Source organism: Lactuca serriola, chromosome 8 (assembly GCF_051521515.1).
Source record: "Lactuca serriola cultivar US96UC23 chromosome 8, Lser_US96UC23_V15, whole genome shotgun sequence".
NCBI classification, from domain to species: domain Eukaryota; kingdom Viridiplantae; phylum Streptophyta; class Magnoliopsida; order Asterales; family Asteraceae; genus Lactuca; species Lactuca serriola.
In genome coordinates, this window is record NC_136415.1 from 25,480,236 (window position 1) to 25,552,324 (window position 72,089).

The window sequence follows — 72,089 nt, forward strand, 5'->3', positions numbered from 1 at the left end:
TTTGAGAATGCAAACTTGGTAAATAAATCAGATTGAGATGCATCAAGAACTTCAAGTACAAAGTTGTTCAGGACCCTAAGGCCTAATATCATAGAATTTTTAACAATAAAACAAAATTCAAATTCAGCACAACAAGTGTTAATAAAAAAGCTCATTAACATATTAAAGTACCTCACAAACCCTAATTTCAAAGGAGCTTCAAAATTTTTAAAATGATTTGGAAGAATGATGAATCATCATAGATTAACGATTAAAAACGTTTTCGATCACAGCCTCATGAGAACAGTTAGATTCTCGCTAACACAGGGTTAATAATGTATAATCTATAACTAAGTCGTATATATGATACCATGTCAGTTTTCTAAACCTCTTTTGATTCAAACACAAATTAAATTTAACTAAGAAGAAATGACTTTATAACTTCTGAGTTATTTTTACAGTATACACATTTACAAAATATTTGTCACAATCGTGTGTGTGTGTGTGTGTATATATATATATATATATATATATATATATATATATATATTGTTGGTCTCAAAATTTGTTTTTATATAATCCCCCTGTCTCAAAATTATTGTCCACAAACAAAAAAACACACATATTAAGAAAATATTAATTACCACTTACTTTATATAATAAAATGACATTTTGTCCTTATTTGTATTTAGTGTTCCATTAAATGTTTAGTTGATTAAGTAATAATAATAATAAGGTATTTTGGTAAAAATCTTATTTATTTTTAGAAGTGAACTATTATTTTAGGACAAAACAAACAGAAAAAATAGACTATAATTTTGGAATGGATGGAGTATATCACTATTGATTATTATTTTTATTTTTATTTATATTGTTATAGAATTACTTTTTTAATACAATGTACTCCTGGAATTTTTAATTTTGAACGTTGAAACCCTAGTTATTTACAATTTTACATGGGCCGGGCTAAACAGTTGCTGGTCGTCTTTCCCAGCCCATAACGAGATATTTTCATGTTCACATGTTTCCAGCTAAAGCGAACAGAAAAGCGTGTTTCCGTTATATTGAAGCGTCTGTTAGTTCAAAAAGTTAGGACAAACCTTTAACTTATCACACAGAGCGCCACGTGTCCACGCAAATCGGATCTAAAAATGATCCTACAAGATCCAAAATCCGCCCCAAAACAACTCTCAGCCCGTATATTGATTTCCCATCCTCCTTCCTACGTGTCATCCGACGTGTCTGATTACATGGCACCTTCGTGGCCCTTGATAAATCCACGTAATCACAACGAATATAATATCTTCCTCCACAAAATCTCGATGAACCAGTAGATACGAAACCCCCTTTACTCTTTCTGACAACCTAACAAACCCTATATATAAATCTCCATTCCGGATGATTTCTTTAACTTCAAACTTCAAACTTGTTTCATCGATAAATCAAACCGAAATATTATCAGATTTGCTGTAACGTTGTATTGTTCAACGCAAAATTTGACCGAATTTTGAGGATTTGAGCTTTGAGTCAAAGCCCTGTCCTCTGTTTCTCCTGTAACCACGGTAATGTTATTATTCTTAAGTAACAGTCAAACCGAAGTGTTGTGGAAGCATAATATGATTCATTTGGTATGTTTTTTACTGAAATTTTCGTTTATTGTTGAGGAAATTGGTCCAGGGAAGATCTGAGAACTTTCTATTTTCCGTAGATTGAAATTTGTATGTAGCTACTTTTAATTATAGTTGTTTTAGACGTTCATGATGGATTGTGTATGAATCTGAGTGTAGTGCTTGTTCTAAAAAATGGAAATTATAGAAATATGTATGAACCAAATTGCAGGTTGTTGTTTGATGTAAACTGTTTCCTTTTATCTACCGTGAATCATTTTACCTTGATCGGTTCATATTTTCTGATTCTCTCATCCGATTTATACAGAGGATTATTTGAAGATATCTTTCAAAACGTTCATCACTTGGAGACAACGTTATGTGCCACTTTTCAAACAAGAAGCAATTTGTGTTAATTTCTCAAACCAACGCCTTGTTCACCGACAGTCTGTTTGAATTCTGTTGATGAGGAGTATTACAGTGAACACCAATGTTCCGGCAACTAAAGGGTTGGCGGAGCTCAACCACCACCACCGGGACGAGCTCAAGCAAGTCAGAAATGGAGCGGGGTTTGATGGTCAAGGTCTCTCCGAAGAAGACGAGTCAAGGATTAACGAAGATGTGAATAGTGGTCGCCAGAACCAGAAAAACCTGGTTCACGTTCATCCCCCCCACGATGCTCTTCATAGACAACATCAACAACATCAAGGCTCCATGGTTGAATGGGAGAGGTTTCTTCCTCTTAGATCTCTCAAAGTTCTTCTGGTTGAAAACGATGATTCAACTCGTCATGTTGTCAGTGCTCTCCTCCGTAATTGCAGCTATGAAGGTTTTTTACTATTCATATGTCAATAAATGCTTCTGGTACGTATACGTATATGCCTATTGCCTAGTATTGTTTACGATGATTGATGGTGTAAGTAAACTAAGGCTATGAAGGTTTATAACTGATTCTTTTTGTTAATTTGTTGACGAAATTTAATTACTTTATTGCAGTTACGGCTGTAGCAAATGGTGTAGAAGCATGGAAAGTGTTGATTGATCAAAACAAACAAATCGATATTGTTTTAACGGAGGTTTTAATGCCATATTTATCGGGTATTGGTCTTTTATCCAAGATCATGAACCATGTGACTCGCAAGAATGTCCCAGTGATAAGTGAGTATATATCTTTGTTCTTACAAGTTATGAATTAATAAATCTCAAGTTTTTTTTTTTTTTAAACAAAATAATTTTTATTATTACTATTATGTGGTTAGATTTGTACTTAATGAGTTTTACGTGCAGTGATGTCATCCGATGACTCAATGGGTATAGTCTTTAATTGTTTATCCAAAGGTGCTGTTGACTTTTTAGTCAAGCCTATTCGAAAGAATGAGCTAAAAAACCTCTGGCAGCATGTATGGAGGAAATGTCACAGTGTGAGTTAATTTAGTGTTATATGTTATGGTTTCATGTATGATCTATCTTCATGACTAAAAATGGAAACAAGTTTTGGACTTCGGCTTCAGGTGTGTTCTGATTTCGTATGTTACTTATTGTGGGGTGGAGTGTACTGGATTTGAGCTATCTACTACGTACTTAACTTCTCCAATATGCTCATCTGTCCATGTCAAAAATTATATTTTTATCAAAATTCACCATTAATCGATCTAAAAATCTTTCTGTTCTTTTGCTTTAATTTCTCATTGTTTCATCAGTCTAGCGGTAGTGGGAGTGAGAGTGGTATTCGGACTCGTAAATCTTCTGCAAAATCAATAACCAAAAACAAACATGATGATGATAATGATGATGAAGAAGATGACGATGAGGATGATAGTCATACCAGTGATGATGACGTAAGCATGGATCTAACTGCCAAGGGTGGCAGCGATAATGGAAGTGGAACTCAGGTAAATTTTGCTCTTCCTTGCATGAAAAAACATTCAATCTTCTTAAATTTTTTAAAAGTATTTATACTTATCACATATTTTACAATCGTCCTATCTAGAGTTCATGGTCAAAGAGAGCTGTAGAAGTTAATAGCTCCCAAGCGCAATCCGTGTGGGACAAATTACAAGATCCACGTGTCAGAAAAGAACATGTCACCCAGGAAGATAAATTAGGTTACTAATTTTAGCATCTTCATTAACTTTTTCATCATCCTGTTCATATAATAATATTATTGCCTTAAATGTTTGATCTTCTTATAGAAACTGTTGAAATGGGGAAAGACTTGGAAATCGGAGTCCCTAACAGTTCAAGTTTCGAGGTTGAAGATGCAAAGAAAAAGTCAATGAGCAAGTTTTCCGGGTCAAATTTGAAAAAAGTGGGCGATGATTTGGATATTAGTATGAAAATTGGTTGCGAAAATGGTCCCACCAAGATGACGATGACGAATGTTCAAAATGAAGCTTTACCAAAAGCAACCCAATTGCTCAAGAACATTAATATTGAAAATAATAATACTAATATTAATAATAATAATAATAAATCTGTTTATTATTCAAAAGAATCGCCACCTACCCTGGAGCTGAGTTTAAAGAGGCCAAGAGACGTGGAAGATGCCGATGCCGATGCCGGTGGCGAAGACCGGAATGTGTTACGCCATTCCGGTGTTTCAGCTTTCTCAAGGTACAACACCAACACTGTATCGAACGTTAATCAGGCTCAAACTGGAATCGTAGGCAGCTGTTCGCCATTAGGTATCAGCTCAGAAGCGGTAAACGCCGATAACATAAATTCCAACTCAAACGGAAACCGTAATCAGCCGTCGAATGGGAGCGACGATATGGGGTCCACCACCAATAACGCTTTCCCAACCAAACCGGATGACAAACCGGTTCCAAACGCAAACGGTTCAACCATCCAAGCGGTTCACCTAACTTCCACCACCAACCTTCAACCTCTCGAGCCCTGTACTGACGGTGATAACACAAAGGCGGCGGGGCAGCAGGTTCAAGTCCGTCACCACCACCACCACTACCACCACCACCACCACCACGTCCATAAACTTCAGCAACAGAAAATGGTGGATCCCGACATGGTTTCGAATATTTTGACGGTGTCGGCTGAAGGAAACGCGGCTAATTTTGGGAGTGCCTCGGGAAGCAATAATAATGATAATAATAATAATATTAATATTAATAAGAGTAATGGAGAAATGGAAAAGGGTGGGGGTTGGCAGCAAGGGAAAACCGCTGCTCCGGTTGTTGATAATGGAGTCGCCGGAAAATGTAACGGCGGTGATGGAAGCGGAAGTGGAAGTGGTAGTGCACGAGGGAGCGGGGTGGATCAAGACCGATTAGCGCAACGAGAGGCTGCCCTGAATAAATTCCGTCAGAAGAGGAAAGAAAGATGCTTTGAGAAAAAGGTATTTGTAATTTGTCTTCTTTCAGTGACACGTGTCTTCCATTTAACAATTTCCATTTTCATTTGAGTTTAAAATTATTGAACACATTCTTCATCAGGTGAGATACCAAAGCAGAAAGAGGTTGGCAGAACAGAGGCCACGTGTCCGTGGACAATTTGTTCGACATGGTGCTAACGGCGTTAACAATGAGGATGCTGATTCGTAACGGTTGTCAAGTCGGTGTTTGTTGTTTTTCTATATGAAATAATAAGTAGATGAAAAGGTTAACTGTTGTTGTTGGGGGTAGATATGAAGGGTACATTTGAAGATGGGATACATGGGACACAATGAAGAATTAGAAGGATGAAATTTGACTGAGTCTTCGATCAGGATATATTATAGTCCCATGTTTCTCTAGGAAGAAGCTTTTTTTTTTTTTTTTTTTTTTTTTTTTTTTTTTTAAATCCGAGGGTTCTTGATTATGTTTGATCTTGAACTCATGGCCTAATAATGTTTGCTTATTGCTGTTGCTTTGATGTTCTTGAACTATTCTCCAAGATTATCTTTTTATTTGAGCAAGGTTTTTTATCATCTCACTAAAAGTTTTTTAGATTTCATTTTTAACATCTTCAACTATGTAAGCGGTTTGATAGCCTTTGGATAATTCAGGGGCACCGAATGAATATGTATTTGAATAAAAACATGTTGTTTGGTAAAATATTGTTGCATGATAAAATTTACCATTTTAATCTTCTGAATTAATTCTAGGTCTTTATTGCTTAAACTCAAAACAAATCAGAAAACAATTTCACCATCCTACATGTAAATTTGTTATTCGTCCATTTATAACAAGTTAATCACCCACTTTGATTTCTAGCAACAATTTATATAAATTCCAATTTTACTTTAAAAATGAATGGAGAAGCCAAAATAATCCACATAAGCTACATAGTTTGCTTTGACAGAGGAAGGAGTTTCATGATCAACAACATGAATTTATCTGCCTTCTCTTTGTAATTACATCTTCACCACATTAAGCCCTAAACCCCTCACACGAACAACATCAGTTTGGTAAAAGATAATATATATATATATATATATATATATATATATATATATATATATATATATATATATATATATATATATATATATATATATATTCAATGGAACAAATTAACAAATACCTGGTGATCAAACATCATCAACTACCCAAAATTTAAATTTCACACAAACACATACCCGCACATATATAGACATAGAAATCAACACACATACCTATTGTTGATGAAGACACGAATCGCAATTGCAGATGAACACAAAATACATACAGAAGCAATCAATGTAGAGCGTCAATGATGAAACTTCATTTAGAATGATGGGGTAGCTACCATGAGAGGTCACAACGCATGCGATATCGGATAAGGGCAGAGGTGGAGGTGTGCGCAAGATCAGTATGGAGGTGTATGAGAAGGAAGAAGGTGAGTGTTGCTTAATTAGAGAAAAAAGTAAACACAATCTATTTTTTTCTTTCAACACCTCCCATAGGTCTGACTGAATCAAAGCCTTGTTGACCCATTCAAAGATGGAAAAGTAATGAACCAAACGCTCTAAATCTGACTGATTTAAAAGCAGTCTTCTAATGGAATCGTTAAGAGGCTTACCAAAGAGCCCCTTAGTGAAGGGACATGGTAAGATCACTATTGTTTGTCACATGGATTTAATATGATTTGATTTTAGAAGGAGATGCATACTTTGTTTAAATCTCAAACACAAAGCAATTTTTTGGTGGCGTGCATTGTGAGTTGAAATCTTCTTTGTGGCTTCATGTTTGAAAGAGAGGATGGATTTATATGGTGGGAAAAGTTGCATGTTTGCAAGGAGTGTGGAAAAATGACAAGATAGTAAATGGTAACCACGTGTGAAAATAATTCAAAATTGGGTGGTCCTTTGAACTCAATTTAGTTCAATTTGTGAAAAAGTAACATATGATGATTCTGAATAGAACCATTTAAAAAGAAGGAAGAATAATATTCTATCCAATACGAGACTAAGAAACAATATTCTTGAACATAAAAAGATATTCGAATGCAAGTGGATGCGGATGAAACGATAAAGATAATTCAGTTGCCTCACGACTTGGCTACACCTTTCTTTCTTCTTTCTTTTGGACGGTATTAAATGTTCATAGATTATGGTCGAACTTTCTATATAATTTACTTATTTAACTACAGCATTGTGTGTGGACAACTACATGTAACATCAAATTAATGTCATTTCACATGCCACGTCACCATTGATGTTATAACACCAAGTGGAGAATAGTTTTTATGTTATAACAAGATGTAACACCAATTTTTTTTCCATGTCATATATATATATATATATATATATATATATATATATATATATATATATATACTAGTTGTGAAACCCGTATATTATACGGGTTAATTAAAACATAATGTTAAACATGACCGATTAGATGAAAAGTTTATTTTGAATTTGAAATATGAAATAAGTGAAAGTTATGAAAAAAAAAACATGCAAAAAATAAATTAACGTGTTTAATTGTTAGACCCGTGTACTAAACGAGTTATTATAATAAAATGTTAAATACAAATGTTTAAAATGTAAATTTATTTGAAATTGAAATTGAAATTTCAAATTTAAAATTAATAGTTATTATAGTAGGTTTAATTTATGGAAACTAAATTAATGATATAGTGGAAATGAATAATGAAGTAATTGACAAGTGGAAAATAAATATATTTCAAAATTATGACAAAATGACATGTGGCCAAATAATGAGAGATTGACATGTGGCAAAGTCATTTTCATTTATTAAGGAGGATATATATATATATATATATATATATATATATATATATATATATATATATATATATATATAGGGCTTAGGGAATATGTGGCTGTTATATACCTAATATTAGGTATAGAACCATCAAAACTACATAGTTTTAACAAAATGCAATCAAATCTCTCTACCATCTTTCTTCTATTCTCTATTAGACTAGATGATAGGCTTTGTACATATTTTTATGGAGTTTTAAATATTTAATTTTGCACCACAAACTATGTATAAAAATACATTATCAACTACCTATAAATCTTCATATTCAAATTTAATATAGAAAACTATAGTGAAAGATTGAAATTGTTCATAAAAACCGAATAAACTTCTTCCGATAACACATCAAAAAGAACCATGCAAGTATATATATATATATATATATATATATATATATATATATATATATATATATATATATATATATATATATATAGTAGGCGTCAAAGAAAGTTATGAAGTCTACTAGAGGTATAATATAAACAACACATTCGAAATACGTAAATGTTGGAGATAAATTATGAAATAAGAAATAATATGATCTCAAAAGCAATAGGAAGAAGCTAACAATGAAAAAAAATTGTGTTTTTTAATCAAAATGAACTCAATTTTGATGGTTCTATATCTAATATTACATACATGACAACCACATATTCACTTTTCCAATATATATATATATATATATATATATATATATATATATATATATATATATATATATATATATATAAGATCAATAGAGAACCATAATTAACCAAGGAACCAATTTTTTTTCAACTTTTATAACTTATTTTTTATCAAAAAAAAAAATACAGAAATTCATAACTTTTATCCTTTTTCCAATGATATCAAATTTTTTAAAAAAAAAAGATTTCGTCAAATTCACAATGTGAATCTAAATCCACACGGTGAATCCGAAAAATATATTTAACATTCACAATGTTATTTTATGAATTTAGATGTTTTTAGTTTTTTTACGATAAAGAATAAACTCTAGAACTTGAAAAAAAAAATGATTCCTTGGAGAACCAATAATATATATATATATATATATATATATATATATATATATATATATATATATATATATATAATTGACAACTTATGTGTCATTAGGTCTCTCACTTTTTTATCCTGCTTCTCACGTACTTGCCTTTCTAGGAACTCCAAGTGACGACGTTTCAAGTCATTTTTTTCTTTTATTAATAAATTGTGCTTATCGAATTTTGCTCTCATTTCCGCCGCAGCTTTTGCTTTCGCCTCAACCTCCTCCGCATGCCTTGCAGCGCGTCTCGCTTTGTCGTGTTCAGGCGGTCATCATGTTGGGGATATCTCCTCAATATCATCCAGGATGTCATCGGTGTCGTCGTTTAGGTCGATGTGAGTCTGTGCGTTCAACCCGATATTGTTCTTTTACAGATTTGAACAAATCGAAGTCGTTGGTTCCGCTTAGGGATGCCAACGGGACCAAACAAGAGCAGAAATAGCTGCCCCCGCCCCCGCTCCTGAAATCAGTTGTTGCCCCGCCTCCGAATCTCTCGTTTACATAACCCCCGATTCCCCTGGTTTATAGGCTTAAAATTCGATTTTTTAGCTAAAAAACGACTTTGTTTTAGGCTAAAAAAAACTATTTTTACTAACTTTAAAAGCTTAAAACCTAATCTTTTAGAAACTAAAAAATTTAAAATCCAACATTACAAAATGACAATTCCAGCAATCTTACAAATATAAAATACAACAAATCCAACATTACAAATATGAAATACTTACATGTCCAAAAATATATAATCAATTCGCTACATTTTCAACATCCATTAATTGGAAACCGGAAAGTGAAACCTACACTAAACCTAAAATTAGAAAATTTATTTTGTATATATATATATATATATATATATATATATATATATATATATATATATATATATATATATATATAAAGTTCATGTGTTTTAACTAAGTATTGTATTATTGTATGAATGATTGTGGACCAATCAAAAAATAATACAAAAAACAATAATTAAATAAATCAATAAGGGTAACTAGGTAATTTGAGAAATAACTTCCACAAATACTCTTTATAATTATGCTAGTTATGTTGAATTTAACCTAATTCCCCCCTTTTATAAAGGGCCTACTGATCTGATCAATCTTCCCCCCTTTTGCAGGTGCGCTTTGTCTTTCGATTTGCGAAGATGGAGGATTCTCCGGGTTGACCAGAACGAAGGAAAGGAAAACGTGAGGACCTAGGGGGTTTGGCTAGATCGAAGGATGAAGAAAAACGAAGCAGCAAACTGCTGTCGATTCTCGATGGCTGAAGTCGTAAGGAGGTGAGCACCTCCGTTGTTTGAATGGTCCGAAGAACAGGGAAGAGGCAACGAGAGTTGTTGTCGACCTTAGGGGTTATTTGCTCGGTCGGCAAGAAAAAAGGGCAGTCGATCCCCGACAGACCTTTATCTCTAATTTGGGTCGACTTCTTTGGTTGATCAGGAATGAAAGACGAAGGCAACAGTATGGGTTATTTGCTCCGGTAATTCCTTGTCTCTATCTTCTTTCTATTTTGGATCATTGGCTTTGATTTCAACAGAAATGGAACAAAATAGCTTGTTTTTTACTGGAAATGAAAGGGAATCTGCAGGTGTTTGAGTTGAGGCTTGGTTACCGAAACAAGAAGCGACAGGGGTGGAATTAGCAGCTTTGGAATTAGCAGAAATGGAACAAAACTTGTCCATTTGGCAGCAAGTATAAAGCTGACCCTCTATAAAGCCATTAAGGTAAACCATGAAGTATATATTTCTATTATAGGATATTTAGATAAAAATAAGTAAGCACATTAGGTAAATTAGTAAAAAAGAATGAAGCACATTGCCCTTTTGGAGAAATCTTAATTGTTGTTTGAATTTCAGGCAAATCCAGAGCAGATTTCACCCCTATTAACATTAGCAGAAAGTCCTCTGAATTTATACTCTTTTGTGTGTGTGTGTGTGTATGAAGCTCTGAGATTGAGAGACCAGAAAACAAAGGACTTTCTGTTGCTTTATCAATGGTGGAAGAAGCAAAAAAAGAGATGGATTCTTACTCTAAAGGTGGACCAATTTCATACTCAGATCTCATCCAATTAGCAGGTTTGGTGTTTTCCTTCATTAATATAAATAAATCTAATCCATTCTTTATTATTATTTTATTCAAATAATATATATTTTTAAATTTTATAGTAGGGATATACTGTTAGGTCGATCATTTAACCCTAGGATTATTGTTTGAAATTGCCATGGAAAGAAGATTAAGCAATATCAATGAGTGGTTGTATATCTTATTTGCAGGTACACATGAAATCAAGAACAAGAATGTTCTTGTTTTCTTGGCTGGGAATGAAACGAGAGATATCAAAGCAAAACATGATATATATGAAACTTATAACATTCTACTAGAATGGAATCTTGAATTCCGATTCTGCCAGAATAAAATCTTGAAGATGAACATTGTATGAGATGAAGATGAACAATGACCACCAATCTTCCAAAAAGAATGGTTTATTCCAACAAAATAATGTACAAAATAATGAAAAAAATATATATGTAATAGTATAATCTGGTAGAATAATTTATATATTGTATTTATTTGTTATTAATAAATGTAACATTTTCATTGAATAATATATAATTTTTTTTTTCTTTTCTAAGAATATAATGATTTTTTTTGAACATATATTCAAAGTTTTGTTATTCTTCAAGAAGTTCATTAAATCAAAATATATATTATGTCAGAATGTGTATTCTTGTATGGTTATATCATATTTGTTATTTTTCAATATATTGATAAACATATTTCGTCAGAATGTTACGAATTATGTGAATTATCATCCATATAATCAGATTTTTAAAATTAATAGAATATATTTTCCCTTAAAATATGCAATTTTCCTTAAAATATGAAAATTTCCGTTATTAAATTTATATTAATTGACTAAAATACCCTTCTAGTTAGAATAGATGGTATTTTTGATTTATATTTAATTCAATAATATGTAATAATCACTTACTTAAAATGAGTAAAATTGATTGGCCCACATTTATGCATACAACAACACAATAATTACTTTTAATAGAATAACTTAAGCCTATATATATATATATATATATATATATATATATATATATATATATATATATATATATATATATATATATATATATATATATAGGGAAAGGTTATATGGAAAATAAAGAATTAGGGCAACACATGTTAGAACCAATAAAAGCATGACAACACATCACTTTGGAATAACTACATAAATAACTTCCATAGTACATTGCTTATGAATAAAGAAATGGACACGTGTCACTTGATCATTGGTTCCAACATATGTTGCCCTAATTAATCATTTTCCATTGAACCTATCCCATATATATATATATATATATATATATATATATATATATATATATATATATATATATATATATATATATATATATATATATATATATATTACATAAATGTACAATTGGGGCCTCCGTGGGAGTACGGGACGGAAATACCGACTCCCGATCCTGGTCCCGAAAATAAACGGGGTTTAAATCTGCCCCCGCTACCGTTCCCACTCCCGGTTTTTTTTTTTTTAATTTAGTCTCGTACGGTATCGGGGTCCCGTAGGAGTGGGGTTTCACGGGGGTTTTTGTCATTCCTTTCCGCTTTGCTGTTACGCCTCAAGCCGGTTGTAAATACCGTTGAATTTGTTGCACCGCTTAGTTATTTGACTCCATTTGCCGCTTAACATGTCATTATACATTTTTTTTCTTCAACATAGCGTGAAATTTTTCGTGCACTGCCCCCCAAATAAACACATTTCTTCATTCTATTTCCGCGGAGTTCGTCTTTTGAAGTAGTACATCATGCCGCCGTCAAAGCATATTCCTCCTCCGGTGTCCACCATTGTGGAACGTCTACATTTTCCGTTTCAACTACTATCGATTTCTCTTTCGTTTTTCATTTCCCTTTCCCTCTCGTATTACCTCTCACTTCCACTTCAACCGATGGTTGTGTTGGAGGTGGTGGTTGGGTGGTTGTTTGTTGTATCGAAGCAAAAGTAGGGAGAAGATTTTGTTGTAAATTTGGGTTTTGACCAAATAGATTTTGTTGATGGCAAGGTGAGTTAGAAAATTATACTGGTAGTGAAGCGGGATTGAAAGCGGCTTCTTGGTATGTGATTTGTGGTGATGCTTGAGACGATAAAAGATTGAAATAATTTTCGTAACCCGCAAATCCAAGAGGTGAGGTTGTGTGTTTGGGTTTGATGATGGAGGGGAGTGTTTGGGCTTTGCTCAATTTTTTTGATTGGGAAGAAAGTACGAAAATTTTTATAAAAAATAAAGAGAAAGAGAGAAAGATGTAAAAACAAAAGACTATTGATGTTGTATTTATATTAGGGGTGACAATTTATGACACGACACGACAAAAATACATGACACGGAACAAAATTGAGACGAAACTGAAATTTGAATTCGTGTTCATATCGTATTCGTGTTAACTGTAAAAAACATGATGTCGTTTCGTGTTCAAATTTTGACACGAAATTAACACAATTTAGCAGTTCTTTATCGTGTTTTTCGTGTTTGTTATGTTATATTTGATAAATTATTCATTAAATAAACTAATTTTTAGTATATATGATATATTTTTTGTGTTGTGTCGTGTTTGTCGTTTTTTAATTCGTTCGTTTTCGTGTTAATTAAAAAAACACGACATCGTGTCGTTTTCGTGTTCATGTTGCATAAAATCCTGTTATGTCGTGACATACAGAAACACAAAACGATAGCACGATTTGCCACCCCTAATTTATATAAAGGTTAAAAGGTAAAAATATATATATATATATATATATATATATATATATATATATATATATATATATATATATTCAAACATTTTGACCGCTTAAGAACGGTCAATTGCAAACAACGGTTGGATTTTTGTGAGTTTCACCCGGTGGTAACGACAACGAGTACCCCCATAACGAGAAGCAACGAGCTGGGGGGCGATGTTCCCCTCATTACAACGTCGTTGTGGCCTTGCCACGTCGACAATAACGAGCAAATTTGTGTTCATACCGTGTACTCTTATACCTATACTAAAGATTGTGCTAGGAGTTAGACATGCGAACGCCCAGAACTGAAGTAATTAAGATAGTGATGAAATCAGGAGCTCTTTTTATATTCTCCTTTCATTCTTGAAGAAAATCGCATTATATGTTTTCCGGATCATCCAAAGCAAAGTATAAAGTGATGTTTGTTTTTTAAGAGATAAAATGTCTACAATCTGCGGACCATATTAGTTTATTAAAATAAACTGAAATACAATTCATACAGCCACAATAAATAAAATATTACAATAATTTAATCCATATAATCCAAAACGACACATTAGGTTGCTTGTATCAAATAAACTCATCGTTCAAACTTTTTTTCCTTATAAAATTATGAAGCGCAAAACATATAATGGTAATATTCCTTTGTGTAACCAACATAAATAATGTCATCCTCTTTAATATAGGGATATGGTTGAATTTCAGAGGACAAAAAAAACACACAACATTTTATAATTAAAAAAAACATGACATTAAAATGTTTCTATTACAATCTTCACTTAATTTTTTACAATCTAATATAGAAAATAGCTACAGTTTTTACAACCACAAAACAAACAAAAGCTAATCCAAAAAACTAAATTCTCCTTTTCTCTGATGCAAAAATCATTGGGAGATATAATATATAGCTATTTAAACAACAAAAAAAATATGTAAACATAGTGAGAAGATTAATAGTGCACCTTTTTCAAGATCGACTTCCTGGATAGAAATAATCAACACTGTTTTCCTTAACCCTGTAATGAAAATTACGGATCTTGCCCTTCATCTTCCCTAATCCCTCACAAACTCCCTTGTTCAATACTGTCAACTGCACAATGCCAACACATTTTCCTTTTGGCTTAACCCATTAAGTCAAAAAAAAAAAAAAAAAAAAAAAAAAAGACTTTATGTAGACAACACTTTACCTGACCATGAATATCTGCTGCCAAACCAGTCACCAAAGGCTCTGCCTTTAGAGTGATGTCAGCAAGGTACTCCATTTGTATAGGAAGGGTAAATTCGTCTCCATTTGAATATATGTCTTCATGAATAACTGTGATTATTGTACAACCCTATTGAAACAAAAACAAATTATTACACAATTCAGATTCAAAAAAGAACATTAGAAGGAAGAAATGTTGAGATAGTGTCTTACAAACTGTGTTGTTAATGTATTGCAGTAATGCATAAAATTTAGAACATCTTTTGTAGAACCATTTGCAGCTACTTCTAGAAGGGAAATGTCATCGATTATAATTGTAATGTTTTTGTTTATTGAATTGGCTTCCACAGCTTTATGAATATTTCCATACAAAGCAATTAATCCACCTTCAACCCCATCATCATCTGCACATTCAAAATGATAAATAAAGTTGAGAAAAAGGTTACACATAAAATTAAATTACGAAAATTTTTAACAGAATAGCATACAAAAAAGGGAATTTTAAGTGATATTCTGACCTGGACACTCCAGCATAAGCATGTCAAAGAATATCAATCTTTTATTCTCCCTTTGCACAGCTAAATTGCAACCCTGTTAAAATATTTAATGATTTGTAGATCAAGATTTTCATAACTTCTAACAGATAACAGATATACAATAAAGTATTGCAAATTTGTTTCAGAAGGATGTAGTCAAATTGATCGTTTGATATATACATAATACAATTCTCTAGGTGATAGCAAAATTATACTCTCTTTTCTTAAATTGAAGAAGCTGTTAACTTTGGGTATCAAAACTACTACTGTTTGTTTTCTCACATCCAAATATGATAAAGCTACAAAATGAAACAAGTAACAACAAAGTTATGTTTGTAAGATCTTATCATATATTTCACTGCTGTATCCAATTTTTCATTCAAAATTTTCAATTCATATCCCCATTTCCATTTGACCAGAAAGGTTCAAAATTGATTCAGCATATGAGGAAGAGGGGAGTGATAACTCGAACGACACGTATAGAAAACCAAATATCAAACTTGTGGTGATTCAAACGTAAATGCATTAGCACCACCCATTAATCACGACAAATGATTGATTGCATTTTGACTTTTTAGCTATCTGTAGAAAGTAAAAACTACAGAACAAAATAGTCACACACCAGGACACCACTTTTTGAGAAAGAGATAGATATAGCGATAGAGGGGATGTACCATCTTACGAAGGATACGGTCGTAGTGAGAAAAAGGTTGAGCGAATGCTACAAAAATGACAACACTGTCGGAGAATGATTGATTAGGAGAGAGAAACCGTTTTATTAGGTGGTGTAGCACGAACGCGCCGCTAGTTTCGACGCAATCCTCCACTAGAACCACGCGTCCGACCCGTCGCTGCCGGCTATTCGATTCTCCGTCGTCGAAACCTAGAGCTTCGTCCAGCAAACTCGCCGGCCGATTCATTTTTTATTTCGATCAGACTTACCGCGACGGGGTTTAATTAGGGTTTGTAAAAGATGACCGGAATCCAATAGGGAAATAGTGATTATAGCTCCATATTAAATGCACGTGCTTTTCATGTGATCTTTCAAATATTTCTAGTTTGCCCCCCTCAACCATGAAAAAAGGGACTCTAGGGGTGAGCGGAAAAAATGAACCGGAAACGATTACTGGTATTTGGTCTGATTTCCGGTTCTCCCACTCCATCATTTCAGTTTTTGGTTCATTCGGTTTCAACCCATGACTTGTGTCAAACACCTTATATAACGCACTTCCTCGTAGAATAAAGTTGGAACTGACTGATGCTTTGATGGTCAGGGGTGTTAACACTACAAATTTGTATTCCTGTGTTGTTTTAGCTTTCTTGTCTGCGAGTGTTTGTTTTATTAAATTTATTTGTCGTTTCCAAAAAAAAAGATCGGAACTGGCTAGTGGTATTCGGTCCAGATCTCGGTTTTTCGTTCACTCCATAATCGGGTTTCGATTATTCCGATTTCGGTCCAGTTTCGAAACTAAAATGGGTTACATCCCTAAGTGTAGGAAAGTCCAACATCCATAAAGGAGCTTTTTTTTATTTATAGTTTTTTCATGTTAAAACCCCATTTTTTTCTCATGGGTATTAATAAACTTTAGTCATAAGCTTGTTAATTAATAAACTTTTGCTATAAGTTTTATCAATAATTATGTGGGTCTCATGTGTTTTCAACTAATTACAAACTAAAGATTTATTTAAAAAAAACACACACACACACACAATTGAATAACTCTTCTATTATGGAGATATAATTAGTTTGAAGTTCGAAGTTTGAAGTTTGAAGTTTTTTCATTAAAAAATTCCACTAAAAAGTTTTCATAGATGCTCTTATCATCCACAATAAAAGCTTTTGGAAAGTCTTTTCAAGAATTATTTTTCATCTTAAAGAACTCCTGAAAATTGAAAAAACTATTACATCAGATTTTTCAAATCTAAGTTATTTCAAAGTGTTTTTTAATTAACACACTCTTACGTTGGTGGGTCTCATAGATATTCAATAATTTTTGGTGGGTCACGTGAACTTTTCAAATGCTCCGATGGGTCATATAAGTTTTCCATTGGTTATAGATTAACAACTCAAACTAATACTTAATAATTAGAAGAATCTCTTCTATCGGAGATAAAATAAGTTTTTCCGGTAATTACATAATCGCTCCTATTGTGTAGGTAATTTGCATGTTTCGATCATATTTTTTCTTAATTCAGACAATCCTGAAAGATTAGTTTGTTGCTTATTTTGGTCCTCTTATCGTTTTGATTTGCACCGTTAACCCTTATGAAAATGACCATTTTGTCATTTGTATAAACTTGTTATTTTTTCTTGTTACAGTTTAATGGGGCCATTAATAAACATTGTCATTATTACTAAAAATTAAACTATATCCTAATCCAACCACACTTCATCTAGAACATTAACCCTTCTTTTTATCATCGGTCATCTGAGACAAATATTTTATCCATCTCAGGTCATCGGCCACTAGAGACACTCTTAGCCACTGTCATTCTCTCTTTCCATTCTTTTTCTAAATTATTCACATTATAACCATGCGTCCCACTAACCAAAAACCTATATGGTAATAGGAGAAAAAATACACTAACAAGATGAAATGAATATGATGTAATAATTATGTATGTTGTTGGCAACTTAGATTCATCTTAATATGAGTTCAATTAAAGCAATTGAGAAAAAGGTTGTAGGTATGTTCATGAAACATGGATTCATGTGTGCTTCAATAGTCAAATATAGGTTAGTATGCTTCGATATTTACATATAGGTCAGTCTTTGATTGAGTTTTTTTATAAAACGCATGAGATTGATAGATCCTTAAAGAAAGCAACTTCTTTTGTGTTATGTTTGAGTTTGTTCCAAGTTAGCAAGTAAAGAGAAAGCAACTTCCAAGTGAAAAAATAATAAAGAGACCAATCGTGAGTATTACTCCAAACCATAAGTTATGTAATTTACTATAAGTTTTTTTGTTAAAAAAATATCAAAAAAGTCTCATATTATTGATGTTCTTGTACACTGAAAAAAAAAACAATCTTATATGGATAATCAGACTAGTGATCACATGATTATGAGAACAATGGGGAGGTGATCAAAAGTTTGGGCATTTTCACATTTCAATGATGTATAATTTGTAAATAGTTGAGAAAGGAATTGGTATTCATACAAATTCGATGCAATGAAAGCTAATGATATGTTGATCCCCATGAAAAATGAGGTGGGTCGACAAAGTATGTATGCTACCTTAAAAGATGATGCTCTTCGTTGGTATCAAATCACTTACGACTCATGTCTCTTTTTCAAAAGGAAATCATTTTCAAATATCACTTTAAGTTTAAATTTATGAAGGACTTATATTTGTTAGGTCAAATCAAATAAAAATTCTTAAATCTAAAGGTGGAATCCTATGGAGTGATGGTCATGACATGCCTTATATATATATATATATATATATATATATATATATATATATATATATATATATATATATATTAAGTGCAATATGTCAAATATAATAAAAATTCTTAAATCTAAAAGTGGAATGTTATGGAGTGATGGTCATGACATGTCTTATATATATATGGGATGGTTGCTTTGAAATTAATAAAAAATTAGAGATTATCAGATTAAATATCAGCCAATGGAACTTGATGTCAACTGTTAAATGATTAAGGGGTATAACAATAAACTTCAAATTAATGTTCAGAAAACGGACACCTTCCTTCTCTAAAAAGTAAAAATCATCATATGGATAAATCATCGATTTTCAGTATCAGTCACGTAATCATATCATCCAAACTTCAACAATCATTCAATATAATAAAAAAGATCATATTTTTACTGAATCTGTTATCAAATTAATCGCAGTCTTCAAATCGAAAAAAACGATCGAAACATAGCATCAGTTCATATCCTCATAAATACGAGATATAATCCTCAAACCGAAGAAACAAGCACCTCGAAATCATAAACAAAGCATTTGAAAATTGAATCAAAATCAATTTTCATAAATGATGTTGAATCCAAAAGAAATTGACAAGTCGATCGTGACTGATACTATTATAGCTGAAATCAATTCATCTCTTAACGACGAAAAAATCGATTCAGTTCCTTTCACTTATGAAGAACTTCAAAATACGATTCGTATTGAAGGTACAACTAATTCGTTTTAATATTACATATTACATAACAGATTCTACACTTCATTCTGATACTTTTATTATACAATATAAATTATGAATAATCATATATGATTATACAATACAATAGGTGATTTAATCATATAAGGATGAATAATCATATATGACTGTTTATATATATGATTAATCATATGTATTTATAGTTTGTAATTATGATTTATCATATATGTTTTCAAATTGAAATCTATATTAATATTATATTTGGATAAATAATCATATATGATTATACATCATAAAATATGATTAATCATATATTACAAACTACAAATACATATGATTAATCATATATTAATCATACATGATTAAACAATATCAAGTATGATTATTTATAAATTAATACATATAATCAGTTATGATTACACAGTATATTATATGATCAATCATATAATACAATGTACAAATACATATGATTTAACATCTATTAATATCTAAAATCATATATGATTTTTATACTAAAATATAAATACATATCGTTAATCACATATGATTATTACAACATAAAATTATATAATAACATATTTGTCATTCCCTTTTTTTACCAGGTGAAAGTTCCAATTCAACAAATGAATCATATGGCAGTAATATAATTAAAGAATCTGAATATAAACCAAATGTCCCTACAAAATTTGTACCAGTTGTAAACAGTGTTTTCAAATCACTAAATTTGGCAGTAAAAATGTATACAAATTATGCAGAAATGGCAAGTTTTCATACAAGACTGAATAGCCAATGAAAATACAATAGTCAAATAATTAAAAAAAATATGTTATATGCAATAAGGGTGGCAAGGATAAACCGAAACTTTGTGATACGTTGGCTACAAGTTCTGTCATGAGCAAACCAAATTCAAACAAGATAATTACTGGGTGTCCGACAAAGATTATATTTGAAAATGTTTATGGAACAACATATTACAAAGTTAAGAAATTCTTTGAAATGCACAAACACCCACTGGAAAGTATTGAGGAAAGACCTTATACGAAAAAGGCAAGAAATATGTCATATTCTGAAAAATAGTTTGTAGTACGTGCATCAAAAGCTAAAATTGGTCCTACAATGGCTCACAAAATACGAGCAGTTTTGAAAGGAGGATATGAATATGTAGGGGCGAAGGTAACAGACTACAAAAACTTGAGGAGAGGAGTAAATAGAATCTTATGTTACAAGGATGCTCAAATAATGATAAACAAAATGAATGATCATAGAGATCATTACCCAAATTATTCATTTGAGTTCCTACGTGATGGAGATCTGTTGGCTGCTATGTATTGAACAGATGAAAGAGAAAAGGCTTTTATGCAGAGTTTGGAGAAGTTATATCTTTTGATGCAACTTTTAGAACAAACAAGTAAGTTAATGTATATAAATTCAAACATATTATTAATCAAAAATGATTGTACTAAACACATTTTCTTTATATAGGTATAAAATGGTATTTATTCCATTCACAGCAGTTGACCACCACAAGAAATCAGTTACTGTTGGTGTTGGGTTGCTGAGTAGAGAGACAATTAAGTCGTATGAATGGCTGCTTAAAGCTTTTCTTAGAGCTCATGAAGGGAAAGTAGCAAAAATTGTTCTAACTGATCAAGATGCAGCAATAAAACAAACAATGGAATTTATCTTATCAAATTCAAGACACAGACTATGCATGTGGCACATAATGAAAAACTGCAAGCAAAGGTATAATAAAAATACATTATATAATCATATATGATTATATAGTATTATGACAGATGATTCATATATGACTTATCAGATATCATACTATATAACCATATATGATCAACTATTCTAATAATATGAATTATCATATACCATACTGTATAAACATATATGATTACATAATATGTAATATGATAATACAATATATAATCATATATGATTATATAATCATATTATTAAGATACTTAATCATATGTGATTAATCATATATGATTAATCATATATGATTATAATAATATAAGTTATCATATATCATATTATGATTATAATGATATAGTATATAATCATATATAATCATATATGATTAATCATATATGATCAATCCTACATTACAATATATGATATATGATTAATCATACATATATGATATATGATTAATCATATATGATTATATAATCATATATGATTACAATACATATATGATATATGATTAATCATACATGATATATCCTACATTACAGTAATCATATATGATTAATCATATATGATTATATAATCATATATGATTAATCATATATGATTATAGTACATATATGACATATGATTAATCATACATGATATATCCTACATTACAGTTATCATATATGATTACTTATATATGATATATCCAAATAGGTATATAATTTATACTTATATAAGAAAAATTGTTCATTCATAGGTTACTGGCGATTTATTTAAAAACAAAGACTTCAAGGAAAGATTTAACAAGCTTGTTTGGAATATGCATATCAAACCTGATGAGTTTGAAAAGAAGTGGGATTTGATTATTAATGAATTCAATCTGGAAGATAAAAGATGGTTCAATGATATGTTTGAATTACGTGACAAATGGATACCTGCATACTTCAGTGACACAAGAATGTCTGGATTGATGAAAACCACTTCAAGATCAAAAAGCATGAATTCCTTCTTCAACACTTAATCTCAATCTGGAAATTTACTTTTACATTTCATGATGAACTATGATACATCAATTCAAAAACAAAGAAATACACAACATGAACTTGATCATCAAACAAAGAAGGCGGTATATAAATTTATTTCACCACGACCAATAGAAAAACATGTTGCAAAAGTTTATACAAGTACATTGTTTTATGAAGTACATAAAGAAATCTATAAAGGTTCCTGGTACTGCCAATACGAACATCTTGGAACAAAAAATGGATGGGAGTTATACAAAGTGGAACAACTGAACAAAAACGGTGATCTAAAAACAGAATTTGAGGTAACATATTCTTATTTTAAATTTTGTTTAATCGGCACATAATTTAAAAAAATATTCAGTTATGATTATAAAACACTTAATGCTTTAATTTTAATTTGAACAGGTAGAAATAAAACTTCCAACAAATGGTGTAAAATGTACTTGTGAACACTTCAACCGCTTTGGGACTTCGTGTAAACATGCATTCAACATACTCATGAAACTTGGAATTAAGGAGATACCTGAACAATACATTGAGAATTGTTGGAGAAAGGATGTGATATCAAGGCATTATAATTTTGGTAGACATGTATATGATACAAGAGTGAATGAAATTAACAGATCTATCAATCAAGCATACTATAACTTTGAAGCATGTTTGGAATACGTAAGAAAAAATAAAGAAAAAATGGATTTTTTTGTTAAGAAAACATAAAGCATGCTGAAGGAATATGAAAACGATCCTACAAATGAATTGCAGAAGAATAGGACAGATGTTGAAGAGGTAGGAAAGCTTATGGACATATCTATTCCAAAAGACATTGACATCAATTTTCCAAATGTTCAAAGCAATAAAGGATGTGGAAAGAAAAGTATAATTCAAAGTGCAGCAAAAATATCATATAAAAATTCAAACAAGCAAACAGGAAGATGCTCAGGTTGTAGAGAAAGGGCTCCTCATAACTTGCGGACATGCCCAATCAAACTTACAGCAGAACAATCATCAAAAACTACATAGATATTTACTGCTTTAATCAGTAATGAATAAGTCATGATTTTTTTTTTTCAAAATAATATACTTTTTGTTTAGTACACTTTACTCTTTTTATAAAACAGAATTTACTATGATTTTGTCTACTGGATTTAATCTACTTTGATAATTCTTTCTTTGATTTGATAATATATTCATTCATTATTAAAATTCTATTAGATGTTACTACAAGCATTTAAGATTACATATAAACTGTTATTCAATACATGTAATCATTACAAATAACCATATACGATATTCATCTGTATAATCATAAAATATTATGTAATACTACTTCATATGTTTTGTTTAATCATAAGTGATTAAAAATATGATTACACATAAAAAACATCTAACCATTACATATAACCATATACAACACCATTGTTCCTAACAAATATACAACACTGCTCATAAAAAAATCTAAAGATAACAATATTCATATTCCTATTTCACAAGTCTTCAATAACAAATAATTTCACAAGTCTCAAATATCACGTTCCACATTTTCCAAGATTCTTGTTCTTCATATTCCTAGCTAGATTTTCATACAGATTGTAGCTGACTCCAAGAACACTTCCACCATTACTTAGAAATATTATGTGACATCCCCAAAATCATGGCCAGAAAAGACCGATTTTCATTTATGCTTTTAAAATAATTTCAGAGTAAATCCTTTTGATTTGAAAGAGTTGTGGAGTTTGTTCCCAAAAACAAAGTATGATAAAATAAGATTTACCAAAGCATTTTTTAAAGAAATGTATTTTTCATTATATAATCAAAACTCGGGATGTAATGTTCCGATACAGACCATAAAGCATAAACGATAGCATTAAACGTCATTCAACAAATATATACATATACAAACTTGTAAACAAAACAACTTGATGATTCATCCATCTTATGCCCTTGCGCGACTTCCTGTAATACAAATAAACTGAGTGGGTCAGGCTTGGGAGCCTGGTGAGCATATAGGGTTTTCAACCCACAATAAATAATTATATTTAATTCCACCAACCAACAATAACCCAATTACCCATTCCCGTTATTCTCACTTTACGTCCCTAAGACAACTAACATAAGGGACCTAGTCTAAGAATAATTCTTCGGGGCGACAACACATGCTTCGGGGGTTCCTCAACAATATAAGTCAAATAAGGCAACCATGAGGGGGATTGATATGTGCATATTTAGTGTGTATTTAGTATAGTTTTTTATTCATATAATAGCTAAATTATCGCATATTATGGACAAAAGGTACTTAAAAGTGTTAAATTATGTTTTTCAGTCCAAATATGAAGCTCGGAAGCAAAAGGAAGCAAGAGAAGCGGTTAGGAGCTAGAGAGTGGAATGAAGAAGGAAAAACATTAAAAGAAAGCTTCTACTCGTCGAGTCAGATAGCTACTCGACGAGTCCGGTTGAGGAATCAGAAGGATAATGACTCGGGATCCCAGATAGTTATCGCAATATGGGGAATGTGAGAGGGACTCGACGAGTCGGATCGCTTATTTAAAGATAACTCCACAGATCGATGAGGGAGAGTTCTGGGACGATTCAGAAGTATCTTGCTACGATTGAGAAGCCTGAAAAACCCTAGAAGACGACGAAGAAAGCTAGAATTCGATTCCGGAGAGTAATTAAGGCAAAATTTCATCATTCCATTTATTCTTTTGTTTATTCATCATGACTAAGCAATTTGACTTTGATTGTTTGCTGTTATTTACTTTAATTATGAGCTAAAACCTTTAGACTTCTGTTTGGGGATACAAAGTTGACAATATGGTTTGATTGATTGGTAGGATTAATTTTAAGTTGGTGAATTTTTGTTATTTTAGCTTGCTAAAGAACCTTGTGTGTGAATTATAATTAATTTTCTGTTAATAGGAAGATAATTGATTAGCATGAACATCTATTGATTATTGCCCTCATATGATATATTGTGACCACATAGTTATATGTCTAGGATTAATGAATATGAAACTAGAATTAATAAGAAAATTGAGTAAATTCATGTGCAAGCTTGTAAGATGACTATCAAACAAGAGGTTAATTAAAAAGACTAAATTAATTAACTATTGCAAGTCTAACTTAACCCGAATAATTAATCTAGTAAATATAATTAAATTAGACAACTGGCCACTGTTTGAGTTAGTTTATTTGCTAAGGATTAGGGTAGTGAACATGAACCTAATCACTTGAATCGGTAACCAACGAAAGAATTAATCCATTGCACTATTACCTTAAAAATCAACCATAGAGTTAACCAAGTTGAACTAAACAGAAGTTCCTTTCCAATTATTGAATCTAGTGAAATCGTTATTTTCTAGCTTTAAATTAGTAATAATTAGTAAGTTTCTAGTCTTGTAAAACTAGAGAACAACCCCTGCTTTTTAATTAACTTAGATTAAATTAGTTTTTAGTTTAATTTGTCGTTCCCTGTGTTCGATACCCTGCTTATTTAGCTATACCACAATTGATAGGTTCACTGCCTTTTGTGTGTTATTTGATAATTAAAAGTAGGTTTAAAACTAGTGGGTTTTACACACATCAAGTTTTTGGCGCCGTTGCCGGGGAACGGTTCTAAAATTAATAATAAAGTCTAGTTTAATCGATCCTTTGTGTGGGATTTATCTTACACAAAGTTATTTACAAAGCAAATCCAGTAAGTAGACTTAGTTTTATTACAATTCCGTTTTTTTTACTAAAAAATTTTCTTTTCTGTTTTTGCCTTGCACTCGCGTCGACTCGGCGAGTCCATCGCTGTGTTAGTCTTTATTTTTATTCCGTTTTTGTTCCTTTTACGCGTTTCGTTTCTTTTGTTTCGTTTTTTTTCAGTTGTTTCATGACCCGAGGATCGGACACACCTCTAGTACCACCTTTGGAAGACCCGGAATCCGCACTAAAGAGAAGCAAAGGAAAAGCCGTAGGAGAAACCGCAACTTCAAAGAACTCACCACTCAAGAACTTGAAATCTGTTTTCAGCAAGAAGAAAGGCAGCAAATCAGGAGCATCCAGTGCCTCGTTAACAATTGAAGAACCAATTCACGAAGATATCGAGTACGAGACCAAGGAAGAAGAAGAGCATATTTCCGAGCATGAAACCGATTCCGAAGAAGAGTTAGCTATCACTATGGCTAACATCGATGAAGTCCCCATGGGGGAGTGGAAGAAGAGGATGCGTGATGACACCGGCCTGGGACTTGTGCAACCCGCAATTCCCGCAACCGCTACGTTTGAGCTAAAGGGCCATATTCTCGCTCAACTCAAGGAGATCCCTTTTTACGGGAGAGATCATGAAGACGCTTATAAGCACTTGGATGAAGTGAATGATGTGGCCGATTACTTCAACGTGCCTAATGTTCCACGTGAGACCCAGCTTCTTCGAATGCTTCCTGTCACGTTTAAAGGCGCTGCAAAAGATTGGTTGAAGTCACTCCCTCCCGGATCGGTCACCACATGGGCCAAGATGAAAGAAGAGTTCATTGACCATTTCTGCCCACCTTCCAAGATAGCCAAGCTAAAGAAAGCCATTGCCAACTTCGAGCAACAACCCGGAGAATCTCTTTATGAAGCTTGGGAAAGGTATAAGAGCCTACTTAGAAATTGCCCACACCATGATCTTAATAGCCAACAAGAGGTCTCCATCTTTTATGATGGAGTTAATGTCACCACAAGGCAACTACTCGATTCACAAGGCCCGCTCACCCGAAAGCCACCTCCGGAAATAAAGGAATTAATTAAAGAATTCTCTAAGCATTCTAGAGAATACCACAATCCGAGGAATGAGGTGAGTCGTGGAGCAGTAAACTCGGTGAACGATGGCATGGCGGCGGTAATAGCTAAACTCGATAGCCTAGACCGAAGAATGACGAAAATGGATCAAACGATCCATGCTATTAGGGTAGGATGCGAAAATTGTGGCGGCCCCCATCTTACCAAGGATTGTGATCGAGACGAGAATGGAAATAAAAAGGCTCAAGTATTTTATTCCAGTAGCGATAGATACGATGAAGACTGGAGGAAACCGAAGAAGGAATGGCTCCCATACGAAGAATATAAAAAGGCTATGGAGGAGAAATACAAACAGAGGGAGAGGGGATTCTATCAAAAGGAAGAGTCGGTGACGGAAAAGAAGGCAAATTTAGAAGAAATACTCACAAGGTTCATAACCGCGTCCGAGAAAAGACATAATGATCATGATATAGCAATGCAAGAAACCAGAAACATGTTGAGGAATCAGCAAGCTTCCATTCTCAACATTGAGAAACAGCTGGGACAGCTTGCACATCAAGTGAATGAAAGAAGACCGGGTCAACTTCCGAGCAACACCGAACCCAATCCAAGAATGGAGAACGTGAGCGTAATAACCTCCAACATTGAAGAAAAACCAGAACCAGAAAAACCCGACCAGACTCGCCGAGTCACTATCATGGACTCGACGAGTCCAGTCGGGAATGAAGATACTGCCAGCTTTCTAAAGCCATACAATCCTCCTTTGCCATATCCAATAAAAGCCATGCCTGCAGAAAAAGTTCAAGCCTATAGAACCTTCATGGAGCATGTTAAAGCTTTACAAGTCAATATGCCATTTGTGGAAACAATGCTCCAAACTCCTAAATACTTTAACTTGCTTAAAGGCCTTTTTGCTGCTAGGAAAGATCTGGCTGAAGTCGCGGAGATATTGATGAGTGAGCTGCCTGAGAAGAAGGGTGATCCGGGTAACATAGTAATTCCGTGCCAATTTGGTAATGAAGTTTCTACACGAGCATTGGCTGATTCAAGTGCAAGCATTAATTTGATGCCCTATTCATTCTTTAAGAAGCTGAATTTACCAGCACCAAGGCCGGTAAATATGAGAATCCATTTGGCAAACAAAACAATAATTCATCCAAAAGGCATTTGTGAAGATCTCCTTATCAAAGTGGACAAGTTTATTTTTCCAGTAGACTTCGTGGTGGTGGAAATGGAAGAAGACCCCGAAATACCAATTATTTTGGGAAGATCATTCTTAAACACCGCGTGTGCCCTAATTGACATATGTGAGTCTACATTGACATTAAGAGTGGGTGATGAGTCGGTGATGTTTAAAGCTATTCCAGAAGTCAAGCAAGAAGAGGAAAAGAGAGAAGAAATCTCATTTATCCAATTGGATGATGAGGTATTACAAGAGGAGCTTGAAATTTTACTAAAAGAAGACCCAAGTAAGTTCACGCTACACTCTGAAGGAGTTGAAGATGCTAACAAAGACTTGGAGGAGCTAGAAAAGCTACTGGAAGGAGCCAACTCAGAAAACACTCCAGGATTGATGGAACCCGATCAGACTCGCCGAGTCACCATAATGGACTCGACGAGTCCGATCGATTTGGATAAAAACTTGACCAAAGCTGATTTGTTTGTTGATAGTTCTTCACATACCCTGGATTCAGTTACTGTTTTTGATTCTTTGGAAGAACAATCGGCAGAAGAAGTAAAATGAATGGAGGTCCAACACGCCGATGTGGCATGCCTTGATACGATGCCATTTGGAGAAGAGTTGAGCACTAAAGAGGATGAAGACATAAAGGGAAGCAGAGTGGAAGTTAATCAACCATTCACTACTAAACCTAAAGCATGAAACATTACAAAATATGAAATGATTACATTCAAAAAGAGGGAAGTGCAAGAAAAGGTAAAGAAGAATGGGTTGAAAAAGAAGAAGAGGAAAAGAGAAGCCCAAACAGCTGAGGATGATACTGAGAAAAGGAGAAGAGACGAATTGAAGAGGGCTTACAAGAAAAAGATTCACGCCTACAAGACCAAGTATAAACCACAAAAAGTGAGGCGTACATTCCCGATGCTTGAAGATGACAAAACGTAAATGGGAAGAAGTCTAGCTAATGACTCCTTAAAAAGAAGCGCTTGGCGGGAGGCAACCCGTCGTTAGAGTTTGCTTTCTTTTACTCTTTAGTTTTTTTTAGTTTTTGTTTCGTTTCACAATTTTAATCTTCCAAATCATCGGACATGTCTGCTTGAGAGTGTGCCTAGCTTAAGGGTGGGGTGAAAAGATTTTGAATAAATAACAAAATTTTGAAAATCAGTAATGTTTTACAAGAGACTCGCCGAGTCTGACCCTGACTCGACGAGTATATATTGATTTCAGAAAATCTTTGACTGCGCGACTAGACTCGCCGAGTCTGACCCTGACTCGACGAGTCGGTTTTATTTACAGAAAAAAATTAACTTCGAAATTACTTTTACATCTGGTAAATAGGGTTTTAACCCTAAGATTCAGTTTCCACACCACACTCGCCGGGTACCTCTTTCTTAAACTCTCTCTCAAGCATTCAAGTTTTCTTCAAATTTTCTTCCAATTTCTCAAGGTTTAAACTCAAAAGGTAACAACTTTCTTCTTGATTTTTAGTAAGAATGTGATTATAAGGCCATCTATACCTGCAATTGCATGAAAAACCCGTTTTTGAAAAGTAATGAAATTCTAGGGTTTCGATTTTTCATGAATATTGTTGTTTTGAACGTTTATTTTGGCCTTATTACTTAGTAGGAAGTCCCTGAACAAAACCCTTGACAGAAATTACAGGTTTTATGGTCCAATTTCATGCGACCCGTCGACTGACTCGTGCAGGTTGCGCGACTCGCCGAGTCGGGCCTGGACTCAACGAGTCCAGTCGAGTTACAGACAGGAGACATTTTTTTAATTATATTCTGTGTTTTCTGGGTTTTGTGTGTTTATTTTGCAGACATCATGTTCAAAAGGGGGCAAACTTCCAGTGGCAACCAAGGCGATTTTTCGTGGCTAAACTTCCCGCAAATTGAGTCCGCCTCAACAATGAGGAAATGGAAGAAGAAGCTATCTGATATTAAGAAGAAGGAGGTTTATGTGCCAAACAGGATTGATTGGGAGTGGCTGCAAAGTGTTCGATATGAGGAGGAATTAGCTCCTTACCTTTTAAAGGAGTTCCAACATGAAGGCCAAACAATGATCTGCGACGGGTGGAGCCGGGTCTTCCGCATACAAGAGCCGGTCTATTTAGAGCTTTGTTTGGAGTTTTTCTCCACGGTGTCTTTCACCGGGGGAGTGGATGTCTTTCACCCAACAAGCTTCAGTTTCTGCCTCGGGGGAGAATTTCGTCAATGCTCGGTAGTGGATCTTGCCTGCCGACTAGGGATCTACGATCAGCCCTTGGTTTCAACAAACATCTTTCGGGCCTTTTTAGCACAAGCACATATGGCATTTCCCGATGGAGTTACAAGCACGGGTTGGTGGAATATCATTGGAAATAAAGTTTACATCCCGAAGTCTGCACAGGAAGGGAGCATCCGATCCCCAACTCACCGCCTCATTCATCGCCTTATTTCCTCCACCATCAATCAAAGAAAAGATGATGACAAGGTTTCCAACCTTGACGTCTTCTATTTATGGAGTATAATTACACCCGGCGTCTTTTGCAACATCCCTTGGTGTATTGCTTCATATCTTTCGGAGGGTGCGGTCAAAGATCGCAAGACTTCAAGAATAAATGGTGGGATGTTTGTCACCCGGTTGGCTAATTCATTCGGGTTGATGAACCGTGGTGCATGGAACTTCATGACATTGATCCCGACACCTCCATTCAATCCCATTCTTTTCCGAAGAGCACGGATTATTGAAGACTATGGTGGTGGTCATTATGCCATCCCAAATGATGACCCCGTTGTTGGTCCCGAAGCACCGGGAAGGAGGGTGAGATCACGAAGAGAGCGGGATGTGGAGGACGAGCCGCCAGTGATTCCGGTCGAGAATGAAGACGTACCAATGGATTGGTACAATGTGGAGATGAGGCGGATGCAGGATCAAATGGCGAGGGCGCTTAACTTTAGCAACCAATCCCATATACGATTTTTTGACCACTTCCATATCCCACATATTGATGGTGGAAATTACCCCTTTATTCCATCTTGGGATGAGGTGATTGGTGCGAGACGAAGTGGAGCCGGAGGAAGTGGAGCCGCCAATGATGATGAGGAGGACGAGGATTGATTTTTGTGTTTTAATTAAACAATTTTTGTTTTGTTTTTATTCTTATTTGGTGTGTATGACTTGTTTGAGATTTTATTGCGTTTAATGATTGTATGTTTTAGTTATTTTTCAGGATTGGATTAGGATTGCTTGCTTAGGATGGTTTAGAGTTATAGCATGAATGTTATCACGAGTGAAAGCGAGTCAAGGAAGCGGAACTTTAACGTCAAAGTGTCGAGTCCGGTCCTTAGGGGTATGAGCAATTGAGTCTAAACATGGGGAAGAGTTAGAGACGTTTTTAGAGGCTAAAACAGTTGCAAAATACCAAGTTTTTTCGTTCAGTGGCCTACCCGACGAGTGCACTAAGCTGACTCGACGAGTCGCCTTGTATTTCTACATATTCTGAGAAGGCGCGCTGGTACTCGACGAGTCCACCATAAGACTCGACGAGTCGTTCACTTTTTATACCGACGGACTGCTGATTTGATGCTGCTACTTGTTCCACTTGCTCACTTATTCTTCCATTTCCATTCTTGAAGATCTTACACTGATTTCCGCGTATTTGGAGCAACCCACACGAGACGAGACACCCAAGGCATGGATGAGATGTTACCATGTCTAAAGTTGATTGAAGTTGGATCTTAAATGAGAATGATCAACCTATCCACTGCTATCCCAGGGGAGTTTGTTCCAATTCCCTCTTTAGTTTCTTTTTATGTTTTTATGCATCATATGCAATGAGGGCATTGCATCACATAAGTGTGGGGTAGGGGGTTGGTTACATAATAGTCAATTTTAAATAAAATTTGCATACCAAAAAAAAAACAGTATTATTTAGGACTTAATTAGAAAACTTTGGTAAATATTAGGATTCCATGTTAGGATTGTGTTAATAATTGCATGAAAACCCAAATGTTTAGTTGATCCTATATACGTTGTAGTGCATTTGTGGCTTCCTTATTCTAATGAAATCATGAGACAAAAACACGACCTTGCTCAGCCCGAGGGATGCAATATGTTTAGCAGCCTAAACCTGAAATGTATCCAGGAAAATTTTTATCATTAGCCAATAAAGGTTGAAGTTGAGCGCCCCTGCTTAAGCATGTAGGGTTTTGAGTGAAAAAAAAATGAGGTATACATGTAAAAAAAAAAAGAAAAAGAGAGAATTACAAGAAAAAGTTGTAAGAATTTTGGAGCAAATAAAGTGAAGATCAAAAGATCAAAATTCCAAGAAATCCAAAAAAGTTGAAGATACCAAAGGTCAATACAAGTTGGTGAATTCAAAGAGATCAAAGATCAAATTATCAAGAAAGTGAAGAATTCAAAGAATTTCATAGTGGTATCGAAAAAATTGTAATTTTCTTGAATATGTATGCTTGGGTTGCTCAATTAAAAATACCTTGAGGGTAAAGAGGTTTTCTGAGGATGGATTCGGAGGGTTGCATAAAATGAGCATAATTCGGGGTGAGTGGGTGAATGTTTATGAGGATTGTGAGTATTTGGAATATGGGGGGTTCTTTAGGAAAAATTTTAGACACAAATGCATGCGTTGCGGTCTTGGCATAATGGTTGGGTTAGATTGGAGTTGTTATACATAATTCTAATGTGTTAAAATTCAGTTTTGCTTAAGGGCAAGCAAAAGACAAGTGTGGGGTATTTTGATATGTGCATATTTAGTGTGTATTTAGTATAGTTTTTTATTCATATAATAGCTAAATTATCGCATATTATGGACAAAAGGTACTTAAAAGTGTTAAATTATGTTTTTCAGTCCAAATATGAAGCTCGGAAGCAAAAGGAAGCAAGAGAAGCGGTTAGGAGCTAGAGAGTGGAATGAAGAAGGAAAAACATTAAAAGAAAGCTTCTACTCGTCGAGTCAGATAGCTACTCGACGAGTCCGGTTGAGGAATCAGAAGGATAATGACTCGGGATCCCAGATAGTTATCGCAATATGGGGAATGTGAGAGGGACTCGACGAGTCACTACTTGACTCGACGAGTCGGATCGCTTATTTAAAGATAACTCCACAGATCGATGAGGGAGAGTTCTGGGACGATTCAGAAGTATCTTGCTACGATTGAGAAGCCTGAAAAACCCTAGAAGACGATGAAGAAAGATAGAATTCGATTCCGGAGAGTAATTAAGGCAAAATTTCATCATTCCATTTATTCTTTTGTTTATTCATCATGACTAAGCAATTTGACTTTGATTGTTTGCTGTTATTTACTTTAATTATGAGCTAAAACCTTTAGACTTCTGTTTGGGGATACAAAGTTGACAATATGGTTTGATTGATTGGTAGGATTAATTTTAAGTTGGTGAATTTTTGTTATTTTAGCTTGCTAAAGAACCTTGTGTGTGAATTATAATTAATTTTCTGTTAATAGGAAGATAATTGATTAGCATGAACATCTATTGATTATTGCCCTCATATGATATATTGTGACCACATAGTTATATGTCTAGGATTAATGAATATGAAACTAGAATTAATAAGAAAATTGAGTAAATTCATGTGCAAGCTTGTAAGATGACTATCAAACAAGAGGTTAATTAAAAAGACTAAATTAATTAACTATTGCAAGTCTAACTTAACCCGAATAATTAATCTAGTAAATATAATTAAATTAGACAACTGGCCACTGTTTGAGTTAGTTTATTTGCTAAGGATTAGGGTAGTGAACATGAACCTAATCACTTGAATCGGTAACCAACGAAAGAATTAATCCATTGCACTATTACCTTAAAAATCAACCATAGAGTTAACCAAGTTGAACTAAACAGAAGTTCCTTTCCAATTATTGAATCTAGTGAAATCGTTATTTTCTAGCTTTAAATTAGTAATAATTAGTAAGTTTCTAGTCTTGTAAAACTAGAGAACAACCCCTGCTTTTTAATTAACTTAGATTAAATTAGTTTTTAGTTTAATTTGCCGTTCCCTGTGTTCGATACCCTGCTTATTTAGCTATACCACAATTGATAGGTTCACTGCCTTTTGTGTGTTATTTGATAATTAAAAGCAGGTTTAAAACTAGTGGGTTTTACACACATCAGGGATGGAGTACAGCGAATGAACACCCAATTTCATTAACACCTACAGGTGACGAACCTGCTAGCGTTCCACAGGACTGTCTAGAAAAGTTTGTGGTCGTAATCTAAACTCCGCTAGATGACTGATCAAAACAACATTGAGGCCTCTCATCTGTTTATCACACATCAACTATCTACCCGTGTTCTACCCAACATATTAGTAGATAAAAGTATATATTTTTATACATAGTTTAAAACCTGTATAACATTCTCATTCAATACATATTCCAAACAACAGATGGGGCACATACACATAACACGTATTTCATAGAGAATAAATCATATCTATGAGATAGAAGAAAGTGAATATACATTCACACATATAACCACAAAATATACACATAACACATATGTCGTATAAAATACTTCATAATTATGCGTTAGAAGAAAGTAACTACACACTCACTTGATCAGAAGATGATCAGATAGCACTACGGCTTGTAGAAGTAGTATTCTTCGGTAGATCTAGAAGATCTTCACAAAAACCGGACTCCTCGCGGGCAGAGCTTCGGCTCGGAAACTCTTTTCTTCTCGGGATCTTCGGGCTTCGGGACTCGCTTCGGGTCTCGGGATGATACCGGGGCTTCGGGATATTTCTTGCATGTAAATCGAGGTAAAACGGGAGAGAGAGAGAGAGAGAGGAGAGAAAATAGCAAGCCTAAACGGCTGGCCCTTCAAATCTATTTATAGGGCAAAATTTGCCCTTGCCACGTCGTGGCACCTTTTTCCACGTTGTGGGCTTGGTCGTCGCTGCATGCGTCATCGCAAGTTGCGTCTGGGGGACTCCCGGAGGTGTCAGAAGACTTGCCATGTCGTGGTATCTGACAGTTTTGGGGTTTCGCGCCCCGAACTTCATAAATTCATAACTTCCGCATACGAACTCCGTTTTCGACGTTCTTTATATCGACGCGTAGGTGAGATTATGATCTACAACTCTCGTTTAGACTCTGTTGGCTAATTTTGACTTTATTTTTAATATATTATAAATATATTACTTATATATTATTTTTAGTAGGCCGGGACAGGAAAACTCCGTTATAAATTCATAACTTCTTCATCCAACGTCCGTTTTCGCCTATCTTTTTATCGTTTCACTACTGTCGATGAGATCTTTGATTCTCATTTAGATTGTTTCGGCTATAAATCGCTCGATCTCCAATCAAGTATTCGGGTTGCATACTGCTAAGTCGAAACTTCGGAAAATCATAACTTCCTCACACGAAGTCAGATTTGGGCGTTCTTTTTATGCACTCTCTCGGTTTAACGAACTCTACAACTTCCGTTTAGATCACTAAGGCTAGATATCACTCTATCTTAAATTCATATTTTATGTCATTCAGCGTCGTGCCAGTTCTGTCGCGAAACTTCGACAGGTCATAACTTCTTCGTTATAACTCGTATTTCGGCGTTCTTTATATCTCCGGAATCCTTGTTTCGACCACTACAACTTTATGTAAAGATATCGGGCTTATATCACACTTTAATTTTGACACTTATTTTATCCTTTATTAATTATATTTTTATAATTAAGTAATAAGCACACAAATAAACATAATTCACATAATACTCAAATATTTCATTATTAATACTTCAAAAAGAGTTACAAGGGCTAACCTAGACTATTATATCAACAAAAATGCCTAGACTGGAAACGCGGGCGTTACAATTCTCTCCCCCTTAGGATGCTTCCGTCCCCGGAATCACACGTCAACAAACAAATGCAGATAGCGAATCAACATGTCACTCTCCGCTTCCCAGGTGAGATTTGGCCCATTCGAATGTTTCCAACGGACAAGCACTAATTCGACCATCTTGCGTCGAAGCTTCTTAGTCTTTCAGTCAACAATTGCCTCTGGCTCTTCAATTAACCTCTTGTTTTCATCAGTTCTCAATTCAGAAATTGGAATTATGTCAGGAACTTCTCCCGTGAACTTCCTCAAATAGCACACATGAAAAGTGTTATGAATTCCATTCAGTTCTTCGGGTAATTCGAGCTTGTAAGCTTGGTTCCCAACCCTCTGAAGAACTTTAAACGGTCCAATAAACTTTGGACTCAACTTTCCCCTTTACCAAATCTTATAAGTCCCTTCCACGGCAAGAGTTTAAGCAAAACCGAATCTCCAACTTCAAAAGTCATCGGCCTTCACTTCTTGTCAGCATAGCTCTTTTGACGATCTTGAGCTGCTAACATTCTTTCCCTTATCACTTTCAACTTCTCAGCAGTCTGATGGACCATCTCGGGTCCCATAAACTGCTTTTCTCCAGCCTCAAGCCAACAAGACGGCGTACGACACTTTTGTCCGTACAAAGCTTGATAAGGTGCCATCTTTATGCTCGAGTGGAAACTATTATTGTAGGAAAATTCTACCAAAGGTAAATGCTCATCCCAATTACCTAGGAATTCTAGGATACATGCTCTTAGCATATCTTTAAGTGTTTGTATCATTCTTTTGCTTTGACCATCAGTCTGTGGATGGTAAGCTGTACTTAAACACAACTTGGTACCCATTTCCTCTTATAGACTTTTCCAAAACCTTGATGTGAAACGGCTGTCACGATCCGATACAATCGTTAACAGAACACCGTGAAGCCTCACAATCTCCTTCACGTATGAATTCGCAAGCTTTTCCATATACCACTTCTCATTGGCTGCTATGAAATGCGCACTCTTAGTGAATCGATCAACGACCACCCAAATCATGTCATGACCACTTTTCGTTCTGGGCAGTTTAGTGACAAAATCCATAGCAATGTCTTCCCACTTACCCATAGGCACAGGTAAAGGTTCTAAACTCCCATATGGTTTCTGATGTTGTGTCTTGACTCTCGCACAAGTCACACACTCGGCCACATACTTTGCAACATCAAGCTTCATCGTTGGCCACCAGTAGTAGGGTTTCAGGTCCCTATACATTTTAGTGCTGCCAGGATGCATCAAGTACATGGTTTTGTGAGCTTCTTCCATCAGAAGATCTCTAATTCCTCTGGACTTAGGTACCTAATTCCGATCTTGGAACACCTTTAGTCCGTGATTGTTTATACCGAACACTAACGTTTTACCCAAACATTCCTCCTTTAGGTCATTCTTATCTAAAGCTTATTCTTGAGCTTTCTTTATAGTCTCCACAATTGTCGATACAATTTCTATTCTCAACGCTCTTGGCATTTTTCTCTCAACATTGACTTTCCGACTGAGAGCATCAGCAACAACATTAGCTTTACCGGGGTGGTAAAGTATCTCACAGTCATAGTCCTTGAGTAATTCTAGCCAGCATCGTTGCCTTATATTCAATTCTTTCTGATTAAAGAGATATTGGAGACTCTTATGATCAGTGAAAAGTTTGCACTTCGTGCCATAGAGGTAATGCCTCCATATTTTCAGAGCGAAAACTACCGCTGTCAACTCTAAATCATGAGTAGGGTAGTTCTTTTCATGCTCCTTCAACTGTCGAGATGCATATGCTATCACTTTTTCTATTTGGGTCAAAACAAAACTCAATCCAACACCTGACGCATCGCTATAAACAGCGAAGTCTTCAACTCCATCGGGCAGAGAAAGTATCGGTGCCTCACATAGCTTCTTCTTTAGCTTCTCGAATGCTTCCTTATGCTTCTCGCTCCAAGCATAAGTAGCTCCTTTGTGGGTCAAAGCTGTTAATGGATTAGCAATTGAAGAAAAGCCTTGGATAAACCTTCGGTAATATCCGACTAATCCTAAAAATCTCCGTGGGACTTTTCGGTTGTTCCCACTTCATGACAGCTTCAATCTTTGCTGGATCAACCATTATCCCTTCCTGGTTGACCACGTGACCCAATAATTAGACTTCACGAATCCAAAAATCACATTTTGAGAACTTTGCATACAACTTCTCCTTCTTCAAGACTTCTAACACTTCTCGCAAGTGTTTGCCATGCTCCTCTTGTCTTTTCGAGTAAATCAGAATGTCATCTATGAACACTATCATGGATTTATCAAGGAACGGATTACAAACCGTATTCATTAAATCCATGAATGCTGCTAGAGCATTGGTTAGTCCAAACGACATAACCAAAACTCGTAGTGTCCATATCTAGTTCTGAATGCAGTCTTCTCGATATCCTGCTCTCTCACTTTTAGCTGATGATATCCTGACCTTAGGTCGATCTTTGAAAAATAACTTGAACCTTGTAGTTGATCGAACGGGTCATCAATCCTCGGCAACAGATATCTATTCTTTATTGTTGCCTTGTTCAACTCTCTGTAATCGATGCACATTCTCATACTTCCATCTTTCTTCTTCACGAATAACACCGGAGCTCCCCAGGGTGATGAACTAGGTCTAATGAAACCTTTGTCCAATAACTCCTGAAGTTGCATCATCAGCTCCTTCATCTCCGTCGGTGCTAATCGATAAGGTGCTTTTGCTATTGGCGTGGTTGCTGGTAACAAGCGTATTCTGAACTCCACTTGTCTATCAGGTGGTAATCCAGGAAGATCTTCGGGAAATACTTCCGAATAATCACACACCATTGGAATACTCTGCATCACCTTCTTTTCCTTCTTAGCATCAATCACGAATGCTAAATATGATGTACATCCCTTGGTCAAACACTTTCTGGCTTTCATTAGGGAAATGATTCCAGAATTTACTCAGCGTTTGTCCCCGTACACCATAAATGACTCTTTCCCTAGCGGGTTTACTTTTACTATCTTCTTTCTACACAATATTTCGGCATCATTGGCGCTAAGCCAATCCATTCCCAACACGATGTCGAAACCATTTAGTTCGATAGGCAATAATTCCTTGTGAAACTTATTCCCATTCAAGTCAATTAAGATGTTTTTCATACGATGGTTAATAGGTACAAACTTGCCACTAGCAACTTCGACTAATAAAGCATTATCTAGTCTATCAATAGGCAAAACTAGTTTTCTACCAAACTCATGCGAAATAAAGGAGTAGTTGGCTCCAGAATCAAACAAAATTTGAGCAGGTAATTTGTTTACGAGAAAGGTACCTGAAGCGACATCAGCTTCATCTTTCGCAGCCTCAAGTGTCATCTGGAAGGCTCTCGCCTTCGGCTTTGGTGGAATGTTGGGCTTAGCTGCCTCCTTCTTCTTCGGACAGTCTTTCAAAATGTGCCCTTCCTCATTACAAGCAAAGCACATCCTTTTGTTGGATGGACACTCATTGGCAAAATGCCTAATTTTTCCACACTTGTAGCAGGTTGCATCCTCACTACATTTCCCAAAGTGCTTTTTCTTTCACTTCTCACACCATTTCGCTTCACCTCCTTTTTCTCCAAACTTTTTCGAAGTAGACTTAGAAAAATTACTTTTCTTACTGGAAACTGAAGTTCCTTCAATTTTTCTCTTTTCACCAACTTCAACCTTGTCGGCGGTCCTTCCCTTGATCATGTCCTCAACAGACTTGGCATCCCAAATAGCTGCCTGACGCACTGGCACCGCGTACTCCCATGGAAGTCCTTTTACGTATCGGTCAACCTTTGTCAGCTCATCTGGCACGATGCGCAAAGCAAACTCCATCTTATCGGTGAAAGCGTTTGTGTATTCATCAACTGACATGCTGCCCTTGGTCAATGTCAGAAACTTGTTCTCTAACTCCAACAGATTTTGGGCCGAACAGAACTTGCACTTGAACAGCACCAAGAACTCTGCCCATGTCAGTTGCAGTGGCTCATTAGGGCTTAGGGTCTTTCCTAAAGTGTTCCACCAACGGACAGCTCCACCCCTAAACTGACGTACTGCGAAAGTGGTTTGCAACTTGTCTCTGCAGCCACAAGTCATGAAGGCTAACTCCATCCGGAGATCCAATCCATCACTCCAATCGGGTCCTCCTTTCCAGTGAAGGTCGATGGTTTGCAAGTCAGAAAGTCCTTGTACTTGCATCCCATTCCATCATTTCTTCCATCCTGGTTGTTTTGCCTAACTATCGGTGGGTTGGCTTGACCAACAGACCCACTGAAGTTTCCACCTTCAGAATGACCTCCATTTAATTCGGGCTCTTCCACATGAATTGACAGTTCTTCACGATTCTGTTAAAGCAACCGCCTAGTCTCCTCCATTTGACGATCCAACATTGTTTGAATCATCATTTGTACACCAGCCATTGTTATTGGCTCCGGTGCTGCAGCTACAACAGGTAATTGTTCAATCACTGGTGGTTGATTCTTGTTTTCATCAGCATTTCCAACTCCACTCCTAGTTCTCACCATTTTTGATCTACACACCAAATAAGGTGAAATTAAATCCTCATTCACGATAGATATTCAAATCATCTTTATCACTCCGAAACGTTTACATGCTAGTTCTAATATCGTAGACGTACGCTTAGAATCCTACACACATAAGGTTTCTAGATCCGGTCGGCAACAGACCATAGATCCGAACAAATAATATCATATATGGCAATATATAACATTTAGCACATAAAGGCATTTTAGGCAATTTTCCTAAAATAAACTAGTGCTCGTGTCTAAAATATAACAGACACACATCTCACAATTTCACTTAGCATTCTAAGTTTAAGTCTAGAAATCCTATGAATTCCTAGTTCGCTTAAACTAATGCTCTGATATCAACTGTGACATCCCCAAAATCACGGCCAGAAAAGACCGATTTTCATTTATGCTTTTAAAATAATTTCAGAGTAAATCCTTTTGATTTGAAAGAGTTGCGGAGTTTGTTCCCAAAAACAAAGTACGATAAAATAAGATTTACCAAAACATTTCTTAAAGAAATGTATTTTTCATTATATATTCAAAACTCGGGATGTCATGTTCTGATACAGACCATAAAGCATAAACGGTAACATTACAAGTCATTCAACAAATATATACATATACAAACTTGTAAACAAAACAACTTGATGATTCATCCATCTTATGCCCTTGCGCCACTTCCTGTAATACAAATAAACTGAGTGGGTCATGCTTGGGAGCCTGGTGAGCATATAGGGTTTTCAACCCACAATAAATAATTATATTTAATTCCACCAACCAACAATAACCCAATTACCCATTCCCGTTATTCTCACTTTACGTCCCTAAGACAACTAACATAAGGGACCTAGTCTAAGAATATTTCTTCGGGGCGACAACACATGCTTCGGGGGTTCCTCAACAATATAAGTCAAATAAGGCAACCATGAGGGGGATGGAGTACAGCGAATGAACACCCAATTTCATTAACACCTACAGGTGACGAACCTGCTAGCGTTCCACAGGACTGTCTAGAAAAGTCTGTGGTCGTCATCTAAACTCCGCTAGATGACTGATCAAAACAACATTGAGGCCTCTCATCTGTTTATCACACATCAACTACCTACCCATGTTCTACCCAACATATTAGTAGATAAAAATATATATTTTTATACATAGTTTAAAACATGTATAACATTCTCATTCAATACATATTCCAAACAACAGATGGGGCACATACACATAACACGTATTTCATAGAGAATAAATCATATCTATGAGATAGAAGAAAGTGAATATACATTCACACATATAACCACAAAATATATACATAACACGTATGTCGTATAAAATACTTCATAATTATGCGTTAGAAGAAAGTAACTACACACTCACTTGATCAGAAGATGATCAGATAGCACTACGGCTTGTAGAAGTAGTATTCTTCGGTAGATCTGGAAGATCTTCACAAAAATCGGACTCCTCGCGGGCAGAGCTTCGGCTCGGAAACTCTTTTCTTCTCGGGATCTTCGGGCTTCAGGACTCGCTTCGGGTCTCGGGATGATACCGGGGATTCAGGATATTTCTTGCACGTAAATTGAGGTAAAATGGGAGAGAGAGGAGAGAAAATAGCAACCCTAAACGGCTGGCCCTTCAAATCTATTTATAGGGCAAAATTTGCCATTGCCATGTCGTGGGCTTGGTCGACACTGCATGCATTATCGCAAGTTGCGTCTGGGGGACTCCCGGAGGTGTCATAAGACTTGCCATGTCGTGGTATCTGACAGTTTTGGGGTTTCACGCCCCGAACTTCAGAAATTCATAACTTTCGCATACGAACTCCGTTTTCGACGTTCTTTATATCGATGCGTAGGTGAGATTATGATCTACAACTCTCGTTTAGACTCTGTTGGCTAATTTTGACTTTATTTTTAATATATTATAAATATATTACTTATATATTATTTTTAGTAGGCCGGGACAGGAAAACTCCGTTATAAATTCATAACTTCTTCATCCGACGTCCGTTTTTGCCTATCTTTTTATCGTTTCACTACTATCGATGAGATCTTTGATTCTCATTTAGATTGTTTCGGCTATAAACTGCTCGATCTCCAATCAAGTATTCGGGTTGCATACTGCTAAGTCGAAACTTCGGAAAATCATAATTTCCTCATACGAAGTCAGATTTGGGCGTTCTTTCTATGCACGCTCTCGGTTTAACGAACTCTACAACTTCTGTTTAGATCACTAAGGCTAGATATCACTCTATCTTAAATTCATATTTTACGTCATTCAGCGTCGTGCCGGTTCTGTCGCGAAACTTCGACATGTCATAACTTCTTCGTTATAACTTGTATTTCGGCGTTCTTTATATCTCCGAAATCCTTGTTTCAACCACTACAACTTTATGTAAAGATATCGGGCTTATCTCACACTTTAATTTTGACGCTTATTTTTATCTTTTATCAATTATATCTTTATAATTAAGTAATAAGCACACAAATAAACATAATTCACATAATACTCAAATATTTTATCATTAATACTTCAAAAAGAGTTACAAGGGCTAACCTAGACTATTATATCAACGAAAATGCCTAGCTTGGAAACGCGGGCGTTACATATTATCTCCATTGAACATACAAAATCTTTACTACATATCTGATGTAGAGAAATGTTGTTAATTAAAAAGAAATCTTCTTTAAATAAACAACATCCCTCTACTTCAAAGACATCTAGTAAAGATCTGATATGTTCAATGAAGATAAAATTTTTAAGTAATGGCGAAAGTGGCGTTCTCAGAGTCAGCTACAATATCTATGAAAATCTAGCTACAAATAAAAGAACAAAAATCTTGAAAATTTGGGGAACATATTATTAGATACAACAAAATTAGTTCTTTTAGACTTATAAATTCCATATGTTACCTGAAACAAAATGGAAGTTGTTTACATCATAAATAAGTAATGGTGATATATAAAAATGGAAGAAATTAATAAACAAAACTAACAATTTGGAAGTATAAGGACTCATCTTTGAAGAAATATAAGGGGTGACACGAGGTTACCCCCTTTATATAAACACTAGGTTATAACCCGTGGTTTCCACGGGTCAAAAGAAAAAATAATATTATAATTCAAAATAGATATGAAACATCAAATATTTATTAAACTAAAAAGATATAATTATATGGCTTATTTAAAAAAAATAACATAAAAACTATAAATTTACAAAGATTCATTTACATACAAAATAAAATTATTTTTTATTTGTTTATGTATTTAAATTTAAATCAGTGAACATGAATGTTGAACATTTAACAAAATATAAGTATAATTTTAAAATAAATCATATACTTTGCACTTTGCAAAGTATCATTACTCTTTTAACAATCAAACTGTTAACCACTTTTGACCAAAAGCAAACTAATATTAATTAATGATTTGACCATTTTATAGTAGAGACCATCCATTCAAAGATCAAATTATGTTATGATATAATAACTAAGTTAACTAATTTATTTGTAAACCATCCACAATATATGATCGTTAATGAATATAATGATTCCACTAAAAGAGAATTGTATTATGAAAAAAATGCAAATAGTATTAGCTAAACTATCTAAAATATTTATAAGTATAATGGGCTAATAAGAAATAAACTCAATTGTAGAATGCTACGATTAGATATATTATCCAAAGTACAATGCCATAAATTGAAGAAAACAAATTTTAAAGTAAAATGTTAGATAAAGGCATGGATAAAATCATATGAATAACTTCTAAAATTTTATTTGTTTTTAAATAATATATTATCTTCGATCACCCACTTTGTTACCTAAAATACTTTAATAGGATTATCCCAAAAGATAACTTAAGGAGTAACACTACAAATGAACATGTCAACCATGACCTCTTTCTTTATTTTATGCTTATCTTAACATGAAATTGAAGATTTATTTCTTTCAAAAAAATAAAGCCATTTGTTAGCTTAGGTGCTTTATGAAATTGATGATCAAAGAAATAAGATTCAAAGCATATTCCGCAAACCACCTTCAAATGATAAATAAATAGGAGGCAAATATTAGGCTTTACACTTCAAGTACATAAGTAATCATCATTCTTTCCATTATTCCACATATATACACAAATTAGCAAATACACCAACTCTTTTGTACTAAAAGGAGTTTTAAAGAAAAAACTGGTGCAAATGCACTTACACCATATTTAATCGCAGTAATGGAATAAAATGCCCTTATGTTCCAAAACCTATAAAGCATCTTGTAGGATTGCAAATTATTCTTTGTGTTTATGTGCTAAGAATATGAAGAGATCAAAATGAATATCCCATGCTTGGAATCTAAGCACTCCCATTTGGAAGAATCTTAAAAAATTAAGATGCATTAATTAATTGTCAAAAATAAACAAATTATAATATATATATATATATATATATATATATATATATATATATATATGTGTGTGTGTGTGTGTGTGTATGTGTGTGTGTGAAAATGAATTTAAGTACTAACCTTTTCATCTTTCTCATTCTCGTTGCATCTGCTACTGTTTCAACGAAACAAATAGGAATAGGAAAGCTTATAAACAACAATATTAAAAGTCAAAAACATTGTGAAAGACCCCAACTTTCGTATTTATGAAAGACCCAAACTTTCATATTATTCCAACATTATTCTTAAGTTACTTCCTTGAAACATGCTACATGCATATTTATAAAACAATATTTTATATTGATAAAGTGATTACAAAGGATTGGATACAAACCGACTAAATTTTATTACATTTCATATCTACCCATGAATCTATTATTCATATACATACTTGAACATTAGAATATAGAGAAATAGTATTAACTATTCTAAATCTTTCAGCAGTATAAAACTAAATTGGATACTCATCACCTGCAATTGTTAAACATTGAGAGGGATAAGCGATAACGCTTAGTGAATTCAATAAATAGATACAATATAATCTTATGTCTTATATATATACCAATATGACAGAAGCAAAAGGGAACAAGAACAACAATAGCATATGCGTATCATATGTCACACTTTCAATATCAACTCAAGATTTGATTCAAAGATTTACGATCAATGAGACATAACAAATTCAATACTTGATATGCATCAATAAAGCTTTCGGCCCAAACGGCACAGAAGATATACAACTTCGGATTAACATTTTGGTAGATTTCAGGCTTAAAGCCCTGTCTAACCATTTGCCAATACCATAGAATAGAGTTCATTCTCTTATGGAGTCATGCTCTACATGGCCAGAGGCTACATACCAGTCCTATCTAACCTTCTGCCAATGCCATAGAATAGAAGTCATTCTCTTACGAGACATGTTCTACATGGCCAGAGGCTACATACCAGTACCACCGTGAATCTAAGTCCTTTCACTGATCACAAGGTCAAATGTATATCTTTGCTATTAAAAATAGCAATTAAAAATAACCCGGGAAAATAACCCGGAATAATAACGCTGAAAAGCACGTAGTACATATAACACATAACATACAATTGTTCCTATATATTAAACTCACCTTAAAATAATCGGGGGTTAAAATAGTAATTTGAGCAGCATATCGGCTCCAAATATGGCTTTATTTGTTGAAAACCGGGAGAATTAGCTAAAAACCGGACTCTAAAAAGGTAGAGCTTCAAAACCGAAAAGATAAATTTTTCGGGATTCTCGGGAGTCTCGGGGCGTGTTTCGGGCTTTAGAATCAGTACCGGGGCTTCGGGGGATGTCGGGATCGTAAAAATATTGAAAGAGGGGGTGAAAATGCCAAATTTCTAAAACTAGCCGAGATGTCTCGCACCCCTTATATAGGGCTGAGCTTCGGATCTGAAGCGAAGGGAAGGAGACGGTGGCTGCGAGGTTCGGACCAGATGGCAGCTTCGCAGGGCTCCAGCGAGTCTCGGATGCGAGGAGTTATTAGCTTCAGGCGCGTCATCGGCTGGGTCTTCGGCTCGGACAGCAGGTGGCTCGCACGTGGGTCTCGCATGCGAGGGTGATCAAGGGGGTGTCTCATGCGAAGGTGTTCCGGGCTTAGTGGTCCTCGGCTTGGTCCAATCAGAAGGCAACACGCAAGGCTGTGGTCCAATCAGAAGCGAACATCTGTCCGACACGTGGAAGCCTCGCATACGAGGGTGACGTGGCATTTCACTATTCATACGAATTTTCTCGAAAAATGTGCAAAAACTTCTAAAATCCATAACTTTCGCATACGAGCTCCGTTTTTGACGTTCTTTATATGCACGCGAAGCTAGAATTATGCTCTACAACTTTCGTTTAGACTTCGTCGGCTAATTTTGATTTTAATTTTAATATTATTATTTTTAACAGACCGGGACAGGAAAATCCGTTAAAAATTCATAACTTTTTCATTCGACGTCCGTTTTCGTCAGACTTTTTACCGTTGCACTACTAATGACGAGACATTCAATTCTCGTTTAGGTTGTGTCGGCTAAAAATCACTCGATCTAAAATTCGAGTTTTTAGCTGTCTATTGCTAAGCTGTAACTTCGAAAAATCATAACTTCCTCATACGAAGTCAGATTCAAACGGTCTTTATATGAAAGTTGATTATTTTCACGAGTTCTACAACTTTCATTTACATTACTAAGGCTAAAAATTAGTTTATCGAAAACTAAATTTTTACGCGACAAGGTATTTTCCGGATTTATCACGGATCTTCGTTTGGTCATAACTTTTTCGTTATAACTCGGATTTCGATGAGGTTTTCGCTTAAATGTTTCTAACGAGATTATCTACAACTTTCAAAAATAAAATTTTACTTATTTCAAATTTTATATTTTCGCTAAATTTTCATGATTTGGCTATTAATTGGAATCTCATAAGACTTCCAACATTTTATGAGTGATTCTAAACATAGTTTTACTTCATTTATAGTAAAAACTAGCTGTTAGAACTCAACACTCAATTTTATTCACTTTTAATAATAACAATACACAATTTCAGAACGTGTATGTTACACATTGTTTGACTTTTCTTTATACAAAATAATAAGTAAACTGCAAAAATATTCCTTGTGGTTTATAATGTTCTTTTGGTCTGGGTTTAAAAATGAAATTGTTTTCATTTTTTATCCTTATTTCAAGGTTTTGGTCCATCGCTTTAACTTTGTGAATTTGAAACTGGTGAGTACAGATAAAGTGACCGATTTACCCTCCATTTTATATTTCTATTTGGAGTAAATGACACTTTGGTCCATGTGTTATGAGTATAGTTTATTTTTGCATTTTTGGTCCCAATAGGTTTTCTCTTGCAATTTTCATCCTTATTATTTGAGTTTTTGGTCAATGGTCCAAGTAAAATGATTATATTTAATCCCTGAATATAGCTGACTTTTGTAATTTGGTTCCAAAAATATAGTCATATTATCTTAAACAGGGACAAAAAAATAATTACAAAATAGTCATTTTACCAAAAATGCAAGAGAAACTCTTTAGGACAAAAATAGCAAAAATCGGCTAACCCCGGGTCAAAAAAACATAATTTACTCTTTTATTTATGATTATTATCATTAACAATTGTTATTATTATTACTTTACAATATCATTAACCCAAATATACAAAAGGGGTAAAATGGTCATTTTATCGAGACATAACAGTTTACACTTTATTTATTTTTCTTTTTACATATACATAAAGATGATATCAAAGCACATGGTTTTTGGATCTTACTCTTAAACCAGACAGAGATGCTCAAGCACATGTTTTATTGCCTTATCATGTAAACATGACCAAGAAACCAAGAAAAAACTGAAGTTAGATCTTAACTCGACAATAATCCAAAGTGATGATAAAAAAATGCATAGACGCTAAAACTATGAAAAATAGGCAAAATGAAATTTCTAAATAGTATGTAACATGTATCTTGATTGTTAAAGACTTGAAATGAAAAGATATAAGAGGCATACCTCTACAACATCAATGAATCATGTTTCCTGTAAAATACACATGCAGGCTTTATTTTTTGTAAAATCATATTAACACAACAATAGCTAGGAAAATTGATTATTTCAAATAACCAATTCCCTTTGCACTATAAGGATAATTAAAGTACCGGAATACAAATACCACAAAGTTGGGTCGGAAGTAGTGTAACACTCTTCATTTTCACTTGCATCATCGATTCCAACCTCCTCCTCTCCATGGAACTCACATGGGAAATAAAAAGATTAAAAAATAAATGAAAAAGTAAAACCAAGAACTCAAATTTCAAAGAAGAAGAAGAAGATATGATACAACTTGCAACTAGTAATAGCAAATCCACCAATTAATGCATTCGTGGATAAGAACTTCTTTGAGGCATTTCAACAAACAGGTTTTGGGCATCTAACATGAGCTCATATATATGTATAAATCTAACCCCTCACCATCCCTTAGTCCATTAAATTTTGATTTTGTAAGAGGAAATCAATTCAATATACATTAGAACATACTGATTTTGTAAACTACTTCAAATTGCTATTTTAAAAAAACCATCATATATTAAGCAAAAAGTAGGTTTTTGAATGTACACATTCAACTGAAATTCCCAAGCAGAAGTTCAAAAACTAAAGCAATGAAAAGATGAACTATCATAGATTAGATTACCAATTTCTCATAATCTTGATCTCTTCATTCATGAATTTAGGACTTAGAACAACACAAAAAAGCTGATGCGATGTTATGGTGGTCGGCCTCCAATGAGATGGCCGACTGTTGGTGAGGCAACGACGCAATGCGGAAGCACAGTGATGTCGATGACCCTTCACCAAGAGAATGAGAAGAACAGGAAGAAAAAAGAAAAATTTCAATCGTTTAGAGGGAAAAGGATTAGAGTTTAAGAGAAAATCTACCTTCAAGAATAGGTGATTTAGTTCATCACCTCTAAAGTTTCCAAATATGATATGGATTCCTCAAACACATCTCCATAAGCCTGAGGGCATCCTATGACGCCCGAAATTTCAAAATCAGATGTAGAAATTTCATTATCGGCTTTAGTATCACATAAAACACATAAACAAAGTATCTTACATTGTTACATCTTTCGGTTGAATAAAAAAATACAGCAACACCACAAACACGTTCACTTCTAATAGACGGATGAAGAGACCATAATCTTGATGTTTGTGGATTGTGTCTCATGTATGTTCAGAGACACTAAGAAGTTGAAGAAGGAAGCGTTCCGCCCTTAGTTTATAGGAATTGATTTGGAGATGATTTCGTTTCAAAACCCTAGCTTCCTCTAAAAGTGGCTGAATTGTAATTGTTTATGAGATAAAACGAAACTGTATGAAGAGGAAATTTAGGGAATTTCATAGCGGTAAAAATCGATTGGGTGGGGCTAAGAGAATGCCACCTGGCAAAAAAATACTTATTTATTAGATTAGAGGATAATCACTTATCAAAAATACAATATATGGTTGTACCAATCAGTTTTTATTTATAAAGAAAATATTTTTCAATACAAACACTAAAAAACAAAACTAAAATCTTACAAAGATAATATTCTGCATTGTGATGTATTCAATGCAGTAAAGATAAGCTCACTTATCAAGAAAAAGATATAATAAATTATAATGTGTTGTACAACAAATATAATCATTTATGATTACAAAATCAGAAAAAAAAATTGATACAATCACTAATGATTACATATAAGCAACATATAATCAATACTAAAAACATAAATTACATATAAAAATATAACATAATTCACACACACAAACTTACATAATAAAATCCACCAAAATACATATTAACTTGTTTTCCATCACCATGTTTTCCATCATCATAAAAACAAACATTCTTCACAATATCCATAACATACACAACATAAACAAACTTGTTCTTATAACATCATCAATAAGAAAATATTCAATCAAAAAAAATTGACAACCTTCTTTATATATTCAATTGAGCATCATATGCATGCTTACCACGAATCTTTTGACCAACTTTTTGATACTCATATGCAGCTTTCAACACAACATCACGCTTTGTATTAATCTTAGAAGTTAAAATTGTTGTTGCATATTTCATTCTCAACTTTTCCAGAATTTTTTCTTGAGAACCACCTTCGTTTGGAAGACCACATTTCCATTTAAAACCTTTTTCTCCAAAATAACTCTCCATATGTCTCATAGCAAAAACTCCACAATCCACTTTGTTATAAACTGTCCTCCATGGCATTGTCAATCTTACTGGAGTAAGATTTTTATCAGTCATTTCAATTGCTTTAACATGATCGATCTCTTTTAGATACTTCAAAAAAGACTTTTTTCTGAAAATCATATATGATTTCAAGTCAGAAAAATATAAGTATAATAATTACAAAACATATCATATATGATTTCAAATCTAAAGAATAAATATCATTTGAAACTTACAATAGGTTTAAAAACTGCACCATAATTATCATCGAAATCATCATCATCCGCACCATTATCGATAACCTCGAAAGCACGTTTCTTCAAATTCATAACAATAAGATATATGTGCTTATGCCTCAAAACCAGGAAAAATATCTAACATCAACATGTATAATATAGAAATAAAATATTAATATATATATATATATATATATATATATATATATATATATATATATATATATATATATATATATATATATATATATATGTGACATCCCCATTTTCACGGCCAGAAAAGACCGATGTTGTTTATGCTTTATAAAAATCAGAGTACTTCATTTTATAAAAATGTTGCGGAATTTGTTCCCAGAAAAACATGGTAAATACGTTATTAAAACATTTTCGAAGAAACGTATTTATTTCATTTTAAAACGTTTGGGATGTCATCGTTAATACAGAAACATAAGCATAAACAGAACTTACAATTATTTACACTAGTGATCTACATCTCTTTAAATCTCTCAGTGTAATGTCACTTCATATCAACACCTGTGATATAAATAAACTGAGTGGGTCAGGTTGGGAAACCTGGTGAGTACATAGGGTTTTCAACCCACAATAATATAATTATTATGTTTAAACAATCAAACAATCAACCCAATTACCCATCCCCATTATCTTCTTTATTCTTAAGGATCTACCCTAAGAATCAGCTATTTGTCATTCATTCATTCCTAAGGATCATCCTAAGGAAACAACATGAAGTCCATTGTTGCCAATGACACATTGGTCAAGCGCAGCTGCTAATATTGTCACTTAGGCTCAGCTGCCAGAATTAGGACATTTTCTATGAGGCGCTTCTGCCGGTATTGACCTTTAAACACTACTGTCATGGTCATAAGGCTCCCTATTAGGCGCAGCTGCCGATACTATCCTTGGAGCGCAGCTGCTAGGACGTTTACCGTAGATCTAAATCATCTACGGGTTGTGGCGCAGCTGCCAGTGCTCATCTATAGGGTACTAGGTCCACTGCTGCCAATGTATACCTATAGGGCACTAGGTCCGTACTACTAATGTTCCTCTATTTCAGCTTTTATCCATCATCATTCATCTACCCATGTTTTACCCAACATATTTTGTAGATATAAAATACTTTATACAGTTTACATCATTTAAAACATGTATAAAAATCTTTCACCAGCATAGACAACAAGTATTCAGACAATATGCATACATAACACGTAATTTATATTAAAATACTTCATATCTATGTGTAAGATGAAAGAGACCATGCACTCACTTGAAAGGTGGTGAGTCGGCACTCGGACAGCACTTCGTTACTCTTAAAACAATTATCCCTTGACGAAACCTAGTATCATTACCACTAGAGTTTAGTCTAACGCTTGACGAGACTAATTTAATAGTCTAGCTATTATTACTATTATATAAGTGTTAAATAACACTCAATATAACTCATAATAATAGCCTAAATAATTATTTTAAGGTCCTAACAATGTTACTATAATTAAATAAAATCTATATTAAATATACTATAGGCGTAGCTCACTTACAGCGGGTTTTTATTAAAAACCGGGCTTCGCTGGAGCAGCGTTTCCGAGCCGAAAGCTTTTCTTCTCGGAGCCGTCGGGCGCTCCGGGGCTTTCTTCTCGTGATAGGGAGGTTCCCTAGACTTGGGAGGGGTTTAGGGAGGTTAGAGAGAAGTTAGAGAGAGAAAGAAAGGCTTATGGTGTGAAGAAAATATGAGGAGTTCACCCTTGTATTTATAGGAGTTTTATAGTAAAGTAGTCTCTAAGCTTCGTCCGTAACTTTTGCATACGAGCTCCATTTTTGTCTGTCTTTTTACCGTTGAGTTCCTATTAATGAGATCTTCAACTTTCATTTAGACCTCGTTGGCTAATTCTCATTCTATCTCGGATTTACAAAACTGTATCGAATTCGCCGCGCTCGAAAAGTAGGGACTAAGCTTCGTCCATAACTTTCGCATACGAGCTCCATTTTTGTCTGTCTTTTTACCGTTGAGTTCCTATTAATGAGATCTTCAACTCTCATTTAGACCTCGTTGGCTAATTCTCATTCTATCTCGTATTTACGAAACTGTATCGAATTCGCCGCGCTCGAAAAGTAGAGACTAAGCTTCGTCCATAACTTTCGCATACGAGTTCCATTTTTGTCTGTCTTTTTACCGTTGAGTTCCTATTAATGAGATCTTCAACTCTCATTTAGACCTCGTTGGCTAATTCTCATTCTATCTCGTATTTACAAAACTGTATCGAATTCGCCGCGCTCGAAAAGTAGGGACTAAGCTTCGTCCATAACTTTTGCATACGAGCTCTATTATCGACGTTCTTTATATCCACACGTTGGTATTTACGAGTACTACAACTTTCATTTAGATCCCGTTGGCTAAAAATCGACCGATCTAAAATTCAGATTTCGGGCTGTGCACTGCTATGCTAAATCTTAGAAAAATCATAACTTCCTCATACGAAGTCAGATTTGGGCGTTCTTTTTATTGATGTTCTTAGTTTAACATATTCTACGACTTTTGTTTAGATCGCTAAGGCTAAATCTCGCTCTATCGTAAATTCACTATTTACGCTTCTCGGTATCGTGCCGGTTCCGTCGCGAAACTTCAACGGGTCATAACTTCTTCGTTATAACTCGGTTTTCGGCGTTCTTTATACGTACGAAAACCTTGTAAAAGATTATTTATTCTAAATAATCTTTTGTCGAAAAGTCGTTTTCGACCCCCATTGCCTCTAATTTGACTAGCCCAGATTTGCGGGCGTTACAATATATATATGTATGTATGTATGTATGTATAAAAAAATAAATATACCATATCAACATCCTTCAAAACATTCAAGTCTCTATCACCAGAAACACTACGAGAGAAGTTGTCCTTGAAAACTTTATATTTTGTAGTTTCATTCAAATGAGTATATTCAAATGACAAAGTTTGTAATATAAGAAAATCATAAATGATTATATAATAACATGTAAATATTTAATAAAAAAGTATTAATTATTATCAACATATGAAAAGCAAAGAATAAAATAAAAACTTACAGTTTCAAAATTCATGAACAATCTGAGTGGAGAATTAAGAACAACTCTGAATTTCTCTTGATGATTTAGTATACGAGACCATGAATCAAGAACACTAACATGCAAATGGGTTTTTTTATAAAGACTTTCATAATTAGCTCTAAAACCAATAACATATGTTTCCATAAGCAATACAATATCCATGTATATATTTATTTAAATGTTATTTAAAATAAAAAATTATATTAAAAAAATTACCATGGATTTCCTTGAAGATTGAAAAGCCATTCCCAAACAACATTTTCTACTTGTGTAAAACTAGGTTTAAAATCAATTAACATTTCCTTAAATGGTGACTTATAAACATAAGAAAACTTCATTTGTCTCTTTCCTTTGACATCCACTACTGATGTTGCTTCTGCATTTATATCTTTAGGTTTGCCAAACAGGTTTTGATGGTCCTTCTAATATACCCAAAGGGGGTGCAAAAGAAACTGGACTAGCATAAATAACATCAACATTTGGAATAACACACTCTGGACCAATACTTGGTTTTCCCAAAATAACTCTATCCTTAATCTTTATATTTGTCATCCGTTCAGAAGAAATTTGACTTTGAGATGACTTCTTGGAAACTTCAGAATCTTGACTAAATCCAAGACTAAAACTTGGAACAATATCATTTTTCAATGATCGAGTCTCATTTGAATCCTTGTTTTTATTTGAACAATATTCAACGTTTTCTATCCAATAAAACTATAAAAATCATATATGAATAAACAATAATTATAAACACAATTATATATGAATAAACAATAATTATAAACAAATTACCTCCATATTTATTTTTATTTGAACAATCTTCAACATCTTCACCTTCTCCATCCTTCTTTGCTACCATAACTTTAACAACAGTATGATCTGAAATTACTTTATTCTTATGATCATCCACACCCAAATTTACAGTCCCTAAATTATTAAAATCATAAATGAATCATCTATATAACATATTTATATATATTTTATGTATTAAAAATACATAAATAAATACTTACCATCATCAATACCAGTCAAATTCAAATTCACATCATCTTCAACTAGTTTCTGATTTAAACAACCATTAGTACCTATAAAATTCAAATATAAAAAATTAAAATCATATATGATTAAACTATATATAATAATAAAATATGTCTACCTTGATCCAAAGTTTTAAGAAAACTTTCAACAACTGGATTGCAAATAAATTGACTAAAAGATACACCTTCCTAGCTATCAATTAGACCCACACTCTTAGTAACATTTTCGACAACAAAATTTAAATTCATGGCTTATTCTTTATTACATCCACTTCCATTTCCTTGTTCATCATCTTCATCATCATCACCTTTACAATTCAACATGATTTTTACCAATATTTCCTTTATGTGGTCCGCTTCCACCCCCCTGACCACCAGAACATTTCCCTTGATCATAATCTTCAACATTTTCATCATCATTAAGAAAATCATTACCATAATCTTCATCATTAACTTGAACAAAACCAGGTGTTAATATCGGTTCTTTATATTTTTGTGAAACATAATGAAAATCAAAACTTTTTGTGCTTAAATCTTCAACAGGAAATAATAATTGCCAATTTTTCAAATTTTGACTTTGAGGAAACTTCAACACTCCTTCATATATATTTACAACAAGATCCTTTTTCAAATCCTCCATATTCTGATACTTACATGAAATTTTACTTTCATACACCTACATAAGAAAAAATATACTTAAACATAAAAAGTCATAAATGAATAAACTAATTAAATCATAAATGAATAAAACTATAAAATTACCTCCACATCACTAACTTTATCAACATAAAAAATTTTCTTCATCCTCATCACATAAATCCTCTTCACCATCAGATTCAACCTCATCACCACCAGATTCCTCCTCATTATACTCAGATTATTGAAATTCTTCTTCAACATGTGCTTCATTAACATGTCCACATCCAAATCCTCCACTCTCTTGTAAAATATCCTCAAGAAACCTTATCTTTTATGACGTCCAATAAAAAATAGTTGGACGTTTACGTGTGAATTGCAAATGATCAAACTTGAAAGTATCCACATACAACAACTACAAAAAACATATATAACGTCATATATGATTTTGATGTGTAATATATAATTAAACAAAAATTATACTACATATTCATATATGATTATATGTAATAAAATCATATATGATTATTATAAAAACAAACATATTTTTACAACTAAAAAGAATAATAAATATCAAAAAATAACTCACGTACCATAAGGTATGCTGCTGGTCCATAAAAGAAAGAAGATTTTTTCTCTGGATTGTAAACCTTCTTCGTCCTTACCAAACAATCCATAATGTAATCGCACCAGTCAATGCTACTTAAATCAGTATCTCTTCTGATTAAATACAATGGATTCATATTACATTTACTCATGCTTGTAGACTCACAGAAAGTATTAATAAAAAGAACAAAAAAAATGATTATGAAGTCGTCATCCGCAGCACTAGTTTGAAAAAGTTCATTCTTTAGCTGTTTCAATCTTAATTTATCAATATTTTCATACTATTTCTTCCACTCAAACTTACAACTCTCTTCATTATTCTCCGAAATGTAATCCATGTTTGAAAGTAATGAGCCACCAGATGGTGATCCTAACATCTCTTGAACAGACTTACTATCAGCACTAACTTCACAATTATCAAACTCCACCTTCAAAGATTCAAAATTAAAATGATCAAGAACATAATAAACAATCTTCAACGGTACGTCGATCATCTTCATCCCTAACAAACTCCCAAATCTCATAGCCTTAACAGATTCCTTTTGTTCTCTACTTAAACCTTGAATAACACCCAACAATGACTCGGGTGAACATCTATTCTTCAATGAAGGAAATTCTTTTATAACAACAACTTTTTTATCTTTCTTCGAAACTTTAGTTTCTCTTTTTGGTTTCATTGAAGATCCAGGACGACTCTAAAAATCTGAATCATCTTCATCAGATAGTTCACGTTTCTTAGTTACAGATTTGACCTTAACCCTCTGCTTCACTTTTGGTTGTTCAATAATTGTTTTTTTGGATATCTTTGAATGTATTTGTGACACGTCATTCGCTTTTTATCTTTTGAAAGATGACCGTGCCTTCCTTGAGCTATATACATTCCCTTTTTTAACTACAATTTTCATTACAAACATAATGTTAGTAAAAAATAAAACATACAATTATCATTACTATTCACTAATGATTATAAAGAGACGTATATAATCATTTATGATTAGAACAATAAATAAAAATACAATTAAATGTTATATACAATCCACTTAAAAGAACCACAAAATCAGTTATGATTACAAAAATAACTTTATATTCATGTTAATTTGATACATAAAAATACATTTATCATTACTATTTACCAATGATTATAAACAAACGTATAAAATCATATATGATTAGAAGTAGAAATAAACATATAACTAAATGTTATGTTCAATACACTGAAAAAAATCAAAAAATCAGTTATGATTATAACAAATAACTTCAAACATTAAGTTATATGTTTAATTCTACTTCTAATCACAGATGATTTTTTTTAATTGTACCTTCGGAAATAACAACACTTTTACCGCATTCGATATTTTTTTGATTTTTGAATTTTTTTCGAACATAGTTTCTTTTGAAATCATTATCTGTGAAAATAAAAACAAAAACTTACATAAAAAACCACCACAAACAAACATAATAAAAAACATATCAACTCTAAACGAGACAATCATCAAAATCAAGTTAAAATGCCGAAAAACCTACTGAATCAAAACAAAAAAAAAACACAACTATCAACATAAAACGATAGTTAACTAATTAATAAAAACATGCATTATCAATAAAATGAAAAATAACTCGCATTCTAACCTTTCATTTCGATTAACGAAGATGCGACTGATGGGTTTTGGTCATAAGACATCCTATGTGCTCATACAAACCCTAATGCTTGGATCTAGGTTTCTCTATTGTACATGCGAGTTATCCAAGACTATAAACCCTAATTCTAGCATTCAAATAATCATATTAACATGAGAATAGGTTTATAATGTTACCTTGATTGTTATGTAGTAATAACAATCCCAAATCTCCTTGTATTGACTTTGGAAGGCTTAGAGTCACAAGTGCCACTCCTCTAATGGCTTACAAACACCATAAGCAAGTGGAGAAGGTATAAAGAAAGAGGAGAGAGGTAGGAATTCATCCTTTGGACCTCTTGGGAAGGGTTGGACGAATTCATAAGCCTTAGGGGGTTTATATAGGTGTAAAGATTAAGGTTTTAGTCCTTATCCTTATCTAGTTGCTTGTCCACCAAGAAACCATAAGATAAGTCTTAGAAAACCTTTATCTCTTGGACCTTGGACGATTTTAAGGATATCCTTATCCTTGAATTCGTCCATCCTTTAACAAGGATAACCATTGCCCTATTTTGCAACTATCACATAATTACAATTCAGCCCCTCTACTTTAATTAATTACACTTGATCACAAAATTAATTCTTAATTAATTATTGACCAATATTAATTAAACAAATATGATTTCTCCTTTAATATATTATTCTTATAACATATTAATAAATCATATTAACCTCTCTCTCTATTTATTTCTCCAATCAAGTTGCTTTGGTGAAGGCAACCCAAAAGGACCATGCACCATCGGGTCAAGTACATACCAAAATAGTTATGGACTTAGACACTAATCCAACAGTCTCCCACTTGGATAAGTCTAACAACTATTCTGCGTATGACTTCGGATCCCGATCTGCAATCGTAGCTTTCCAAAGCCGCTGTCAACTCTGATCCTATCAGATACGCGTGTCCTTAGATAAGGGATCATATATTCCTCCATTCTAGATATCATATGAGATATGATTTCAAATAATTCTCTTTGTACTACTTCTTGATTTCTGATTTATGACGACTGACCAATTGAACAAATCAAATTAGCCCTAGCCTGGCCGAGCATTTACGTTTGTCATCACTAAACCATCGAGGGGCCCAAAGATATCGCCTTTATCCTACTTTGAATAAAAGGAATGGATAAACTTTGGTACAATGCTCGCTTGCACTCACGCACCGAATCACACACAACAATATGTTTTATAACACCAAGTTACTAGTGCGTTTACATATTATCAATGTGCAACCGATTCGCAAGATACAACTCACACATCTCGGTTTCAAGAATATAAGATGTTATCGTCTCACCAATCACTCGTGATACAATTCATGGAGTGATCCAAGTGAGCATGGGTTTAATCCAATGCTCAAATCATATTCATAAGCACTCATGAACGTTGCAGCAAACATTTGCTTATGTCTAATGCTCTTTAGACAATCCACACACCAATTCACAACAGTCTTTATTCATACCTACTTCCAACATATGAATGACTGTGGCCCGTTCGAATAATTCGATTATTCTTAATAAATTCAATTATTCTGGAAGTCAAAACATGCAAATGTGAAACACAAGAATAATACTAATCCCATATGACCTCAAATCTTTGAGTATAAATAAAACACCTTTTATTTATCACCGTATCGATTACTCATTATTTGTCGTTTCGGTTAATCAACTTTTTACTTGAATTACTACACTTGTCCCATGCTCCTAGTATGCACACAATGTTTACCTATGGTTCTTACTTTTGTGAAATAGACAAATTGAACACATTTCCAATCATTCTCATTTTACAACTCCAAATCCTTTTTCATAAGTGAAAGAATATCAAATTCTTGGTACTTATAGAATATGCTAGATTCTAACATTCTATGCAACTATCCTTTCGTAATGTTACTGCACCAAAGTCACAAAGACTATTGCCAATGATATTACAAAGTCTTCTATCGGAGATTGTTACAAGACAATTCCTTAGATATGATGTCTCTCTCTCAAAGTACATTCCTTCGAACATCCTTTTGCATAAAGGTTTCTAATCTAGTCATAGATTTTTCAATATTCAATTCCCAATATGGATACGCTTCCATATTTTCCATATGACAACTCATTCTTAATAGAATCTTATCTATTCGTAATGATGTCGATATGGTCCATCCAATATGGAAACATTTCCATATTTTCCAATACTATACTTCCAACTACTCACAAGCGACCAATCCTCGTCGAACTTTGGATTGTCCTTTGATAGTTGTTTAATTATTTTAGTCAAAACCGATTCTAATCTCTTTTCCCTCTAAATGCGCTAGACATTTGGATAATTTTAGAATGGTCAAACATTAAAGCATTTGCAATCGATCCTATACCCGAAGCGTATGGGACACGACGCATAATGTTTTATTTGCTATGTTCTCAAAATTCGAATTGTGAAGAGGAATGCCGTAATCATAATCGAAATTTTAAGAACACACTATGTACCCTTGACTAAGTTTATTAACATTTCTCAACCTAATCCTTTAGATTTGAAATGAAGCATAATATTCTCTCCCTTAATTATAGCAAAACAACCTTTCAACTCTTACAACTTTGCAAAGTATGACTCTTGTTTTCTATAATTAATATTGCCAACTTTACAATACGTGCCTTAATAATCATACAATTATAACATTTATGCTCCCACTATCATGATGATTATTATAAAACATAACACTTATGCTCCCACTAGCTTCGACATGTATTCATAAACATCTTAACTTTCAGAAAGACAATACCTATTGAATTTCTTAAGTCCATGTTTCTAATACTTAGTGCTTTGATAATCTTTTATTAAGGCTTCTTGAACTTATACACCTTTGCCTTCGATAGTTCATATGTGTGTCTAAACACTTAAGACTAATTGCCAAACCTCACAATTCAAATTATGGAAAGGGATACCGTAACCATAATTGAATTCGAGAATGCAATTTTACAATCACTATCTTCTTAAAATCTTTCTTAGTGAAAGCATTTCCTCACAATCATTTTCATGAAGGAGGAAATCTTATGACACTTAGATTTTAAACAGTGTATGTGTTCCTATCCATGTGAATTTGTTGAAACCAAAGTTTACAACAAATTCAAACTCATATGGACCGAACTTTCTTAGTCTTGATTTCTTACCTTATGGTAGCACAGATGCCCACCATGTCTTCCAAGTAGTTAAGCAGCTCACCCTTTCCTATCAATGTACCTTTCATTGATTAAGGTGCTTTGCCTTTTATGCGTTCAAAATGAGAACTCATAGGACTTACATGCATAATTAACTCAATTGGAACAGCACAGAATCAAACTATTGTCAACACGATAGGTTGTAAACCGCAACTCGTGTGCTAGTGATGATCGATAAGGTTTATTTGATTTGTTCTTGAAACTTTTCAAGACTATAAAGACTCCCACTGACTCCTTGACATATACGATTCTCTTGTCGAAACATTTCTTGACAAACAAATATTCAAGAGTTGGTGTAGCTTTTATCAAAACAAAACACTTCATAATTTTGGTCTTAGTTGGTCTTTGTCTTATCCAAGACATCACAACTTTCCACAATTGATGAATGTTATAAACCTTCTTAATACTTTTTCACTCAATGTTACAATCTTAACTTTAAGATTTGTTTTGGAATGAAGTATGATTGACTTTTTGATTTAACCATTTCTTCATATCTTGATTCCTCTTCTTAAACATACAATTGTACTTAGAGGATCAATTGAAATATGGTTCTTAATCATTAAGAGCTATCATAAAGCATAAAAGGTACTCTCCCTTCTTCTTAGAATGGAGAAACTTTTATCTTTCTGCCTACTTGATTCTTGTTATTCGATCTACTATTGATTTAAACTTTTTCAATCAATTCAGAATTACACTTAATCTTATAAGTATAATCATATTTACTAAACCTTTAGTAAATCATGACGAATATCTTGTTACTCTTATGGTGGACTTTGATCAACACACAACTTTGTGTACTCGATCTCCTAGTCCTTCACTTGACACTTTGTCAATGAATTAGTCTAATTTCCAAATACGAAATTTCTCATTCATCGTGCATCCACGTTGCATGATTCCAAGTTTCTGTCCAATTGAAACTTGGGCGATGAGAAACTCTCCCTATTTGGTAAATTCTCGACTTTCCATAAATAACATAATAAGAACCAAATTCATTATTGCTAATAATAGAAACATTTTAACATCAATTTTTCATACACGTCATTGTAAGGATAAATAAATAAAATTTAAAATCAAAATTTATTTTATTGCAGAAAAATTTATCCTTACAATGCAACTCATTGAAAAACTTATGCTAATACATCTTTCTTAGCAATCTAATTCTAACTCTAAGTAGTAGCTCAAGAATCTAATCTTCGAGAAACGCGATCGAAATCCATTCCTTCACGGTTAGATTCTGCTCACTTCTTCCCTTAAGCTTCCTTTCTTTTCTTCGATCCTACAAAAACATCAATTGTAATCTTATCACATTATGTATTCAGAATCTAGAATGAAGCTTAAAAGAGTTAGTCAATGGATTTTACCTAAATTAGAGCCATATGTTTCGACTCTCCCATCTCTTAGATTTCTTAGGTAAATTGGGCAGTTTCGTCTCCAATGCCCCTTCTCTTGGCAATAAAAGCAAGTTGACTGTTTTGGAACAGGACATGGAACTACTTCAGACATCGCCTTTCTCTTATGATCAATCTTTTCAATCATAGCATGTATTTCGTTGCCATTGTCTATATCCATAGAGGTCTCGAAGGCAGATTCACCAATCAAATTTGCTTTTGTATTGCGCCAAATCATTGCTGATTCAGCAGCAATAAGCATATAGGTGAGATCTATAAGGGTCACGTTGTAGTTCATCATATAGTACTCTCTTACGAACTCACTATATGAGTTGGGAAGTGACTGAAGAACCCAATCAACAGCCATTTCCTCACAGACAACGGATCCCAACATTCTTAACCTATCAATGTGTGACTTTATCCCTAGGACGTGTGCACACACGGACTTTCCTTCTTTATGTTTACTTGCCAAAAGGGCTTGAGTGAGCTTGAACTTTTCAAGCCTTCGAACTTGTGGGTTAGGGAGAATAATAGGAGGAGGAGGAGGAAGTGAAGCATGATTTCTTGTTCCTCGATCGAATCGTGGAATATCATCTTCATGTGGAATGCTTGTTCCACGGGATTTGGGAAGACCATAGTTGTCGAACTTTGACATCTGCAAAACGGGAGAAAACGAATTTAAGTTAGTTGATAGATTGAGTCCTTAGTGAATCACCCAAATGAAATACTAAGGCTAGGACCCAACACAATATTCTACAACTCGGGAGAGGGATGCCGTAACCCTAATTGCAGAACATTTGAAGGTAAGTGAATGACGATTCACTAATTTCCACCACGAAAAACGAAAAAGAAATTTAAGTTTTAAATCTATGAAAAATCCTAGATCCTTTGAGATTAATTGAACTTTCAATGGCATGTTTAAATCTCGATATGCCCCTCTTGTTTGTGACTGGGATGCCGAGGATCACAAAGCGGGTGTGAATAACCATGCAAACTTACATGGTGCCCTCACATGTTACAGTCACCTATTCAATGTGCCGGTAAACCACACACGCTCCACCGAACTATGACAAACATTGAGTCACCATTTGCTACCTTTGCTTAGAACCAATTAGTGTGCCGGTAAACCACACACGCTCCACTAACGTCTTCGCAAGGGCACAAAGTGTAATTTCATGGAATTGCATCAATTCACTTTTGCCTAAGTAACTAAGATTGGGAATTTTATGAAAACATTTAGTTACTTTTATTATACTTATAATAGAAGGTTTCGTCCTATCCTACCCATTCGGCTAACGACCCTCCACTAGTCAAGAGTGCGGTGGGTAAGAGTGGATACCCATTCAATCGCCATTTTATAGGCAATTTCCTTAAACACCCCTTATAGACTAGCTTCGTGAATGAGGCCTACTAACGGTAAGACTGACTTTTACTCATACATATATATAATGTTAGACTTTTAATGTTATATATAGTATAGGGTGTATTTTATACTTTCAAAATACTAGGTGGTCTAATTTAACAATTATACTTTTAATTCAATTAAATTGTAAACCTAAACTTTTATGGATTTATTAAACTTCTTTTAATTATACACCTTAATTAATTAATAAAACCATAAGGGTGTGATTTGAATTTTTTCAAAACTATACTAGAGTTCTAGAATTTAACATTCCTAATTAAACTTTTAATCGACTTTTAAATTCCAAAACTTGAGGGCAAGTTTTGAAACATTTCAAAACATTAGGGTTTCAACTATTTAAATTTCAAAACTACAAAACTATTGGGTTCAAATTTAAACTATAAAACCTAAAGGGCAAAATATGAAACTTTTCATAACAACAAGGATCAAATAACAAATAATCTAAACTAACATTTAATTACATAATTATCCATATTTGATTTGTTTAATGATTTCTTGCAAAACAATTTATCAATTTACTCAAAATAATTAATCAATTATCTTATAAGGAAAGAAATATTTTATTAATTAATAAATATCTTTAATTAGATCAAGAATATAGTCAAATATATCATAAAATCGGATTTATATTGATCTAATATGATAAGGTAACTATCCTTAAGCAAAAACAACAAGAAATCCCGGATATAGCTCCATCTGACGCTCAAACTCGCCGAGTACCACACTGTACTCGCCGAGTTGAGGCCTACTCGCCGAGTACACAGTGGTACTCGCCGAGTTCAGGAGGCAGAACCACAAAAAAACGAATTTTTCAAACATACAAGGCATCAATACAATAGAAACCAATCATGGCTCTGATACCACTGATGGGTTTTGGTCATAAGACATCTTATGTGCTCATACAAACCCTAATGCTTGGATCTAGGTTTCTCTATTGTACATGCGAGTTATCCAAGACTATAAACCCCAATTCTAGCATTCAAATAATCATATTAACATGAGAATAGGTTTATAATGTTACCTTGATTGTTATGTAGTAATAACAATCCCAAATCTCCTTGTATTGACTTTGGAAGGCTTAGAGTCACAAGTGTCACTCCTCTAATGGCTTACAAACACCATAAGCAAGTGGAGAAGGTATAAAGAAAGAGGAGAGAGGTAGGAATTCGTCCTTTGGACCTCTTGGGAAGGGTTGGACGAATTCATAAGCCTTAGGGGGTTTATATAGGTGTAAAGATTAAGGTTTTAGTCCTTATCCTTATCTAGTTGCTTGTCCACCAAGCAACCATAAGATAAGTCTTAGAAAACCTTTATCTCTTGGACCTTGGACGATTTTAAGGATATCCTTATCCTTGAATTCGTCCATCCTTTAACAAGGATAACCATTGCCCTATTTTGCAACTATCACATAATTACAATTCAGCCCCTCTACTTTAATTAATTACACTTGATTACAAAATTAATTCTTAATTAATTATTGACCAATATTAATTAAACAAATATGATTTCTCCTTTAATATATTATTCTTATAACATATTAATAAATCATATTAACCTCTCTCTCTATTTATTTCTCCAATCAAGTTGCTTTGGTGAAGGCAACCCAAAAGGACCATGCACCATCGGGTCAAGTACATACCAAAATAGTTATGGACTTAGACACTAATCCAACAGCGACTTCATTTATATTTTCTCCTGAAGATATTTACTGATTTCTCAATAACACGTAAGAAACGAAAACTAGGGAAAAATGCGATAAAGAAAGATAAATAGGGTTTCTGAGAGTTTGAAGTGAGACTTTGATCGAAAAAAAAACAATAGGCGGTTACGGTATCGTAGCCTGCAAAATTCATATCAATCTTTGTAAAATTACAACAATAGCCCAACAATCGTAAATTGACGACGTTGGTTTAATAAGCTACCAATATAATTACAAATATGTCACCGCATAGTTTCAGAAAAAAAACCATAAGCACATCAAACGGTTATACACATATCTCACAATCTCTAATTTTTTTTATCTCAAGGGAACCAATATATATATATATATATATATATATATATATATATATATATATATATATATATATATATATATATATATATATATACTAGCCGTTTACCCGCGCAAAGCGGCGGAGACAAATAGTTTGTTTCGACAATTAATTTTTTTTCGATGGAGAATGATTATTTTCAATTCAATCATTAGTTTGTTTAAGGAAACATGTCATATTAAAAATAAAGAAAATTAATGAAATGATCAAATTATAGGGTGTTGAGTATTTATTTAGATGAAAAAAGATCTGGTCAAAACCTTGGAAGAGAAAATTTATAGGAGTTTGTTTAAATTTTAATATTATTTTATTAGTGATTAGTTATACAATTAGCTTAATGATTTGGACGTCTTAAAAAAATATTATTATTTTATTCAATCTATTTTTAGAAATAGTGGGATTTGTTTTATAAGATAGTAAAGATATATATATATATATATATATATATATATATATATATATATATATATATATATATATATATATATATATATTATCTTACATCAATTGGTATGCATGGTAGGTGGACCAAATTAAAATCATGTTTTGATGGATTAATCAGATAGATCAACTTCGGTCTTTTTGAACCAGAACCTAAACCATAAATCACGTTTATTCGTTCTTGTGAAATTGTTACACTTTTGATCTTAATAAAGTTGTGTTCTACATTTTTTTCTCTTTTTTTCCTATATCACATCAACTTCATTTCATTTCCACCCAATCTTTCACTCAATTCTTTTAACCTTTGAAAGGAAACTCAACTCTCAGCATCGTATTGTATAAGAGATGAGGAACCCACAGAAGTCAAAAAAACCAAATGAATGGGAACAAAACTATTAACCAAGATATTTAAAACTCGTCACATATTTTTAATGTAAATCTATTTTTTAAGCTTAAAAATAATGTCAAATCTAAATTTGAGGGTAAAATTAGGCCTTTTAATAAAGTCAATAATCGAAAAACAAGAATATAATATATATATATATATATATATATATATATATATATATATATATATATATATATTGTAGAATACAATTTGTTGTGTATGGAGGTTTGATGTAGTTGTCATTAGAGAGTTGATCTTAATTGATTTGCATTGATTTTCTTTCATTCCTTAGTGTTTAGCTTGTATATAAGTATGGTTGTTGTTTATCAATAAACTACATAACAATAATCTCTTATTATTATATGGTATCAGAGACTAAGATACACACAGATTTTGCTCTTTTAATTTTCTAGCTTATTCAAGATTTGCATTCTTATGATGTCAAAAGAATGATCTGAATTGATTATTGATGGAAAACATAGGGTATAAAATCTATGCACTAAGCGGAAAAGCATTTAACAAATAAATGATTAGAGCACATGAAATCTATGAAGGATCTATGTCTTTCACGTAAAGGCAACATACTATGAACTATCAAAACTACAAAACTTCTTATCTAAAAATGAATTACTAAGATGAAATACATACCTTATTGATTATGTAAGCAAACAATCAAGAAACCTTTTTGTTGATCTTTTGGAAGCAAGCACCACATGTGTCATGCCTCTAGTGGTTCACACCCAACACAAGCAAAAAGAATATTAAGGAGAGGGGGGGGGGAGAAGATCAAAATTTTGGCCTAAACTCTCTAAGGTATGAGTGGCCGAAAATCATAGCCCAAGGAGCCTAATCGCATAGTCTCCCACTTGGATAAGTCTGTAATTATAATTGCCAGTATAACTTCTAAACTGATCAGCAAACTGTAGCTTCCAAAATCCGCTATCGAACTCTGACCCAGTTAGTTACATGTCCTAAGATAAGTGATCTTATAATCCTTCGTTCTTCAAGATATCATTCAGAAATTAGACATGGAATAGAATCAATCTCATTGTCCAATACTTTGTATCCCGATTTCTAATTTGTAATGACATAGAACTTCTAATCGAACACATCAATTAAGTCATGGTCGGGCCCGCCACTATAAGTCAGCACCAAATCACTGAGGGACCCAAAGATATCGCTTTTCGCGTTAAGGAAAACGGAACGAATAAACTTTGACTTATATGCTTGCACCATTTACTCATTAAATCATTCACAAAAATACATTTTATAACATCAAGTTACTGATGTGTTTTCGTATCATCAACGCACAACTGATTCGTAACCTAGAACTCATATATCTCTGTTTCAAGATTATAAGTTATTATCGTCTTAGAATTACTCGTGATAAATTCCATGAAGTAATTCTATGAGCGTGGGTTAATCCGATACTTAAATATCCATTTCAAAGTACTCATGAAAATTACAGTAGACCATTTCTATGTCTAAAACTCTTCAGACACTCTACAATCCAATTCATGATAGTCTTAATTCACTACTTGCTTTCAAAAGTATGATTAACTGTGTAGTTTTGAATAATCTAATTGTTCGGGAAGTAAAACATGTAAAATGAAACACAATAATAAACAATTGACAATATGTAGTAAACAAACTCATAAATAATTCTTTATTATTTAATCACCAAAAGTCAATTACATTTACTTTGTTACAAGTTTCAACTAACTATCTAACTACTATAACTAATATCATCTTTCAGACCAATGCTCTTAGCATGTTGAACGTGTTTGACCCTACTCGGACCCTTTGTGAGGGGATCTGCATGATTCTCTTCTGATGATACCCTCTTCACGACGAGGTGGCCTTCTTCTACCCTATGTCTGATGAAATGGTACTTTCTATCGATACGTCTTGATATACCATGATCTCTTAGTTCCTTAGTTCAGGCAATCGTTGCTTCATTATCACAGAAAATTTTCATTGCTCCTTGATGGTTGGAACAACTCCAAGGTCTCCGATGAATTTCTTTAACCAAATTGCCTCCTTTGATGCTTCATTTGCCATTATGTACTCTGATTCACATGTAGAGTCAGACACCGTCTCTTATTTGGAACTTTTCCAGGTTACCGCTCCCCCCTTTAAGGTAAAAAACCATCCAGATTGAGAACGGAACTTGTATCTATCTGTTTGAAATTTGGAATCACTATACCCAATTACTCTCAATGTATCACTACCACCAAGCACAAGGATCCAGTCCTTAGTTCTTCGCAGATACTTTAGAATATTCTTAACTGCTATCCAATGAGCTTTACATGGATTTCCCTGATAACGACTGACCATGCTCAAAGAAAAAGCCACATCAGGATGAGTACATGGCATAGCATACATGATAGATCCAACGGCAGAAGCATATGTAACTCTACTCATTTCTGCTATCGTTGCATCGTTATTCGGGCTTTGAGACCTACTTAGTTTGATATTACTCTGTATAGGCAGTTCTCCTTTCTTGGAATTTTCCATACTAAAACGTTTCAACACCTTTTTGAAGTATGTACTTTGACTAAGTCCAATTAGTCTTTTAAACCTGTCTCTCACAATCCTTATCCCCAGATTATAAGTAGCCTCTCCCATATCCTTCATAGTGAAACACTTTCCAAGCCAAGACTCAACCTCTTTCAAAGTTGGAATGTCATTTCCTATAAGAAGTATGTCATCAACATACAATACCAGGAAGGTTACTATACTCCCACTAGTTTTGACATATACACAAGATTCATCTTCTTTTCTAAAGAAGCCAAATTCCTTAACCTTCTCGTCAAACCAAATATTCCATCTGCGAGAAGCTTGTTTCAATCCATAGATTGATTTCTCAAGCTTACACACTCTATTTGAATACTTTACATCTACAAAACCCTATGGCTGACTCATGTAAACATCCTCAGCTAACTTCCCATTAAGGAAAGTGGTTTTGACATCCATCTGCCAAATTTCATAGTCATGAAATGCAGATATGGCAAGCATTATCCTAATAGATTTAATCTTAGCTACTGGTGAGAAGGGCTGATCGTAGTCAACCCTTAGGGTTTGAGTAAAGCCCTTCGTAACTAGTCGAGCCTTGAAAGTGTGTACCTTTCCATCCATGTCAATCTTCTTCTTGAAGATCCATTTGCACCTAACTATCTTGCGACCTGGTACATTATCAACCAAATTCCAAACTTAGTTGCCATACATGGACTTGATCTCGCTGTCCATTGCCTCTTGCCATTTTGTAACCTTAGGTCTTGTCATTTCTTCCTTGTAATTAGTGGGTTAATCCAAATTTACTAGTGTATAATCACTGATAAATGTATCAGCTCTGCAGTAATATGGAAACCATATAACTCAGGTTGCATTCTAACTCTAGTGGAGCACCTAAGAGGATATGACTCGTCAACTGGTTTAACTGGAATTTGTTCCTTTGGTTAAACCCTAGCATCTTCAGAGGTTCATTCATCATTTGATTCTTGAATCTCTGAAAGATCAATTGTACTCCCACTGTCCTCTTTACATATGAGCTCTTTATCGTGAAAGAATAATCTTTGTGCTACAAAGACCATGTTCTCACTTGGTCTGTAGGACAAATACCCAAAGGACTTCTGTGGATAAGCGTGAAAATACATCTCTCACTTCGAGGTTCAAGCTTGTCGTGAGTCTCTCGTCTAACGAAAGCTTAATAACCCCAAACCTTGATATGTGCTAACAAGGAAACCTTCCTTGTCCACATCTCATGAGGTGTTTTGTGAACCTTCTATTTTGGACAAGATTAAGAATGTGGGCGGCAGTCTCTAAGGCATACCCCATAATGAAATTAGAAGAGAAGCTCGACTCATTATGGAACGAAACATGTCCAATGAGGTTCGATTGCACCTCTCAGTGTCACAACTGGAAATTTCGTGTCATGTAATCTATACATTCAAGTTAATGTGAATCAAAAACTTCAATCAAATACATCATACAAATACTACAAATAGTCATCAAACAATTGGAGACCTTAGAAGCCCTTGTTTAAGTCCACTTTGGACTAGGACTTCCTTATTGGATCCAAATGGACCAATAAGCTTCCAATTAGACTATCATAGGCTTAGAACCCTAATTGGACTCTAATTGGACCCACATTTATCTTATTCAACATTTTAGGTCATATTGGGCCTAGAATGAAATAAATCACAAGCTTTGATCCATAATTTAACCTAGCCTAGCTTAATAAAGCATAAAAATCACAATTTTATTTTATAAGGCCAATAAGCACCCAAACTACCTCTAATGTTGGGCTTGGGGGCAAAAAGCCCAAAAATCCTTTCTTCTCTCCCCATTCTCGGCCCAAGCCCAAGGAAAAAGGAAGAGTTGACCTTGGGTTGCCACCTCACTTTTATATGATGGATTTCCATGCACATAACTCATGTTTCCAAGCAAACATCATATCAAGATCACTTCTTTCTTCTCTCCTCTCTCACTCTCGGCCAAACACAACACACACACACTCACAAAAATCTATTCTACTCTCTCTAAATCTTGAAGAACATCTCCTTCCCCCTCCTTCAAAAAATTTCGTGAATCAAGGGCTCACAAGGAAAATCCATCACCAAAAATCATCATCTAAGGTAAGTTGATGACTAATCCATGATCTAGCTACTTCATTTTATTAAAATCTCTTCTAAATTCATTCACTCTTGTGATCTTGCATCCTAGAGGTCGAAATCTTCATCAAAGGGTGCTAGGACCAAAAATCACTTCATTTTTCTTCCATCTTCTCTCCAAAACTGAAACCACACCCAAGGTGAGCTTCATACCCCCTATTTTCTGTTTTTATGAGTTTTGTGGGGGGGGGGGGGGGGGAATACAAGTGAAAGTGTAGATCTATATGTGTTTTGTATGCCTTGTATGATTTCCATGCTTATATGTATGCTTTTGTGTGTTATAATGTTGGATCTAGCCATAATACCCCTCAAAACCGAGACATATCTTGTGAAAAATGATTTTAGCTTCAAATATATTTCTACATACAAAGTGTTTAAAGAAAAATGGTTAAATGGCTTAGTAACAATTTTCTTTGGATTAAAAACACAAATTTTGGGCCTAAAATGTGAAAAATACAAAATTAAGGGTCCAAATTGGCATATCACGAATTC

General features: G+C 33.9%; 3 protein-coding genes across 3 annotated transcripts; 2 read left to right on the forward strand and 1 right to left on the reverse strand.

The window, feature by feature from the left end:
* Window positions 1-1,298: 1,298 nt before the first annotated feature.
* LOC145069283 (two-component response regulator-like PRR73) lies at window positions 1,299-5,508 on the forward strand. Its single transcript, XM_079016224.1, has 8 exons — window positions 1,299-1,541; window positions 1,915-2,415; window positions 2,583-2,744; window positions 2,874-3,007; window positions 3,287-3,478; window positions 3,577-3,691; window positions 3,779-4,938; window positions 5,036-5,508. Exons 2-8 carry the CDS (start codon window positions 2,052-2,054, stop codon window positions 5,141-5,143), a joined length of 2,235 nt encoding a protein of 744 aa, XP_078872350.1. The 5' UTR covers window positions 1,299-1,541; window positions 1,915-2,051; the 3' UTR covers window positions 5,144-5,508.
* An 8,853-nt stretch (window positions 5,509-14,361) lies between these two features.
* On the reverse strand, window positions 14,362-16,381 carry ELP6 (elongator protein 6). The gene is made up of 5 exons (XM_079017936.1): window positions 16,070-16,381; window positions 15,378-15,450; window positions 15,073-15,263; window positions 14,843-14,989; window positions 14,362-14,745 (listed from the first exon to the last, which is right to left on the reverse strand). The coding sequence occupies exons 1-5, from the start codon at window positions 16,313-16,315 to the stop codon at window positions 14,623-14,625; spliced, it is 780 nt and encodes a 259-aa protein (XP_078874062.1). The 5' UTR covers window positions 16,316-16,381; the 3' UTR covers window positions 14,362-14,622.
* Window positions 16,382-22,269: 5,888 nt separating this feature from the next.
* Window positions 22,270-23,260, forward strand: LOC145066733 (protein FAR1-RELATED SEQUENCE 8-like). Its single transcript, XM_079014011.1, has 3 exons — window positions 22,270-22,542; window positions 22,646-22,909; window positions 22,970-23,260. The coding sequence occupies exons 1-3, from the start codon at window positions 22,270-22,272 to the stop codon at window positions 23,258-23,260; spliced, it is 828 nt and encodes a 275-aa protein (XP_078870137.1).
* The last annotated feature ends 48,829 nt before the right edge of the window (window positions 23,261-72,089 follow it).

Coding starts and splice junctions, on each gene's coding strand:
- LOC145069283 (XM_079016224.1), top strand. CDS start 2,052: ATGAGGAGTATTACAGTGAACACCAATGTTCCGGCAACTAAAGGGTTG. Junction 3,479..3,576: donor ATAATGGAAGTGGAACTCAG/GTAAATTTTGCT, acceptor CGTCCTATCTAG/AGTTCATGGTCAAAGAGAGC. Junction 4,939..5,035: donor AAAGATGCTTTGAGAAAAAG/GTATTTGTAATT, acceptor ATTCTTCATCAG/GTGAGATACCAAAGCAGAAA.
- ELP6 (XM_079017936.1), bottom strand. CDS start 16,315: ATGAATCGGCCGGCGAGTTTGCTGGACGAAGCTCTAGGTTTCGACGAC. Junction 15,451..16,069: donor ACCGTATCCTTCGTAAGATG/GTACATCCCCTC, acceptor ATATTTTAACAG/GGTTGCAATTTAGCTGTGCA. Junction 14,990..15,072: donor ATACATTAACAACACAGTTT/GTAAGACACTAT, acceptor TTGTTTCAATAG/GGTTGTACAATAATCACAGT.
- LOC145066733 (XM_079014011.1), top strand. CDS start 22,270: ATGAACTATGATACATCAATTCAAAAACAAAGAAATACACAACATGAA. Junction 22,543..22,645: donor ATCTAAAAACAGAATTTGAG/GTAACATATTCT, acceptor TAATTTGAACAG/GTAGAAATAAAACTTCCAAC. Junction 22,910..22,969: donor TTGAAGCATGTTTGGAATAC/GTAAGAAAAAAT, acceptor AGCATGCTGAAG/GAATATGAAAACGATCCTAC.